The sequence below is a fragment of the Halichoerus grypus genome, chromosome 8 (genome assembly GCF_964656455.1).
Source record: "Halichoerus grypus chromosome 8, mHalGry1.hap1.1, whole genome shotgun sequence".
NCBI classification, from domain to species: domain Eukaryota; kingdom Metazoa; phylum Chordata; class Mammalia; order Carnivora; family Phocidae; genus Halichoerus; species Halichoerus grypus.
This window is the reverse complement of record NC_135719.1, coordinates 141,785,392-141,856,898: the sequence shown is the minus strand read 5'-3', so window position 1 is coordinate 141,856,898 and position 71,507 is coordinate 141,785,392. Positions and strand designations below refer to the sequence as shown.

General features: G+C 47.5%; 2 protein-coding genes and 1 long non-coding RNA gene across 8 annotated transcripts in view; 2 read left to right on the top strand and 1 right to left on the bottom strand.

Annotated features, from left to right (window-relative positions):
- SERPINA1 (serpin family A member 1) overlaps window positions 1-2,585 on the top strand; it is an 11,481-nt gene extending 8,896 nt beyond the window's left edge. For all 4 annotated transcript variants that reach the window (XM_036071867.2, XM_078054160.1, XM_078054159.1 and 1 more), the window contains 3 exons: window positions 1-136; window positions 1,324-1,471; window positions 2,337-2,585. The exon at window positions 1-136 is cut by the window's left edge and continues 135 nt beyond it. In XM_036071867.2, coding sequence (XP_035927760.1) covers window positions 1-136; window positions 1,324-1,471; window positions 2,337-2,528 — 476 coding nt within the window. In that variant the 3' untranslated portion in view covers window positions 2,529-2,585. The remainder of the gene's footprint in view (window positions 137-1,323; window positions 1,472-2,336) is intronic.
- Window positions 2,586-38,316: 35,731 nt separating this feature from the next.
- LOC144378885 (uncharacterized) lies at window positions 38,317-50,277 on the bottom strand. Its single transcript, XR_013440821.1, has 4 exons — window positions 50,210-50,277; window positions 38,967-39,045; window positions 38,722-38,772; window positions 38,317-38,340 (listed from the first exon to the last, which is right to left on the bottom strand). It is a non-coding gene; the product is annotated as an uncharacterized LOC144378885 (long non-coding RNA).
- On the top strand, window positions 45,878-69,914 carry LOC118522686 (corticosteroid-binding globulin). Of its 3 annotated transcripts, none has more exons than XM_078054158.1 (5): window positions 45,878-45,988; window positions 58,040-58,671; window positions 64,320-64,590; window positions 68,114-68,236; window positions 69,589-69,726. In XM_078054158.1, exons 1-4 carry the CDS (start codon window positions 45,969-45,971, stop codon window positions 68,223-68,225), a joined length of 1,035 nt encoding a protein of 344 aa, XP_077910284.1. In that variant the 5' UTR covers window positions 45,878-45,968; the 3' UTR covers window positions 68,226-68,236; window positions 69,589-69,726. The 3 variants fall into 3 exon arrangements, with proteins under 3 accessions (XP_077910284.1, XP_077910283.1, XP_035927763.1); XM_078054157.1 differs by having other exon boundaries at window positions 45,889-45,988; window positions 68,089-68,236; window positions 69,589-69,914; XM_036071870.2 differs by lacking the exon at window positions 45,878-45,988 and adding an exon at window positions 52,348-52,486 and having other exon boundaries at window positions 68,089-68,236; window positions 69,589-69,914.
- Window positions 69,915-71,507: the final 1,593 nt, after the last annotated feature.

Below are 71,507 nucleotides of genomic sequence, written 5' to 3'. Positions count from 1 at the left end.
GCTGGGTGCTGCTCATGGACTACGTGGGCAACGCCACTGCCATCTTCATCCTCCCCGACCAGGGCAAGATGCAGCACCTGGAGGACATGCTGACCAAGGAACTCCTGGCCAAGTTCCTGGAAAACAGACACACCAGGTGATTCCCAAACCGGAGAATAGCCCGGGCGCTGCCTCGTCGGGACCAGCCACCGGGAGGGAGGGTGGACCCACATCCCGTGGATCGCACAACTGCGCATGACCCGGTGTCTCAGACACAGGCTCGTGTCACTCCCACCGCACCGGCCAGGCCCTGGGAGAGGGACAGTGCCCACGGGGAGGAGACCAAAGCCCTGTGTCCTTGGGGACTCCCCCCGCCCCGGACACTGCCCCTTCCCTGTGCCAGCACCCGGAGCAGGGTGAGCAATGCCAGCATGAGCCCTGGAGAACCGAGAAAGGAGACATGGGCTTCTGGAAAGGGGAGCAGTGGATGTGGACTTAGAGGAGGGAGAGTCAGGGTTAGAAGGGGAGAGCTCGCCTGGGGACCAGAAAAGCACAGGCCCAGGTGGGTTTGGGTTCCTCTGTCACTAGACCAATGCGGTTTGGTGAGGTCCCCAAGTGAAGTGATATGTGAGCATGCAGCCCAGATTCGTGCATCACTCGGTAGTCATACGATGCCCAAGGCCTCAGGAACTAGTTTATCGGGTCTACTCCAAAATACGCATACCTTTATAAATGTATGCAGTAAGAATATAGAAAAATAATCAAATACATTAAAATTAGAATTAAGAAATAAAATTAATATCCAGAAGACGATATAATACACATATACATACATAAATAAATATGAGAATAGAAAAGAGCATAAGGTTAAAATTAAAATAGCAGTTTTAAGACCTCTTCCCCGCCTCCCCACCCCACCCCCCACCCCCCCGCCCCACGGACCTCACCCCTGTGTTCCCTGCACCAGAGGCTGAAGAAGGAGACAAGGTGGGGTGGAACCCAGAGCCACTCATGGGGAGCCTCCGTGCCCATCAGCTCACTCTGGCAGACCCTTGGTGCAGGCCCTGGAAAAGTCCCCATCTGGGGGGCCCTGACCCTGCAGGGCAGTGTGCTCAGGGCTCCCCAGTGGAGTGCCCGGAGGGCTGCTCAGAGGAGGCAGGAGGCAGCCCCTGAGACTTTGCAGGACAAGCTCATCCCTGTGACTCTACATTCTTTGGCCCCGGGGGCTGCAGGAACGAGAAATAGAATAAACCCATGCACACCTCCAGTCCTCCTGTGGGAGGGAGAAACAGCCAGAAATGAGACACTCCATGTGTGAAACCCCCTTGTTTCCTGTCATGACAGGTCTGCCAGTTTACGTTTGCCCAAACTGTCCATCTCTGGAACCTATGACCTGAAAACTGTCCTGAGCAAAATGGGCATCACCAAGGTCTTCAGCGACAGGGCTGACCTCTCGGGGATCACGGAGGAAGCGCCCCTGAAGCTGTCCAAGGTGAGTTGTCCCTGGCGTCCGTGGGTCAGAAGGTGTCACAGCGTGTACGGGACCACAGCTCAGAGGTGGTCTGGGGAAGGGACAAAGGGACACAGACGCACCTGTGGACCGAGGTCCCTGAGGAGTGCCACTGAATCCACTGGGACTGGAATGTGTGCAGGTGACAGTGGAGGAGGGGCCTCACGGGCTTCTGCCACGCTAGGGACTTCCTCTGCGCTGGTGGCACTGACCCTCTGGGTCGTCTTTGGCCAGGGCCTTCCCTTCTTTGGGCCTCGATGGACCCATATTTACCAAGACAGGCTTGGGCTCAGGGATTTCAAAGAACTTTTGTCCCCTGCGTCCGGGACCCAGGAGCCACTGGCCAGTCACAGAGTCTGAGTTAACAAGTGATTTTGCCTAAAGATGACATTTATTCAGGAGAGTGGAAGGTGACCAAAGACACCACTGCAGCTCAATGGCTGGCTGGGAACTGAGTGCCTGGTGTGGACCAGGCACAGGGAAGGTCCCCGTCAACGTCCTGGGCCCCAGGGCACTTGACATCTGATACTGGAAACAAGACAGGAGCCAAGGAAGACGAATCACGGGGAAGTCTCCCTGCCGGGGTTGTGGGCGGCTTCCTGGGGAGGCTGAGAAGGTTGGTGAAAGTAGGGTCCACCGGGGGAGTCAGGCAAGGGCTGGAGAAGGTGCTGAAGGCCTGGGTGTTGGCTGTAGGGAGGGAGGCCGGGGATGGGGAAAGACAGGCTGCGTGGAGGAAGGCCTGAGGGAGCCCCTCCCTGGGCCCCCGCTCCCCTCCTCTGGCCTTGCTCCCAGGCTGGGGGAGGGGACGGCCCCGCTCAGCACAGGCCCCCGTTCTCTCCCCTTGCAGGGGCTGCATAAGGCTGTGCTGACCATCGACGAGAAAGGGACAGAAGCTGCTGGGGCCACGTTTCTGGAAGCCATCCCCATGTCGATGCCCCCGGGTATCGACTTCAACAGCCCCTTCCTCATCATCATCTATGATAGAAACACCAAGAGCCCCCTCTTCGTGGGAAAGGTGGTGAACCCCACCCAAAAGTAACTGTCTTTTGGGTTCAGCTCCCCCCCGAGATGACATTAAAGAGTGACCCGGCCCAGGCTCGAGTGTGACGTGTGAATCCTTCAGCCCCTCATCTCTCAGGTCTCCCTCTCCATCCCCAGGAAGTGGGTGGGACGGTCACAGCATGTCCCCTGGAGGCACTGTCCTACCCTGTGTCCTACTTACACTGTCCAGGAGCTGTGCTAGGCCAGGAAGAAACACTGCCAGCAACACACCGTTTAGCGGCTCTTCCCCAGTCACTATGGAAAAGTCTAGGCTCTCAGTCTTATCTGGGAATCGCCCAGGGGGATCGCAAGGGCTCAGATACCAGCCCGCAGCCCCCACCTCCACCAAGCATCCGTCGCTGGCTAAGCCCCCCGGCCCTGGTGCTGCTCGCGGTGCCCCCCATGAGAGCCCCCCGCCCCGCAGGGCTGCCAGCACCAAACCCGAGGCTGCGCCCCCATCCCCCGTGGCTCCCAGGGCCTTCAGCTCACACGGGGGCTTGGAGCTGCCACACTTCCAACAACAAAGAGAGACGACTCGGTCCCCTTCTCATCCCACCTTGTCACCTGAGCCAGGCTTGGGCTCCTACTGCTCAAAGGTCTTTCCTGCAAAAAGCTATGGTTGATTTTTCCTGGAAACTTTTTCGGTGGGGCTAGGCTGGGAACACATATTTTGTCCTTGTCTTCCATCTCTGTCCCAGGACCCTCAAACACATTACCCCCGGCAGGAAGCGGGTCTTCCACATCCTCTTCTCTCCAGGTGGGTCTCTGGGTCTTGGTCTGTGTCACCTGCTCAGACCCATCCCGGTTTGCCAGAGCCCCAAGGCACTTACCCTGTGTCCTCTTCTGCCCAATCATGGGGCCAAGTTGTGGCTCTGGAAACTCATTCCAATGAGTCCTTGGTCATGGGAGAGGATCCAGGCCATCAACCCCACTAGCCCTCCTTGCCCTCCCTTGGCTAAGCTCTGACAGGGGACACTTTTCATCTGGCCTTGTTCCTGCCCCACGGCCCACCCTGTGGTCTTCAACAGGGAAACCACAACTCCTACCACAGCTAGTGGCCATCCCAGGAGCAGCCCTTTCACTAAGGGCCATGTGGCTCTTTCTCATCCTCCAGAGTCCCACGGAAGGGTTATGGCACTCAGGAAGTCTGCCGGACTCCCAGCCTGAGGGAGCCAGCTCCCGGGACTCACAGGAATGTGCTTGTCTGTGGGAAAGACTGCCCCATCCCATAAGAACCTAGTAACACCCCCCTGAGTCACTCACGGGGGCTGACCGCACATCTACACAACTGCGGTGAGTCATGTGAAATTTACACCTTTTATGTCAGAAAGGCCACATGTGTGCAATTCCATGTAATTCAATATAATGGGTAAAAATTCAGCTGTCTCCCAGATAAGTCTGATATCATCCTGATTTCTCCTCCTGGACACATCCAACCTCCCCAGATTCCATTAATGATACAACCAGTGTCAAACACCTGGGACGGTGCCAGAGTGAGAGCAAGTCCAGACCCTGCAGCGTCCCAGCTGTGTGACTTTGGCGAAGTCACCAAACCTCTCTGGGCGTCAGCATCTTCATCACGGTTATAACAACGACTTTGAGTTGGTGTGTGCTTCAAAGCAGGTACTCAAAACAGCTTTTGAAGGAGAGCAGAGCTGGGTGCCAATGTAAGGGGTGACATTTGTGATATTCATGAGCTCCTCTGTAAGCCTGGAGCCCCTCGAGGGGCAATTCCGGCATTTACTGCTCACTCAGCACTGTGGAGCGGCGAGTGGAAGCTGCTCAGCTCTCATGCGCCCATTCTCCAGATGAAGAAACGGAGGCTCAGAAAGGCCGCTGGTCTTGCTCAAGGTCACAGAGCTCATAAGTGGCAGAACTGGCTTCAGGAGCCCCACTTGTTCCTGCAAACCTCAGCACACCACCCACGCTCCCCCCAGACACCCACAAGCTAGATTCCTGCCTGAAGCACGAGCAACGCTGGGGCGCACAGCCACATGCCGAAGACACCCGTGCGGGAAAACACCCTCTGCCCCAGAGGACAAGCAGCCGATTTGCGGGAGCCCTTCTCACCCGAGGCTGAAGAGCTCACAGCCTTCAGCAAGCAACCAGCACAACACTGCACACCCCCCAGTACTGGGGAGGGAAGGGGGCACATGCAAAGGCCAGCTGGGACTCCTGGAGCCCAGGGAAAAACCAAAAAGCTGGAAGACCTAAGGGCGCTCACCTAAGAAACCATCATTCCACTTCCAAGAATGGTCTGCAGATACATTCATCTGGGCTGTGGTGGCAGAAACCCAATGCAAATGAGCTGAAAGTCCCCGGTGTGGAGGTCACAGGCTCTTGAGAACCCACAGGGTCCATGCGTGGGTGGGCAAAACATGCAAACAACCTTGTCGTAAGGAGGACAGGAGTGTGACACCAATCAGCCAGGGCAGCCAGAAGCCTCGGCTTTGCCTGTTCTTTCAAATGTAGTCACTGCCTAGTGTGACCCTCAAAACCAGTCCCTGAAGGACCCAGGCTGCCATTCGTTATCCCCCATTGACAGACGGAGGTTAGAAGAGCTGCCCAGCACGGGCCTAGAAATCAGGTGCCGCACTCAGGCCCGGGCTGCCCCGAGAGCGTGGGATGTCCCGTCCATCTCAGATCTTACGGGCGAGTCCAACCTCCCGGTCCACGCGAGAGCCACCTGTCTGGCCTAAGGCCAGCTGCAGCCCGGCCACTGAGGACTGGGGGCTGGCATGCATGTACCAGCAACTCTGGGGGAGGTGGGGCTGAGTCACAGGGGCCAGGCTAATGGCGGGACAGTCCCGCAGGGAAGGGCCTGGCCCGGGTGGGGCTGAAGGCTGATTGCCAGAGACATTTGTTCTCAGAAGTCAGAGCTGCCTTTCCATGACCCAGTGCCCACTAAAAGTCACTTCCGAGCCATAAGACTCAGGACATATTTCAAGACTCCTGACCGTGGCAGAGTAAAGAAATCGCTTTGTTTGTTTATGCACAATTGCCAACGTCTGCTGTTCTGTTCACCGTGCTCTCTGTGAAAGGCACACCACGGCATTAAACTACTTCTGGCAGCTCTGATTTTTCATCATCACATCGCATGCAGTTGGATTTGCTGAAACAAAGGGTGTGTGCCTCTTAAATATTGATGGCTGTCTGTAAATTGCCCTCCCCTCAAAAAAGGTGATTCCAATTTACATTCCCACCATAAGAACAATCGTTTTCTTACGATCGTTGTCCATCCAGTAGATTACAACAGGCTCGTTTCAGGGAGGTCTCGATACTACGGACGAGCTCACTCACTTATACATGTAAGGGCCACTGAGGTTTCCTTCGCTGTGACATGGGTCCTTGTCCAGAGCCCCCGTCCATCCTCCTTCCCTCCACTACCACGGTCAGCCCAGGTGCGTCGGCCCCGCCCCATCACCACCTGCCTTCCTGCTTCCAGAAATCATGGGGCACATCCTGAAAGGAAATTGGACTGACTGTGCTGTGATGGATTTGGGCTCCCCCTCAAGACAGCTGACAGCAAGTTGGCATCTTTCAGCACCAGGTTTCTAGCCAAAAGGTCTGGAGATGTCACGGGAGCCAGCTGGGAGAGGGAGGGCAGGGAGAGAGGTGCCGAGCACCTGCAGGGCACGCAGGCCCCGCTGTGAGACTGCTCCCCCCAGAGTGTTGCCCCCCCGCCCCCAGCTCGGGGCTGGTTCCCAGGCTGCACATCCGGGGTGGGGGGCCCCACGGCTGTGCCCTGCGGCCGAGCGCTGGGCCGCCCGCCGCTCAGGGAGCTGAGTTGCGGAACCACCAGGGGCATGTTAAGGTCTGTGGGCTGCCGGGCAGCTCTGCAGAGCCCAGACTTGGGGCCACTTCCCACGGGACCCAGGCCCGGAGGGCAGCGAGTCTCCCGCAGCCCGCCTGGTCGCAGATGCCACTGAACCCTGCTTCTGGGTGGACCTGGAAAAAGTGTTTCTTGCTCCTGCGATCAGGATAAAAAGACCAGCAAACTGCAGCACCAAGAGCGAACCAAATCTAAACTGCAGGTTCAGACTTTGGTTAATAGCATTGATATTGAGTCCTCGATTGTCACAAGTGTCCCACAGCTGTGCAAGATGTTACTATCAGGGGAACTGGGGTGCAAGGGGGGAAGGTACCTGGGAACTCTCTGTACTTTTTTTTTTTTTTAAGATTTTATTTATTTGACAGAGAGAGACACAGCGAGAGAGGGAACACAAGCAGGGGGAGTGGGAGAGGGAGAGGCAGGCTTCCCGCAGAGCAGGGAGCCCGATGCGGGGGCTCGATCCAGGATCCTGGGATCATGACCTGAGCCGAAGGCAGACGCTTAACCAACTGAGTCCCCCAGGCGCCCAAATAGTCTTTTTAAAAAAAGAAAAAATATACATTACGATGGAAATGCCTAAGGCAGTGTGATAAAGCATACAGAATTCGAGAATCCCAAGGCAGCGTGAGCAGGGCTCCCGACCACACTTGCATCTGAGCCGGCCTCAGCTCCTGTCACTGCAAAATGGGGACAGTGAGACTGAATTCGTTCAAAGTTTCCTCTATGGCTGATGGTGCATAGCGTCTTTCTTCAGTACTGGTCCTTACCGAATATTAAACATCAGACTGCAAATTCTGAAAGTAGCGGTTTGGGGGCCTGGTTTCCCCTGCCTCTTGATTCACTGGCAGAAAATTAACAGAGGGGTGAATTACAGATATTTGCACGTTTTGTTCCTGAAGACCTGAGTTGGGAGTCAGGGAGTCAGCCTGGGGTCTTTTCAAGGCTCTACCATGAACGAAGGCGCCCTGGGTGCTAGGGAAGCCACCACCCTTCTGTGAGCCTCACTTTTCTCACCAGTAAAATGGGAGCACTAAGCTCCTTTGGGTCCTGATATTCTACAAGATACTCACCACCTCAGGGCAGCCCAATGCTGTTCTTTCCCATGATAGTAGGCCCACTATCATGATGCACCTGGCAGGTGCCTGTTACCTCCTTTCTGTGCCCAGACAAATGGACTTTGGAGCCCAAAGGACACAGATTCCAGTGCCCAGTGTGAAGATTCCAAGGGCTGGGACCTTGGCAGTCACAAGTCGGGTGACATCAGGCGGCGACGTTTCTCGGAGATCAACCATGTGTCAGGCACAATTCTAGGCTCTGGAGGTGTTGTAATTCACTTTCTCCTCTCGATAGCTCTGTGAGGGCAGTATCAGGGCAAAACGAACTCTGGGTCTTGCATGAACATGGGGCCCCCAGCAGCCCATCCTTCCGATGGCCCTTGTGCCCGCTGGTTCCGCTGGACTAGGCCACTTCAAAGAAGAACAGCAAGGCCCTCTGATGATATCAGGCACTCGCCGGCTGCACCCTGGAGGCTCCCAGGCTGATTTCCTGCAGCGGGGGTGGCTGTGGGCCCACAGGACTGGGTGTCCCAGGCCCCTGAAACTGCCCTATAAGTAGGGGAAGCCCCGTGAGCCAGTGTGGGACACGTGCCGTGCGCGTCCAGCCCATCCAGCCTGTCTGGGAAATCCGTGCATTCTGCGGAGTGAGTCACTTGCCATCAGCCTCCTCCTGAGCTGACACTGGTCTGCGAGGCGGATCCCCTGTGCCAGGATTATAATCTGCACTTAACAGAGGAGAAAACCCAGGCCCGGACAGCTTGGGCTCCGATTTGCCGGGTCAGGATTGGCAGGCAGGCTGTTCTGCTCAGGGCCGCCAGTGGGGAGGATGGAATCACGCCATTCAAACGCTCCCAGCACATAGGAGGCCTGCTATCATGATGCGTGCTGGCGGCTGGGGCAGCTGGGGGGTTGCTTTCCCCTTCTCCCACCCACCCCAGGCTTAGAAAAGATCCTGTGGCCTTGGTGATCTTCCCCTGTGTCTCTCCCACCTGCAGGTGGCAGGGACAAGTCCCCTTGAAGGGCCCCTTCCATGTTCCCAACATGCTTCTCCAACACGCCTCAGGATCCTTCTCTCTTACCTGGTTCCTTTTCAACTCCAGCCAGAGCCAGAGTCCTTGCCCTTGCCCTGTAGCTTTCATGCCCCTCACTTAACTATCTTACTGGAGAAAGCACATGCCCTTTTAGCTTTCCCCCAGAGTAGCCTGCTCCGCAGATTGTTCCAAAGGATGGCACATGGACCCTCCCCCCGACTCCCTGGCCCCCCGCACTCCTTCTCAGTGGACCCCGGCCTTGGTCTTGTCATTGGAACTCCTCCTCTGAAAGGTTGAGGTGTATTCATTAACTCCCCAGATAACCTTGCTATCTTGTCTGTCACCTCCTCCCCTTTCTTATCTGGGTTCATGGCCCCATCTCCCACTCGTTGGCCCCTTACTGGTTGTAAAAGCTTTTGTTTGTGAAACCCACCCCCCTCCTCCCCCAAAGAGTTGATCTCTCTGGTCCCTTCTGGCTGGGAGTTTTGACGGCTAACCTGGCTTCACTCACGTCTCCAACAATCTCATTTTAAAGAGGAAGCTCAGAGAGATGAAACATTTGTGTCCTGGGTCCACAGCTAGCGAGGGATCAAAGCGGGTTAGAACCCAGGTCTATCTGAAGCTCAAAAGTGTGCTTTTAACCAACTCCTCCCCTCCACATCACCCCTCTGCCACCAGAGGGACCAGCGTCTCCGAGGCCCCTGCCATCCGAGCGCAGGGTGGGGACTCGGATGCTGTCTGGGGAGCAGGTGAGCTGACTGTGGGGCCCACAGACAATGTGGGGGCTGGCACTGGGACTCATCGTGGGGCCAGCTCAAGAAAGGCTTCTAGGGGCTGCAGCTGGGCATGAGTATTTAGTGGGAACAACCCTGACAGAGGAAATTGTCATTAAGCTCCCAGTGGCAGAAGGACCATAGGGGCATCTGCATTCCCAAGGTGACAGGTGAGGAGATTTGCTGTGGTCTCCTGAAGGCCTGTCACACCATGTCACGGCAGAATCCTGGCACCCCCCCTAAGAAAGGGCCCCCACGCAAGAAGCATGAACACCCCCGTCTAACTGGGTCCAGTGAATGCCGTGGCCCCAGTGAGCCAAGCCGGGACTCAGTGGACCCAGACCTGCTCTGAAATGAGAAAAGTCTGTCCAACTTGGGAAAATGAGGCCTTCCAAGTGGGCCATGTGTTCTGAACCCCTCCTCCCCCTGCACAAGGGCACTTTGACCCCAGGGGACACTGGGCAATGTCTGAAGAATTTTTGATTGTCTTACGTAGGAGTCACGAGATTGCTATTGGCATCGAGTTTTGTCTGGGATGCGTCTGAACATCCTACAATGCACAGGACAGCCCCTCCCGGCATGGAATCTTCCAGCCCAGAATGTCAATGGTACTGAGCTTGAGAGCCCTGACTCCCGGTGTGCTCAGCCCTCAGAAGCAGCCACGTTCCCGCTTCAGGGAGGGAAGTATCGGGTGAGCATTTCCGAGTACAGAGCACCGGACCAGAAGCTTGCAGACCTGTCTCGGGCCAGTGCTGCTTGACCAGCCGTGTGGCCTTGAGAAAGTTCCGGAACGGCTCTCTAAGCCTCAAGTCATTGAAACAAAAGTCAATGCCTCTGAGTGCCCTGAGCTTAAGGGCCCGCAGTGCTTTTGTCAGCCTCATCCCCCAGACCCAGAACACTGTAGGGTCAGATCATAATCCACTCCAGGCTCAGATGCCCCTACTCTGAGGGCTGTAGCAGCTGCCAGGAAACGGAGGATGAAGTGTACGGAGTCAGGCAGAGCCTGGCCACAGTCAGCCAGGATGGGTTTCCGGCTGTGTGTCACTGGCAAGATCTTACCCCCTCTGGGCAGCAGCATCATGACAATGGGGGTCAGTGGGGGTCAATGGGGGACTATTCCAGATCCAGGCATCCCTGCACTTGACCTGATCTGCTTCCTGGGTAATCGTGCACCCATACATTATGCTTCCTGTGCCTCAGTTCCCCCTTATGTGAGACAGGGGCTGTGACACCTGCGCCCAGGGCCACTGCGGGGGGTAGGGCAGCCGTCAAGAGCATGGACTCCCACCCAGACGGCCCGGGTCTGTGATTCTGCTCCGGCGACTTTCCTGCTCTGTGGTCTTGGGCAGGTGGCTTCAACCTCTCTGGCCTTCGGTCTCCTCCTCTGTGAATGGGCAATGGTCCTGTGCCCTAGGTCACGGGTCATCAAAGAGGACAATGAGCTGAGACAGCCAAGTGCCTAGAATGGGGCTCGGCACGCAGTGAGCCCTGTAAAGTCTTTGCTACTGTCCTGTCCTTGCATGATGAGGACGTAGGAGAGTGCTTGGCCCAGCGCCGGGTAAACTCTGGATGCTCCACCTGGGGTCAGTCAGTGGCCGGGGGACTCACCGTGTGGCCTGACTCGGGCGTGGTGCCCCTCCTCTCTCTCTTGCAGGACAATGCCATCCTCCATCACCTGGGGCCTCCTCCTGCTGACGGGTCTGTGCTATCATGTCCCCAGCTCCCTGCACACATCCAGGCAGGATTCCAAGCTCCATCAGCATGCCCCCTTCCCCAACATAGCCACCAAACTGGCCAACTTTGCCTTCAGCCTGTACCGTGAACTGGCCCGTCAGTCCAACAACACCATCTTCTCCCCAGTGAATATTGTGATGGCCTTTACAAAGGTCTCCCTGGGGACCAAAGGGACACTCGCACCCAGATCCTGCGGGGCCTATATTTTAACTTCAAGGAGACACTTAAGGCCACTGTCCACAAAGGCTTACAGCATTTCCTCCACACCCTCAACCTGTCAGACAGCCAGTTCTAGCTGCACAGCAGAACGATACTATTTGATAAGAATCAGAAGCAAGTGCGTAAGTTTTTGGAGGCTGTCACGAAGCTGTCCCACTTCTCCATCAACTTCAGAGAAACCGAGGAGGCCGCAAAAAAAGATCAACCAGTATATAGAGAAGGAAACCCAAGGAAAAATTGTGGATTTGGTCCAAGATCTTGACAAGACACAACTCTTGTTCTGGTGAATTACATTTTCTTTCATGGTAGGCTTTACCACCAGTCTGAGCTGGTTCAAAAGGAAACACGCAAAAATATTCTTAAACACTCACTTTGTAAGCTTTCCTTGGCAGCGTGGGAAGGGTTATAGCAGGGCATCTCTGCAGCTGTTATTCACAGTATCCCACACACAACCACTGTCATACTTTCCGCGATCAACTAAGGTCAGGCGATGATGGGTGTGACAGTCAAATCATCATCTCCTCTGCAGGACTTTTCAGAGCCTTTAATGTCCTAGTGTGCCTTGTCGATCTCTACCTGGGAGGGAGGTAAAATAGGCAGTTTTAGCAGAGTGTATGAAGGGACTGGGGTTTCTTGGAACACAATTTCTGATAACTCCAGTGCAGTGGAAGCAGGGACATCTTTGGAGTCAGAAGCACCAGGGTTGGAATCCTTCCCCTACCGATTATTAGCTGTTTGACTGTGGGCAAGTCATTGTTCCACTTTGAGGTTTCCCCTCTGTAACGGGAACATAGTAATACCCTTGTTGTCAGGTTTCTGTGAGGACTGAACAAGTTAAAAGAACACGGGACCACAGGCTCATGTAACAGGTGCTCAACTGAACTTGAATCTCAACCTGGCCTCCTCCCTGAGGGATGGCAACGTGGGGGGCCTGTGGGCCGCAGAGGGCACTCTAAGGTAGTGGGACAGCCCATGGAGATGGCCTGGTGGGGGAGGTAAGAGCGAGGCCAGGGTGGCCTCCTTCACTGCACCGGCTCCTCATTCTGGAGGCAACAGTGCAATGGAGAGCCCCAGGCCAGAGTCAGCACGTCTTAGGTCCCAGCTCTGCTGTAGGGCTTCTGGCGGGTCTGGCCCCTCTCCAGCCTCAGTCTCCATCCCTGTCCAATGGGAGAGTTGGGTGCAGGGGCCCCCCGGGGCCGCTGTCTTGGTGTGGGGGTGGGGGGTGGGGAGGAGCTGCCTGGGCATCTGCATTCTGCACAGTGATCCAGGGAAAGCTTTGGAGTTGGGGGGAGAGTGATTCCCTGAATGGTAAGAACCACCCGCTAACAAGGGGCAGGGAGACTCGGAGAGGGAGGTGCCAAGTAGGACTTGGGGAGCTTCCAAATACACCTAATTTTCATTAATCATCTTCAGGCCATCCAAGATAAACATAAAATCCAGGTAAAAGTGCTTGCTCTGTTCACTGGGACTGGAACGTGGGCAGGCTCTGTGCCATGTAGCCTCTGTGATATATAAATTCTAGAATCTCCTCTAGCCTCACTTTAGCCCCACAAAGCCCTTCAGTCCCCTGATGGGGTCCTTGTAGCCCCGATTTACAGCTGGTGCAGCTGAGCCTCAGAGAGAAGAGCCTTACCTGGGCACTCCTTCTAGCACACTTATACCATCCTTCTCCCATCCTAGCTGATGTGCACCTTCGACTTTGCAGGCAAATGGAAGGATAAATTCAAGTTTGAGCGCATGGTGGAAGGAGACTTCCATGTGAATGAAAAGACCACCATCAAGGTGCCCATGATCCAGCGCCTGGGCATGTTTGACCTGCACTGGGACCGGGAGCTCGCCAGCTCGTTGCTGATGAAGCGTGCTGGGGCAGAGTCAGCGCCTTCTTGACCCTGCCCAGCCCCAGGAAGATGTGGCAGCTAGAGGACAAGCTCTCTGGAAACCATCTCTCCAACATCCTCAGAGTCATTAACATACGGTGCTTCCCGGTCCAGGGCCAACCTGGGCGCTGCCACGTTGGGCCCGGCCACAGGGAAGGAGGGTGGACCCACATCCCGTGGACTGCACAACTGCGCATGACCCAGTGTCCTGGACACAGGCTCACGTCACTCACACAGCACCAGCCAGGCTCCATGAGAGGGACAGTGCCCATGGGGAGGAGGCCAAAGTCCTGTGTCCTTGGGGACTCCCTCCCCCACCACTCCCCAGTAGTGTGCCTGGAGGGCTGCTCAGAGGAGGCAGGAGGCAGCCCCTGAGACTTTGCAGGACAAGCTCATCCCTGTGACTCTACATTCTTTGGCCCCGGGGGCTGCAGGAACGAGAAATAGAATAAACCCATGCACACCTCCAGTCCTCCTGTGGGAGGAAGAAACAGACAGAAATGAGACACTCCATGTGTGAAACCCCCTTGTTTCCTGTCATGACAGGTCTGCCAGTTTACGTTTGCCCAAACTGTCCATCTCTGGAACCTACGATCTGAAAACCGTCCTGAGCAAAATGGGCATCACCAAGGTCCTCAGCGATGAGGCTGAGCTCTTGGGGATCACAGAGCAAGGGCCCCTGAAGCTGTCCAAGTTGAGTTGTCCCTGGCGTCCGTGGGTCAGAAGGTGTCAGCGTGTACGGGACCACTGCTCAGAGGTGGTCTGGGGAAGGGACAAAGGGACACAGACGCACCTGCGGACCGAGGTCCCTGAGGAGTGCCACTGAATCCACTGGGACTGGAATGTGTGCAGGTGACAGTGGAGGAGGGGTCTCACGGGCTTCTGCCATGATAGGGACTTCCTGGGTGCTGGTGGCACTGACCCTCTGGGTCATCTTTGGCCAGGGCCTTCCCTTCTTTGGGCCTCGATGGACCCATATTTACCAAGACAGGCTTGGGCTCAGGGATTTCAAAGAACTTTTGTCCCCTGCGTCCGGGACCCAGGAGCTACTGGGTCATGAAAACTCATATGTCATAAAAGGAAGGCTTGACATATTTGACTTTATAAAATGCAAACTGTATGGCAACAAAAAATGTCATTCACTTCACCAAGAAGATATAGCGATTATAAATATTTATGCAGCCAACATCAGAGCTCTTAAGTATGTGAAGCCATCATTGACAGACTTGAAGGAAGAAATAGCAACACAATAATAGGAGAATCAATACTCCACTTCCAATAATCAATAGGAAATCAGACAGAAGATCAGTAAGAAGAAGGACTTGAACCACACCATAGACCAGCAGGGTTAATAGACATACATAGAACACTCCACCCAACAACAGCACAATAGACATTTTTCTCAAGTGCCCGGGGAACATTCTCCAGGATAGACCACCATATATTAGGCCATGAAACAAGTTTTAACAAATTTTTAAAGACTGGAATCATACAAAGTACTTTTTCCAACCACAAAACTAAAGAATCAGTAGCAGAAGAAAAACTGGAAAATCCAGAAATATATGGAAATTAATAATTCTTAAACAACCAATCAGTCAAAGGAGATGTCACAAGAGAAATTAAAAAGTATCTTAAGACAAACGAAAATGAAAATACAACAAGCCAAGACTTATAAGATGCAGCAAAAGCAGTACTAAGAGGAAAATTTGTAGCTGTGTGCATGTACATTACAAAGAAGAAAAATCAGATCAACAACCTAACTTCACACTTGAAGGAACTAGGGGAAAAAAGGGAAACAAACTAACCCAAAGCTAGCAGAGGAAGAAAATAATAAAGACTGAAGCAAAGATAAAATAAGAAATTTAAAAAAAGAAATAATAGTGAAAATCAACAAAACCAGGAGTTGGTTCTTTGAAAAGATCAACAACATGGACAAACCTTTAGCTAGACTGGCTAATAAAAAAAAAGAGGGAGAGAGAAGAATCAAGCAATTAAAATCAGAAATGAAAGAGGGGACATTCTTTTACACAAGTAAAAATGGTTATAGGCAAATACTATGAAAAAATTGAATGCCAACAAATTAGATAATCTGGATACAGTAGAAAAATTCCTAGAAACACACAACCTACCAAGAATGAATCATAAAGAGATAGAAGATTGGCACATGATACTAGTTATACCTGATGTATAACTAGGAAGGTGACTGAATCAATAATCAAAATCTCCCAACAAAGAAAAGCCTAAGACTCCATGACCTCACTATTGAATTCTCCCAGACATTTAAAGAAGAATTCACACAAACTGGACTACTTTCTTACACCATATACAAAAATAAACTCAAAATAGATTAAAGACCCAAATGTGAGATCTGAAACTGTAAAACTCCTAAAAGAAAACATAAGCAGTAATCTCTTGGACATCAGCCTTAGGAACATAGTTCTCCTCAGGCAAGAAAAACAAAAGCAAAAATAAACCATTGGGACCACACCAAAATAAAAAGCTTCTGCATAGCAAAGGAAACCATCAACAAAACAAAAAAGCAACCTACTGAGTGGGAGAAGATATTTGCAAATGCCATATCCAATAAGGGGTTAATATTCAAAATATATAAAGAACTTACACAACTCAACACCAAAAAACAATGTATTAAATTTTAAAATGGCCAGTGGACCTCAGTAGACATTTTTCCAAAGACATCCAGATGGCCAACAGACACATGAAAAGATGCAAATCAAAACCACAGTGAGATATCACCTCACACCTGTCAGAATGGCTAGTATCAAAAAGACAAGGAGAAAGGAATCCTTGTACACTGCTGGTGGGAATGTGAACTAGTGCAGCCATTGACAATATGGAGGTTCCTCAAAAAATTAAAAATAGAAATATCATACGATCCAGTAATTCCACTATTGGATATTTACCCAAAGAAAATGAAAACCCTAATTGGAAGAGATATATAAACTCCTATGTTTAGTGCAGCATTATTTACAATAACCAAAACATGGAAGCCACCCAAGTGTCCATGAATAGCTCAGTAGATAAAGAAGATGTGGTATATATGCACAGTGGAATATTACTCAGTCGTAAAAAAGAATGGTATGGTGCCATTTTTGATGACATGTATGGACCTGGAGGGTATTATGCTGAGTGAAATAAGTCAGACAGAGAAAGACAAATATATATGACTTCACTCATACATGGAACCTAAAAACAAAACAAATGAACAAACAAACAACAACAACAACAAAAACCAGACTCTTAAACACAGAGAAAAAAACTGGTTGCTGCCAGAGTGGAGGGGGATAAGGGGATGGATGAAATAGATGAAGGGGATTAAAAGGTACAAATTTCCAGTTATAAAATAGATAAGTCAAGGATATGAAAGTACAGCATAGGGAATACAGTCAATAATACTGTTATAATGTTGTATGGGGACAGATGGTGACTACACTTATCATGGTGAGCACTGAGTAATGGATAGAACTGTTAATCACTGTATTGGAACAAAAAAGAATTCACACAAATCCTCCACAAACTCTTCCAAAAAAAACGGAAGAGGAGGGAACACTTCCTAACTCATTTTATGAGGCCAGCATTACTCTGATACCAAAGCCAGACAAAGACACTATAAGAAAAGAAAACCACGGACCAACAGCTCTGATGAATATGGATGCAAAACTCCTCAACAGAACACTAGCTAAGACAATTCAACAGCAGAGTAGAAGGATCATACACCAGGACCAAGCGGGATTCATCCCTGGAGTGCAAGCCTGGGGTAACATATGGAAATCGATCAATATAATACATCACATCCACGGAATGAAGAGAAAAAATATGATTGTTGCAGTTTATGCAGAGAAAATATTCAACAAAATTTCACACCCTTTCATGATAAAAACACTCAAAACACGAGGAATAGAAAGAAACTACCCTCAACGTCCTAAGGGCCATGTATGGGAAGCCCACAGCTAACATCAGACTCAATGGGGAAAGACTCAATGTTTTCTTCAGGAACAAGTCCCGAATGTCTGCTTTGGCCTCTTCTACTTAACATAGTTGAAGAAGTCATGGACAATAAACCAGTCATGGAAGGACACATACTGTAAAACTCCACTTCTGTGAGGTACCTAGAGCATCGAAATCGGAGATGGAGAGCAGAATGGTGGGGGCCAGGGGCGAGGGGAGGAGGAGACGGGAAGGCACTGTTTACCGGGGACAGAGTTTCAGTTTTGCAAGATGGGAAGAGCTCTGGGGGACGGATGGTCGTGATGGTTGCACAACAACGTCAATGTCCTTAGTACCGCTGAACTCTACACTTCAAAATGGTAAGATGTCTTTCACAATGAAAGACAACATGATGCAAATTCGTTTAAAATTTGATAGTAATGATAATGTATGACCAACGTTTTCTAAATAAGCCAGTGAAACTCCTGACACATTAAGCTGTTACTCCTAATTCTTTGGTTTTAATGATAATTTCACATCAATTCGTTAAAAAAAATATATATATATATATATATATATATCCAACTGCCATACGAAAAAAATGCCATAAACAAAGCCGAAGGACAACCAGAAATTTTTTAGCCAATATGACAAAGAATCATTTTAACTTTAAAGAACTCTCTCAAATCTATAAGGAAGACAGCAAGTAACCCAGTAAAATAATGGGCAAAGGATTTAAACAGGCAGCGTACAAAAAAATAAATACAAATGGCCAATGGAAATATAAAAGAATTCTCAACCCTACTCATAATTTAAAAAACACAGATCAGAGTGCCACCTGCCACCTATCAGATCAGCATAAATGTGCAAAGTTGACAATACTCTGCCGATTTCCATGTGAAAAAAACAGATCTTCTCATACAACAGATGGGAGAGTAGAGGTGTGTGCAATCTTGTGGGAACATAGTTTTGTGACATCTATTAAAGCTAAAAGTAGAAAAAAAAACAATTCTTTGATTCAGGAATTTCACTGGTAGGAATTTACCCCATGAAAATATTTACAAGGGCGCCTGGGTGGCTCGGTCAGTTAAGCATCTGCCTTTGGCTCAGGTCATGATCCCAGGGTCCTGGGATCAAGCCCCATGTTAGGCTCCCTGCTTAGCAGGGAGTCTTCTTCTCCCTCTCTCTCCCTCTGTGCTCTCTCTCTCAAATAAATAAAATCTTAAAAAATAAGAAAATATTTACCAACAACAAACGTAGGGGGGAAAAGTTCTTTTTAATTGCAGCATTGTTTGAAGAGCAAAAAAACCCTAAATGTCCACCAATAGGGGATTGGTTACATAAAATAAGGTACATTTCTATAATGGAATGTCATGCAGGCTTTCAAAATCATAAGGCTAGTTCTATATGGGCTGAGAGGGAAAGATCTTTAAAAGAAAAAATAGGGTGAAAAGCAAAATACAGAACAGTGTACAAAGTATGATCTTTCCTGTGAACACACACATTCATTTATCTAACGATTATTTACTAAGCATCTACTATGTGCCAGGCACTGGCTATGGACCTGTTAACAAAACAGACAAAATCCCTGCTCACAGGAGCTCAGTGAGGGATAGGCGATAATCCTGGTAAATCAATACCATGCATAGAATAGGGGAAGGTAAAGAGTCTTACAGCAAAAAATAATGCAGGGACAGGGTATGGGAAGTGCTGGAGTATGAGACATGCTCAGACAGAGTGGTCAGGGAAGGCCTCACTGAGAAACCCAAGGCAGGTGAGAAAGTAAGCCACATGGGTATGTGGAAGAAGAGCAGCCAGACATAGAGAATAAGGTGATGCAAAGGCCCTGGGGTAGGATGTCTGGCATGGTCAAGGGAAACAAGGAGGTAGTGTGCCTAGAACAGGGGAGAGTATGAGAGAGAGAAGCAGAAGAGGCCAGAGATGCTAACTGCAGTTTCTGGCCTAGGGGTGTGGGGGGCTTATATATTGTACACCTGTAAGGACCGGCCTTTGTTCTAAGTGACCTGGAGCCCCAGGAGGGAATCCAGCAGAGGTGCAAAGTGATTTACATTTTGACAGAATCATATAAAGATGTGGGCGATCGAATCATAGACCATTTGTTTTCTTCTTTATGGTTTTCTACATTTAAAAAGTATTAAATATTAATTTAAGAGTCAAATGGGAGGGGATGCTAGATTGAGAAGATGGTGGGCAAGGAAAAGTTCAAGGAGGCAGTTCTCTCTTAAGCAAAGAAGCAGGGGCTCTGTCCTGGAGGAGGATATTCCCCCTAAGATATTTCTCTGTGGTGTTAGTTTGTGTTATGGGAGAAAAGGGTCCTTGATGAAATGGGTCTGGAAAACTCTGGACAAGTGTGACTTCTCAGCATCTTTCCAATATTACCACCCAAGTGGGAGGGAGAAGATGTGGTGCTTCCCCAAGCTTATTTGACCACGAAGCCCCATTTTTTTTCTTTTAATGAATCATCTCTAGGATTCCATGGAATCCACTTTGCTAAATGCTGCTAGGGGTGAGGAGGCTGTTAAGTGAGGTTGTGCCAAGGTCATACCTGCATTTAGTTAGCTCGCTCGGGCAGTGGTCAGGGGAACTGGTTGGCGTGTATAAGGTGTATAAGGTGTATAAGGTGAGGTATAAGGAGGTCTGAGAGCTTACTCCCTTGCCACATACATGTGTTGCACTTCTGGGCTAACACGCCCTTCTGCTCAAAGACAGTGATTCAAATACCAGATGCCCCTACACCCAGAGACTCAGTGGCACCCACTGGAAGCATGCCGATGCAGCAGAGTGGCATTTGACATTTTTGGTTCAGTGACAGCACCATCTGCTATTGCCCAGAGACCCAGCCTACCAAGCTCCTCCCTGGGCATTAACTGGAGGGCAGCTGAGGTGCAAGAGACAGAGTGGACAAACAGGATTGTCAGGTGAGGAGGAGATGGCCAGGCCAAGGATTACACAAACCCACATCACCTTGGGTCTGTTAATATTAACTCAGTCTCCAGCCTGGGGGAGCACCAGCAATCTCCAAAGTCACTGCCCTGATAAATATTGTTTTGCTCATCTTATGGGCTAGGTCTTCAATGAGTCTCTCTTGGCCTTAGATTGTAATCCTGCTGAGTCCCCCATAAATATGCAGCTTTAATCCCCTATGGTTACATGTTAGGGAACATTCCTCCCATGGGACAGGGTAGTATCTGGTGATGGACCAAATGGGAGCAGAAACCCAGCAGAAGTAACATGAATATCCAACCAACGGGCTTCGGGATAACTGTCATCTTGTGCCATTTCAATAATTGTGCCATCGAAGTCACTTCTAGGAGGATTTCTTCCTGGTGGGCACCCCCTGTCTTGGTGTCTGGATACTTTTTTTGACTCCTAGTCATTGTTCACATAAACTTATGAAAAAGTATATTCAGTCAACCAATCATCTTTCACTCAACCATCTTATCCTAAGTTAATCGTTTATCCAACCATCTTGTACTAAATGGCCAACCACATGCCTTACATACTTACATATTGTGCTATGTGTAAGTTCTATGTAAATTCAGTGAATATAATTACAAACTTCTTTGTAAAAAGAAGCAAGGGCTTTGTAGATATTCTATTGCCCTGATGCCTATTTGGAGGATTGTCTTCAGGGTCAAAAAGGACAGTGGGACATGGATGCTTGATGGAGGGAATACGGGGCCTGAAATCCAGGCCATGCTACACTTGCCAAGAGGCGACATCCATCTGACCTAAGAGGTGTCCTTTTAAATTTACACGAAGATGCTCTTACTTCAGAGAGCATGTGATAAAATGAGCATAGTAAAATGTTAATGAGTGAACCTAGGTGGTAGATTTAAAGTGTTCACTCTAAAAATCTTTCTACTTGACTCTATGTTTTAAAACTGTCATAAGAAAATGTTGAGGTGGGGCAAAGTGGAATGTCTTTGCTTGCCAAGTTATGCATGGACCAGAGAGATGCTGTTATGGGTTAAATTGTGCCCCCCTCAAAAATGTATATGTTGAAGTTCTTACCCACAGTACCTCAGAATGTGACCTCATTTGCAGATAGGGTCTTCCCAGAGGTGATCAACTTAAAATGAGATCATTAGAGTGGGCCTTAATCCAATATGATGGATATCTTTATAAAAAGGGGAAATTTGTTCACTGGGACATGAGTATAGAGGGAAGACAATATGAAGATAATGCAAGAATACCATGTGAGGGAGGGGGGAAAGATGGCGGAGGAGTAGGGGACCCTATTTCAACTGGTCCCCGGAATTGAGCTGGATATCTCCCAGACCACTCTGAGCACCCACGAAACCAGCCTGAGATGTAAGAAGATCTGGATCTCTACAAACAGAATATCGCAGGCGGTTGGTTTTGAGGTACGAAGCGGGGAGCCGTGATCCTGCGGGCAGGTATCGGAGGATAAACGGCAGCAGGAGGGAGCCTGGCCGTGGGGATCCTACACCGCCGGTGAGTGACAGCCTCCCGCCCTGCGGACGGGCATAGACTCGCAGACCGGTAGCATCGGGAAAGGACTTTAGGGCAGCCCCCGGGATGGAGGACCAGACCGGAGGGGTCGCGCGTGCGATCTGGGAGCGGCTGGCGGTTTTAGAAGCACAAAGGGCAGAGACGTGCCCCGACCTGGAGGCAGGACTGGGAGCGCTGCGGAGGGGCGCACAACCCAGGCCGCTGAGGTTTATAGCAGCACGGACAGAAACGGAGACGGTGTGGCCTGGAGAGCTCACTGAAGAACAGACTGAGGTCTCTGTGCTCTGAGGCAGAGGGTTGGAAACGGTCTCTTCTGCTCTGAGGCAGAGGGTTGGAAACGGTCTCTTCTGCTCTGACTCACGGAAGAGACGCGGAAAGCCGCCAGGGAAAGGTGCCAGAAAACAAAAGCCCCAAAGACTGATTCCCACTGAGCCCATCCCCCGCCACAGGGGCGCAGGGCAACTCCGCCCAAACAGGGTTGCCTGAGTAAGAGTGCGGTAGGCCCCTCCCGCAGAAGACAGGCTGGGAAAACAAGAGGCCAGCAACCCTAAGGTCCCAAGAAAACACGTGCATCTTGCTTGGGTTCTGGTCAATAATTTGGACTCTATACATTCCCTCAAACACCCATCAACAGAATGACTAGGAGGAGGAGCCCCCAAAACAGAAAAGACTCAGAGATTATGACTTATGCTGCAGATTTACAAATGGATGCAGACATAACCAGATGGAATTCAGGCTATCAATTGTGAAGACAATGGCTAGAATGGAGAAATCAATTAATGGCAACATAGAGTCTCTATGGGCAGAAATAAAAGGTGAATTGGCAGAATTTAAAAATGCTATCAATGTGGGCGCCTGGGTGGCTCAGTTGTTTAAGCGACTGCCTTCGGCTCAGGTCATGATCCTGGAGTCCCTGGATCGAGTCCCGCATCGGGCTCCCTGCTCAGCGGGGAGTCTGCTTCTCCCTCTGACCCTCCTCCCTCTCATGCTCTCTGTCTCTCATTCTCTCTCTCTCAAATAAATAAATAAAATCTTTAAAAAATAAAAAATAAAAATAAAATAAAAATGCTATCAATGAGATCCAATCCAATCTAGATAATCTAACAGCTAGGGTAACTGAGACAGAAGAGAGAATAAGCGATCTGGAAGACAATATCATAGATAAAAAGGGAAAAGAGGAGGCCAGGGAAAAACAACTCAGAATCCATGAAAATAGAATCAGAGAAATAAGTGACACCATGAGGCGTTCCAATGTCAGAATCATTGGAATCCTGGAGGGAGTGGAGAGAGAGAGAGGGCTAGAAGATGTATTTGAGCAAATCGTAGCTGAGAACTTCCCTAATCTGAGGAATGAAACAAACATTCGAGTCCTAGAGGCAGAGAGGACCCCTCCCAAGATCAAGGAAAACAGGCCAACACCCTGGCATGTAATAGTAAAACTTGCAAATCTTAGAACCAAGGAAACCATCTTAAGGGCAGTTAGGGGGAAGAGATTCCTTACGTACAGGGGAGGAACATCAGAATAACGTCAGACCTATCCACAGAGACCTGGCAAGCCCGAAAGGCCTGGCAAGACATATTCAGCGTACTAAATGAGAAGAACATGCAGCCAAGAATACTTTATCCGGCAAGGCTTTCATGTAGAATGGATGGAGAGATGCAGAGCTTCCACGAGCGGCAGAAGTTGAAAGAATATGTGACCACTAAGCCGGCCCTGCAAGAAATATTAAGGGGGGTTCTATAAAAGGAGAAAGACCCCAAGAGTGATCTACAACAGAAATTTACAGGGACAATCTATAAAAACAACGTCTTCACAGGCAACATGATGACAATTAATTCATATCTTTCAATAATCACTCTCAATGTGAATGGCCTAAACGCTCCCATAAAACGGCACAGGGTTGCATATTGGATAAAAAGACAGGACCCATCCATATGCTGTCTACAAGAGACTCATTTTGAACCTAAAGATACATCCAGACTGAAAGTGAAGGGATGGAGATCTATCTTCCATGCCAGCGGACCTCAAAAGAAAGCTGGGGTAGCAATTCTTATATCAGACAAATTAGATTTTAAACTAAAGTCTGTAATAAGAGACACAGAAGGACACTATATCATTCTTAAAGGGTCTATCCAACAAGAAGATCTAACAATTGTAAATATCTATGCCCCCAACATGGGAGCAGCCATATACATAAGCCAACTGTTAACCAAAATAAAGAGTCATATTGATAACAATACGTTAATTGTAGGAGACCTCAATACTCCACTCTCAGCAAGGGACAGATCATCTAAGCAGAAAATCAACAAGGAAACAAGAGCTTTGAATGATACATTGGACCAGATGGACCTCATAGATATTTACAGAACATTCCACCCTAAAACAACAGAATACTCATTCTTCTCGAGCGCACATGGAACTTTCTCCAGAATAGACCATATACTGGGTCACAAATCAGGTCTCAACCGATACCAAAAGATTGAGATTATTCCCTGCATATTCTCAGACCACAATGCTCTAAAACTGGAACTCAATCACAAGAAAAAATTTGGCAGAAATTCAAACACTTGGAAGCTAAAAACCACTCTGCTCAAGAATGTTTGGGTCAACCAAGAAATCAAAGAAGAACGTAAACAATTCATGGAAATCAATGAGAACGAAAACACATCGGTCCAAAACCTATGGGATACTGCAAAGGCGGTCCTAAGGGGGAAATACATAGCTATCCAAGCCTCATTCAAAAAAATAGAAAAATCCCAAATTCACCAACTAACTCTACACCTTAAAGAACTAGAGAAAAAGCAACAAATGACGCCTAAGCCACACATTAGAAGAGAAATAATTAAAATTAGAGCAGAAATCAATGAATTAGAAACCAGAAACACAGTAGATCAGATCAATGAAACTAGAAGTTGGTTCTTTGAAAGAATTAATAAGATTGATAAACCACTGGCCAGACTTATCCAAAAGAAGAGAGAAAGGACCCAAATTAATAAAATTATGAATGAAAGGGGAGAGATCACCACTAACACCAAGGAAATAGAAACAGTTATTAGAAATTATTATCAATAACTATATGCCAATAAACTGAGCAATCTGGATGAAATGGAGGCCTTCCTGGAAACTTATAAGCTGCCAAGACTGAAACAGGAAGAAATTGACAACCTGAATAGGCCAATAACCAGTAACGAGATTGAAGCAGTGATCAAAAACCTCCCAAAAAACAAGAGTCCAAGGCCTGATGGATTCCCTGGGGAATTCTACCAAACATTCAAAGAAGAAATAATACCTATTCTACTGAAGCTGTTTCAAAAAATAGAAACAGAAGGAAAACTTCCAAACTCACTCTATGAGGCCAGCATTACCTTAATCCCCAAACCAGGCAAAGACCCCATCAAAAAGGAGATTTCAGACCGATATCCCTGATGAATATGGATTCCAAAATCCTCAACAAAATCCTAACTAATAGGATCCAACAATACATTAAAAGGATCATCCACCACGACCAAGTGGGATTTATCCCTGGGATGCAAGGGTGGTTCAACATTCGCAAATCAATCAATGTGATAGAACACATTAATAAGAGGAGGGAGAAGAACCATATGGCCCTCTCAATTGATGCAGAAAAAGCATTTGACAAAATACAACATCCTTTCCTGATTAAAACTCTCCAGAGTATAGGGATAGAGGGAACATTCCTCAAGCTCATAAAATCCATCTATGAAAAACCCACAGCGAATATCATCCTCAGTGGGGAAAAGCTGAGAGCCTTTCCCTTAAGATCAGGAACACGTCAAGGGTGCCCACTCTCACCACTGTTGTTCAACATAGTACTAGAAGTCCTAGCAACAGCAATCAGACAGCAAAAAGAAATAAAAGATATTCAAATTGGCAAAGAAGAAGTCAAACTCTCTCTTTTCGCAGACGACGTGATACTTTATGTGGAAAACCCAAAAGACTCCACCCCCAAATTACTAGAACTCATCCAGCAATTCAGTAATGTGGCAGGATACAAAATCAATGCACAGAAATCAGTTGCTTTCTTATACACTAACAACGCAACTGTAGGAAGAGAAATTAAAGAAACGATTCCATTTACAATAGCACCGAAAACCATAAGATACCTCGGAATAAACCTAACCAAAGAGGTAAAGGATCTATACTCTAGGAACTACAAAACACTCATGAAAGAAATTGAAGAAGACACAAAAAGATGGAAAAATATTCCATGCTCATGGATTGGAAGAATAAACATTGTTAAAATGTCTATGCTACCCAGAGCAATCTATACCTTCAATGCCATCCCGATCAAAATTCCAATGACATTTTTCAAAGTGCTGGAACAAACAATCCTAAAATTTGTATGGAATCAGAAAAGACCCTGAATCGCCAAGGACATGTTGAAAAAGAAAAACAAAGCTGGGGGCATCACGTTGCCCGATTTCAAGCTATATTACAAAGCAGTGATCACCAAGACAGCATGGTACTGGCACAAAAACAGACATACAGACCAATGGAACAGAATAGAGAGCCCAGATATGGACCCTCAACTCTATGGTCAAATAATCTTTGACAAAGCAGGAAAAAACATGCAATGGAAAAAAGACAGTCTCTTCAATAAATGGTGCTGGGAAAATTGGACAGCCACATGCAGAAGAATGAAACTCGACCATTCTCTAACACCATACACAAAGATAAACTCAAAGTGGATGAAAGACCTCAATGTGAGACAGGAATCCATCAAAATCCTAGAGGAGAACATAGGCAGTAACTTCTTTGACATGGGCCACAGCAACTTCTTTCAAGATACATCTCCAAAAGCTAGTGAAACAAAAGCAAAAATGAACTTTTGGGACTTCATCAAGATAAAAATCTTCTGCACACCAAAGGAAACAGTCAACAAAACAAAGAGGCAACCCACAGAATGGGAGAAGATATTTGCAAATGACACTACAGATAAAGGGCTGGTATCCAAGATCTATAAAGAACTTCTCAAACTCAACACCCAAAAAACAAATAATCAAGTCAAAAAGTGGGCAGAAGATATGAAAAGACACTTCTCTGAAGAAGACATACAAATGGCTAACAGACACATGAAAAAATGTTCATCATCATTAGCCTCAGGGAAATCCAAATCAAAACCACACTGAGATACCACCTTACACCAGTTAGAATGGCAAAAATGGACAGGGAAAGAAACAACAAACGTTGGAGAGGTTGTGGAGAAAGGGGAACCCTCTTACACTGTTGGTGGGAATGCAAGTTGGTACAGCCACTTTGGAAAACAGTGTGGAGGTGCCTCACAAAATTAAAAATAGAGCTACCCTATGACCCAGCAATTGCACTACTGGGTATTTACCCCAAAGACACAGATGTAGTGAAAAGAAGGGCCATATGCACCCCAATGTTCATAGCAGCAATGTCCGCAATAGCCAAACCGTGGAAAGAGCCGAGATGCCCTTCAACAGATGAATGGATAAAGTAGATGTGGTCCATATATACAATGGAATATTACCCAGCCATCAGAAAAGATGAATACCCAACTTTTACATCAACATGGATGGGACTGGAGGAGATTATGCTAAGTGAAATAAGTCAAGCAGAGAAAGTCAATTATCATATGGTTTCACTTATTTGTGGAACATAAAGAATAACATGGAGGACATTAGGAGAAGGAAGGGAAAAATGGGGGGGGGGAATTGGAGGGAGAGATGAACCATGAGAGACTATGGACCTGGGAAACAAACAGGGTTTTAGAGGGGAGAGGGGAGGGGGGATTGGTTAGCCTGGTGATGGGTATTAAGGAGGGCACGTACTGCATGGAGCACTGGGTGTTATACGAAAACAATGGATCATGGATCACTACATCAAAAACGAATGATGTAATGTATGGTGACTAACATAACATAATAAAATTAAAAAAAAAAAAAAAAAAAAAGAATACCATGTGAGCAAGGAGACAGTCAATCTAGAAGCCCAGGAAAGAAGGTTAAAACAGAGCCTTCCCTCACATCCCTCAGAAGGAACCAACATTGCCAACAGTTGATTTCAGACTTCTGGCCTCCAGAACTGTGAGATAATAAATTTCAGTTGTTTAAAGAGCCCAGTTTGTGGTACTTTGTTATGACAGCACTAGCAGACTAACAGGTGTCTTTTCCTAGTCTGCATTGAGGGAGGCACCCTGAAGGCTAGCAGAGACTTGATCTTCACCTTGAACTCCTAGAGTAGACACAAATATAATGAGGGCTTGGGGCAGTGGGGAGATTTCCTACTGCGGGGTTTGGGTTGTTGGGAATTGACCATAAGCTAATGTTTGCCTTAGAAAGGAGTGATGATGAAGGGAAGTCATTGTCCACTGGCATCTAAAGACCAGCTAATGTCCAGTAATGGGGCTATAAGCAAGGAGTTTTGCCACTGTTGACTTTTGACACCCCACACTATTCCACAAATAAAGATACCAGACAGGGTTGTTAAAAAAAAACAACCCCACAGTAACCCAAGCAACCAGGCATGGCAACCAGGGAAAAGAGTTGTTAGAGCCTGGTTCTGTTCCTGGCTATGCCATCTTGGGTAAGCCACTTGAACTCAATTTTCTCATTCACAAAGACAAGGTTTTGGGGAAGATGAAGGTGTTACATGTAAAGCTTTAAGCACAGAGTAAGTGCTCAAGAAATGGGGGCAAAAATTCAAAGACAAGATTGAGATAAGCCCCATGAGGACTAACAAACAGGCTCAAAGCCTTGTTTGTACAACAAACAAATGGCTGCAAGTGAAGGTTATCAAGACTGTGGATGGAAAAACCAATACTCGGTTGATATCAGGTGTTTTTCCTTATTAGACACTGTGAGAATTGACTACGGTTTATTGTCAATCCTTACAGAATGTGCGTTGGAGTAGAAAGAATACTTGCTTGTGAGGCAAGAGAAGGGATTCTAATTCTCACTTTGCTCTGGACTGTGTAACCCTTGGTAAGTCTCTGTTACTTTTCCCAACCTCTACTTCCTCAGCTATAAAATGAGAGCGTTGTCCTAGACTGAAAATGACAAACATGTAGCCATGCACAATTTCTTCTGCTCTCACATCCACACAGACATCACCAGTCAACCATGGCCCTATTTTCATCTTCATTCAGACAGCCTCAGAAGCCTTCTCAAGATAAGATTCTGGGAATCACTACAATAAATCCAAGATGGCAGCTTGGATGGAAACCATTTACTGTCCTGTCCTAGATGATCTCTAAAATGCCTTCTAGTTCCTCTGTTTGCCCAGCCTGATTCCTTTCTAAGAACAGAGATGACTTCGTTTTGCATCTTTCAAGACTTTCATGTGGTAATTATTGGGGACATTTTACTGTCTGGGGTCTTACATTTTGACTTGTCCATTTGCTTCAGTTCCTCTTCTCCCAGACCAAATGTCCAACCATCTCACCAGGGTCCTAGATTTGGGTGTCTCCATTATTTTAAGTCACCTGGCTTCCTCTGCCCATGTCCAAGGCAGTTCTGGTTAATGGATTAAGGCACTCTCATACAGAAAGAGGGAGTCTCAAATGCCTTTGGAATTCAGTCTCTCTGGCAGCACCTACCAATTGCTTAAAATTGATGTGTCAGATAAAAACTACTGGCCATTTCATCACAGGAAAATATGTCAAAGATACTCTAAAAGAAATGACTAAACTGAGACTAGTTCTGTGTGTATGTGTGTGCGAGTATTGACAGGTACCAGCTCCATATGAATAGCTTTCTTTTCAATCTCTAATTAAGCCTTCAAACCACCTTTCCAATTCTCTTCTCACCTCTGCAGCAACCTCAGAATGTGCCTGTTCTCGGGAAGCCATCTATTATAGTAGAACGCTGATCAGGGTCTCACATAGTTTTGCATGCCAAGCCTGCCTCAATCTCAGCAAGCACCTCGCTTTTGAATAAGCTACTCAATCTTTCCTGGGTTCACCTGCAAAACAGGACTACTGCCTCCTCATAGGGTCCCTTTAGTGTACAGCACATATTCTACCACATAGAAAATGTTAAACACATAAATAAGAGGGCAGCTCCCCTTGCATGTGCTGCTATCATTAATAGTACCATATCAATATTGATCTGTTGGGCCTTGGGCTTCTGCTTGGGAATAAAGACACTGCCCATGCCCTGGAGAAGGGCAAAAGGGAGCAAAGGTACATGAACAAACTGGAGGAAGGCAGTGTGACCGCAGCAGAATCTGAGCCCATCTGGGGCACCACTCAGAGTTTGCTTAGCCAGCATCTCTTCTGCCTCCCGTGTGGTTGCCTAGATTCCACCCATCCTCAAGGACAGGTCAGGTTTACATCCTTCCAGGAACTTCCGCTGAGTACTTAAGTCTCTACTCTGTCTGGTGGAGGAAGCTTAATCTTAGTCAACTCTAGTTAAATTCTGTTAGTTTAAACTTTGTCAACTCAGTATTCTTTCATCAATTCAGGGTTTCCCCCGTCCAGAGTTGCATACACCCCGGTACCTATCCCTGAGGTATTTGAGTATGGAGACAATAAGCATCTATGGTCTCAAGGGAGACAATCTTCTTGAAGGCAGCAATAAGGTCACTCTGAATCCCCTCTCAGTGCCCACCCAGGGTTAAGCACGGTGCTTCAGAAGCAGATGGATGGATGGATGGATGGGAAGATGGAATAAACACTTTCCCTGCAGAATGTGGCATCCGTCCTTCCTCCTTAGCCTCTCTGACAGTGTAGCAAAGCCACCCTCCATTTCCTGTTCCTCTAGTTCCCCACAGACCAGTGAGCGCTGCACATTGTGCGCCCAAAAGATATAGATGCAGCGGGCTACAGGCTGGAACACTTGCCTAAGGAGGGTACAACCTGCCCTTTCTGTGTGCTTCTGCCTCCCTGACCACCAGAACCAGCTGCTGATGTTGGCTATCCTCTCTTCTCCTCAGCTAAGGACACCTGTCCACAGCGGCCAGCCTGGAGGCTGCTGCAGGTATGTCAGACTCCTAGTGCCTGGCCTGTAAGTAAAAATTTCCTTCCCTTAGCCTCACGTCTGGCCCCCATGGCTCCCCGTTCGTTCCTGAGGCATAGCTCTCTCTGCACAGTTATGGGCTGTGGTCTGGGGTAGGATATGTGGAGGGAACAGAGCAGTGCCACAGGACCTGTGGCTTACCCGCAGGTGAGTCTTATCATAGAGTCACCTTGTTCAGAAATAGGGAGCCAGTGAAGGATAAAATCAAGCCTTGCGGGGAAGCAGACCTTGACTCGAATGTGCTGGCTCAGTCCCTGGCTAGCTGTAGACCTTGAACAAGCCACTCCACCTCCCTGGGACTCAAAATTTTGCAGGGGTTGGTTGCAAAAATTAAATAGAGCATTACTCAGAGTATTGGTTCAAAGGATGAGACTTCTATGAAGAGACGGCATAGGAAGGTGTGGGAAAATGGGAGGGGAAAACAGCAGGGTCTCTGATGAGACACCCAGAGGTTAGCAAAACCAGGGAGCTCTTGCCTGCCCAGAGCTGAAGGAGTAAAGGGAAGAAATGGTGAGAGCCGGAGCCATGGAGGAGGGCTATCTGGAAGGACCCAAGATGGTGGAAGGACACAGCTGCTCCAGAGGCATGGAGCTGAAGCAGGGAACCTCTCTCTCCTCCTGCCCAGCTATCCCACCCACGACCAAACCCAAGAAGAAGTCAGCGGCCAGGAGAGCCTGGCAGTCCAGTCCAGAGGGGGTCAGCCTTTTGGAGCATAAAACACGGCAGAAAAGGGCAGACAATGCTAGCAAAGAACAGCCTGCAGGAAAGATAGCCCTAACAGAAATAGGAACAGCCAACTTCTGCTGAGCGCTTACTACGTGCCATGAGCACATAGACTATTTCATTGAACTTTGACACACAAAGAGTTTAGCCCTGAGCATATAAGCGCTCCCTACTATATAACTTGTATTATTGGCTTCATGGAGTTCTAGAAGGCAAATTCAGATTCTGGACATTTTTAAGAAATGGGGGATCAGTGACCCCCACCCTATCCCTAACCCCAAGTATTCCTTAGCAACTTTTTAAAATGAAGGTGTGTTTTACCAAATCATAAAGCACAGGGGCTCCAAAGATGGGGAGACCTGACCACAGCAGAGGATAGTGGGGAGATGGGCTGGTGTCCACCTTGCCCAGCCTGACAGAGTGACAGGGCACCCTGATCCCCAGGCTAGGACCTAGGTTGCATGGGAAACCCCGGAGTTCCCTCTCTCTCTCCCTCGCTCAGGGAGCCTACCTAACCCCTCTCTCTCTAGACCAAGCTGCCAACTTCTCCCATTCCATGGTGACAAACACCACTGTTCCCGTGCTCACAGGACAGGGAAGTCAGCCACGGGACAAGGAAAGTCAGCCATGGGACAAGGGAAATCAGCCACGGGACAAGGCCCACTCAGTCCCAAGTACAAATTTTGAAGGAAGAGTCTGGCTGTCTGGCATCAGGTGCCCATTCCCAACCAATCAGCATGGCTGGAGGTGGGGCGCTCATGCTCAGGAGCTAATTTGCAATGACAACAGAAAATGTGTATAAATGCACCATACAATATAGGATATAAGTGTAACAGGAAAGGGGAACGAATTTTAAAAGGTCCCAATTGTTAGAGAGCTATATTGCATCCTGGTTTAAAAGATTCACTTTTAGAAAGAGAGACGTTTGCCCTCAAATTAATAGTTCTTAATGAAATTCCATCCGGATTTTTTCAATTTGCAAATAGTTCCTAAAGTTCATCTGGTGGAATAAATCCACAAAAAAAGCTGATAATTTTTGAAAAAAGAAAACAAAGCAATTTGCCTTGCACCATATCTAATGTATTTTTAACTGTATGGTACTGGCAGAAAAATAGGCAAGTAGGGGCGCCTGGGTGGCTCAGTCGGTTAAGTGTCTGCCTTTGGCTCTCAGGTCATGATCCCAGCGTCCTGGGATGGAGCCCACTGGGTTCCCAACTCAGCAGGGAGTCTGCTTCTCCCTCTGCCTCTGACCCTCCCCCAACTCATGCATTTTCTCTCTCTCTTTCTCCCTCCCTCTCTCTCTCAAATAAATAAATAAAATCTTTTAAAAAAAAACTTCAAGAGAAAACTTTTGCAGCATCTATGACTGGCAAAGTCCCACTATTTGTTATGTACTTAAGAATTTCCTGCCAAGATGCCCTTCAACAGATGAATGGATAAAGAAGATGTGGTCCATATATACAATGGAATATTACTCAGCCATCAGAAAGGCTGAATACCCAACTTTTACATCAATATGGATGGGACTGGAGGAGATTATGCTAAGTGAAAGAAGTCAAGCAGAGAAAGTCAATTATCATATGGTTTCACTTATTTGTGGAACATAAGGAATAGCATGGAGGACATTAGGAGAAGGAAGGGAAAAATGAAGGGGTGGGGAATTGGAAGGAGAGATGAACCATGAGAGACTATGGACTTTGAGAAACAAACAGGGTTTGAGAGGGGAGGGGGGAAGGGGGGACTAGTTAGCCCGGTAATGGGTATTAAGGAGGGCATGTACTGCATGGAGCACTGGGTGTTATACGAAAACAATGGATCGTGGATCACCACATCAAAAACTAATGATGTATTGTATGGTGACTAACATAACATAATAAAAAAAAAAACCCGAATTAAAAAAAAAAAAAAGAATTTCCTGCAACCCAATCAAGGTGAAAAAAGACAATTGAACAACAACAAAAAAGTACAACAAAAGTTGGCACTCTATTTCCATCTATTAAACAGTCAAAAATAAAGTGATGCCAATACCCAATTAGAAAGAGCATGGTGGCGTAGACAGTTTTGCCCAGAGTTTGTAGGAACATTATGGGTTCAGACCTTTTGGATGGCAAACTGGTAGTACTTAGGAAAATTTCAAATATGCATGCCAAATTCATAAATGAACTCTACAAAATCACTCACATTTTGATATATATACAAAGATGTTCAGGAAATATTTTTGAAACAGCAGGAAAAATATCAACACCTATTAATGGAGGCTGATTTAATAACTTACAGTAAGTGAATCCTTCATACACAATATATATAACCATTAAAATAATGGAATGATATGCGCCTACTGACAAATTAGTAAAAGACATCTATCATATACCAAATTAAAAAGCAAGCAATGGAACAATTTGCAAAATAGATTCCACTTCATTTTGAAGGATGTATATATAATTATTCATACATGCAGCTATGTTCTGCGTGTAAATATCATATATTTAATTCATATACAGACCCAAACAGACAAAAAATTCTAGACCAAATTCTTAAAACTGATTACCTTTGGGGAGCAGGATTGGTCGAGCAGGTGGGAAGCTGAATGTTTATACTGTGAGTATTATATTTTAAGTAGAATTTATTATTATAACTAAAATCTAAAGAAGCCTGAAGGGCACAGCTAGGACTTTTTCCCCTAACACCCATAGTTTTACCAAACACCTGCTGTGTTTCACCCACCATGTGCTCACGTCAAGGGTCACACAGTTCCAGAGCCAGGATTCGAACCCAGGCCCACCTGATTCCAAAGCCTGTGTCTTACCCCAGGACTCTCAATGGAGGAGGAAAGCAGCAGGAAGAGTTCCGGGGTGCCACGCTCTGCTGGACTGGGTGACCGTGCTCTGTGTCTCTGTTTGTCCAGGATGGTGCACCCCACTCTGTTCTTCTGGCTACCGGTGGCCAGGCTGGCTCCTCATGCCTGTGGCCAAGGGGCTCCTGACCAAGAAAATCATCCAAGCCCGGTGGACCTGTCGGCCTCCTCAACCTTCCTGAACAATTCCCACTTTGCCTTCAGCCTGTATAGGTGGATGGTGGCTGCGAGCCCAGGCAAGAACGTCATCTTCTCCCCGCTGAGCTTCTCCATTCCCCTCACCCTGCTGGCTCTCCAAGCCAGGCCAGAAGTGCGCACCCCGGTCCTAGAGGGTCTGGGCTTTCCCCTCACCCAGGTCCCAGACGACGGGGTCCATGCACACTGCAGTCAGCAACTCCTTGCCTCCCTGCGGCCCCTTGCGGCATGCCGGCCAGACGTGGGCAGCACACTGTGGACCAGAAGCGGCACCTGGCGCAAAGGTTTGTCGACATTGCCCAGAACCTGCAGAACACAGAGGTCTTCCTCATCCCCTTTGGGAACAACCACATAGCCAGGGAGCAGATGGACCACTTCACCAGCAAGACGACCCACTTCAAGATCAGGAAGCTGGCCCAGGAGTTGAACCCGGACACGGTCTTGATTCTGGTCAATTACATTTTCTTTAAAGGTAAGAAATTCTTTAAAGGTAAGAAATGATTATTTAGATCCCTCTGCAGTTTGTAACAAAGTTCATCCGTCTTTTGTCCAAGACGAGTATTTCTGTTTCCCTGCCATTGTCTTCCTGCCTCTCTGAGAATCCTACCACTTAATTCCTCTCTCCCCTGTACCTGCAGCCCCTCCCTCTTCTGGTACCTTCTCCTGAACGTTTCGGGTCCCTCTCAGGCTGTAGCCCTACTACCACCAAAATTTAGGTCTCAGTGCCCCCACACAGACCAGCTACATAATTTGTGTGTTTCACAGTGAATGCATACGTGGGACCCTTGTTCAAAAATCGCTTTTCAAGTTGGCGACTACAGAGCATGAAGCTACATTCGGGCCCTTGTGACAGCCGGGTTGTGCCTCCCTGAAGCCAGCCCTGCCCACGCGGGCTCTCCCAGCTCGCCTCCCGTGCCACCAAACACAAGTCTTTCTTCTGAGCCCCGGGCCCATCCCAAAGTGTTTTGCAAGCTGCATCCCGTCCCCTCCTCAAAAGGGAACTCCTCGTTGAGCAGGGGGCCCTGTTCTTCTGTGTCCACCCAGCATTGCTCCATTTAACTCTATTTTGTGGACTCTCCTTCCTGACACTCTCCTCTTGTGGGCTTGGCATGGTTTTCGTGGTTCTCCTACCTCTTCTGCCATCTTTGTGTACCTCCCTCTCATGTGGAGTCTGTTAAAAATGGCATTCCATTGTGCAAGACTGTTGAATCTCAGATCTGTACCTCTGAAACAAATAATGCAATATATGTTAAGAAAAAAAAAAAAAAAGAAGAAGAAGAAGATAGCAGGAAGAGAAGAATGAAGGGGGGGAATCGGAGGGGGAGACGAACCATGAGAGACTATGGACTCTGAAAAACAAACTGAGGGTTCTAGAGGGGAGGGGGGTGGGAGGATGGGTTAGCCTGGTGATGGGTATTAAAGAGGGCACGTTCTGCATGGAGCACTGGGTGTTATACGCAAATAATGAATCATGGAACACTACATCAAAAACTAATGATGTAATGTATGGTGATTAACATAACAATAAAATTTTTTTTAAATGGCATTCCATAGAGTTCTCCCTCAGTCATCTTCCTTAGACAAGCGTAGCTTTCCAGTGGGACCTCCCCTCCCGCACTCTGGACCCCCAACTCTCTATGCCAGCCCCCACCTCTCATGAGCTCCAGACCCAAACCCCCACCGACCCTCTGGTCACCTCTACCCAAATGTCCAAGAAGTGCCCTAAGTTCAACATGTTCAAAACAAGAAGGATTTCTTCCTACTGTCTCTCCCACCCCCCAAAATCCCCTCTCCCGTTTCTTTTCCTCTAAGTCTCAGGGTGCCTGCCCAAACCAGGTCTCACCACGAGCTGGGCAGATCCTCTGTCTCTTTTCCCTCCCACACTACCCTTCTAAACAGGAACCACGACCTGCGGGGGTCTCCTCCCTCATCTCTCTTCAGTCTGTCCCACCTTCCCTCTCCACTGCCACTAGCCTCATTCAGGCTACATTACCTCTTACCACAAGTGTTGCAACTGCTTCTTAATGGGCTTTCCTACTGCAGTTTGCCTCCCTTAACCCATTTTCCACACTGCAGGCAGGGTAACCATTCCACCAGCCACATTTGACCTTGTAACTCCACTGCTGAAAACCTCTAAATCAACCCAGCCCAGCTGTAGCACTTAGGATCATGCTCCACATCTTTGGGATGGACCACAAGGCCCTTCAGTGACCTGCTCCCTGCTGATCTCTTCAACCACATCTCTTGTCACCCCCCCTACTCTCCCTCTCTCCAAAAGCATCACAGGCTAGCCACATGACATAACACCCCTTTCCTGAACTGCGTGATCCCTCTGGCCTACGGGTCTCTACACAGGCCACCCACCCCTTTGCTCTCCACTTCCCCTCCGCTTCCCCCACCACTGGTTACCCACCTGTCAAGGCTCAGCTCCGAAGTCACCACCCCCAGGAAGCCTTCCTTAACAACCTCCACCACTGGGGTTGCCACATTTAGAAACAAAACAAAACATGGGTATACTTATATTAAAAAATGATTTCTTGTTTCTCTGAAATTCAGATTTAACTGGGCATCCTAGATTTTGTCTGGCAACCCTACCCACCATCCCCCAAAGTAGGTGGCAATGGGAAAACTATTTTTTTGTTTTGAACATGCTGAGTGTGAGGTGTTTCTAGGACATCTGGATGGAGGTGACCAGATGGCCAGTGGGGATTTGGGTCTGGAGCTCATAAGAGGTGTGGGCTGTGCATAGACAGTTGGGGGTCTTCAGTGAACAGGAGGGTTAGAGCCACTGGAGGGGACAAACGCCTCTCCTCTGTGTTCTGGTGGTACCAGTTCCTTTCTTTAACCTGAAGACTTAACACGCAGTATCATAGTTTTCTGATGACTTGTCTCTATCCCCACAAGACTGTGGGCTTCTTCACATGGGAGACGTTGTTTTGTATAACACCTGGAATCCAGACGCTGTCAAGATTACAGCGCTCAGAAATTCAGCTTCCTGGTTCTCGGCGCTTCCTGCTCCGCAAGGTTGGCCATGTGGCCCCTCAGAGATGGACCCCTCAACTTCTGGCTGGGAGCCTCCACTGCCAGAAGAGAAGGGAAGGCAGGAAGCCAGCTCCAAAGGAGGAGGGGGGGCTCACCCCAACCCTGACAAAGCTCCTTGGGCCCCGTAGCCCACGGTTTACTTGTAGACTGCCTTCAAGCTTCTCCATCCAGCTGACACCAGGGAAGAGAATAGTGTCATATTTTGAAGAGTTGCAGTGAGCCCTGTAATAGTAAAATTAATAGCCAACAGTTACTGAGCAACTACTATGTGCTAGACACTGAGCTCAGCTTCACGGGGAGCATCTCACTGAATGCTCACTGATATCCAGTGAGGTAGCTCTTATACCTCCAGTCTGCACATGAAGAAATTAATGGTCCTCATTCCCTCTCTGGCCTCCCTTCCTACCACCCTCTCTCCCTCACTCCTTCTGCTCCACAGGCTTCCTAATGTCCCTTGAACATGCCAGACCACTCCTGCCACTGGGCCTTTGCACATACCATCCCCTCTCTCTGGGATATTCTCCCTGTCATGCCATCACTCCCTCACCCTGTCGGGTCTTTCCTCCATGTCACCTTCTCAGGGAGGCTCTCCCCTCCCCTGGCATTTCCTGTCTTCCTCAGCACTACCACCATCGAACATATTTTTCCTTATTTTTCTTGTCCCTTGTTCCCCCTGGTACGGAAGCTCCCCTCCAACAACAGTCTCTTGTGCACGACTGTATTGTCCCCACCAAGAACAGTGCGTGGCACACAGCAGCCCCTGGCGAACTACCTCCCGGACGAAATGAGCCACCTGCCATCCCGTGCCCTCTGCCCTGAATGCTGGTGGTGTCCTCTCTCTTCTCAGGGAGGTGGAAAACTGCTTTGACCCAAAGCTCACTGAGATCAGACCCTTCTCAGTGAGCGAGGGGTTCAAGATCCTGGTGCCCATGATGCAGCGGCCGGGCTGGGTCCAGCTCCAGCGTTTCTACCACCTGCACAGCTATGTCCTCCAGCTGCTTGCCGCCGCCACACCACTGCTGTCTTCCTCCTACAGGGCAAGGCCAGGGACACAGAGAGGCTCTGATGAGAGAGAAGTCTGACACAGCGTCTCAGCCCTTCCCACTAAGGTAAAACCCCAGCTGTCTCTGCTCCCGAACGCAGTGAGCCCATCTCAACAGCCACCCTCTCTGCCTTTGCAACTGGGGGGCTGTGACCCTTCTGGTCTCGGGGCCCCTGATGAGAGGGAGAGGAGACCGTTCACACCCTAATCGTTAGGCAGGATTCAGCTGAACGCTCCTGCAAGCACTGGAAACTGGTGTGCCGTCCCAGGGAAGCATCCAACCTTCCTCTGAAAGATTTACGGTTCGTGTTAGGGGTTTAAAGCACGGAGCTGTTGGAAAGGACCGAGCAATATTTCACTTAGCTTTACCCAGCATCTCTCAAACAGGATCTGAACATGCCATGCATTTTCACATAAGACCTAGAAACAAACAATGGAAGTACAATGGAAGCCATGGTTGGAGAATTGCCTCCCCGGCCATTCACTGATATATTCACCGTGACCCGTGAGTGACCCAGTGGGAGCCAGGACCAGGCCTCTCTACACCTGGTCATGGCTTCCCAGCCACCCGCACTTCCCTTCCCTCCTCTTTGCCATGCCCTTGATCAACTCACTTGCTCCCCTGAGGTACTCGAGGTCTCTGCTACTCGAAGTGTGGCCTATGGACCAGCATCAGTGGCTTCATCTGGGAGTCTGACAGAAATAGAGGATCTCGGGCCCCATCCCACACCTCCTGACTCAGAGTCTTTAGTTTAACAAGATCCCAGGGGATTCACATGCACATTGTAGACTGGGAATCCCTACCCTGGGCTCCAGGCAGGTCCCGCTGCTTCTGGGTCCACCTTCAAGATCCCCAGCCGTTACAAATCACCAAGCGCCATCTCGCACGTGCCTTCTCGACAGCCATCATTCTGTCTCAGCACGTTATGGGCCGGACCACTCTTCACCATGGCGGGGAGCGGGGTGGGGGGGGCTCTATCCTGTGCATCATGTGATGTTTGACAGCATGTCCGGATGCTCCATCTACCGGATGCCAGTAGCACGACCCACCCCCAGCCCCGGTTGTGACCACCCCAACAATGTCTCCAAACATTGCAAGCTATCCCCTGGAAGATAAAGTCTCCTTTGTGCTACGGGATGAACCCAGGTGCAGACTGTGGGCTCCTGCACCCCACCCGCCCTAGGTTCTCATCACGACCTAAGACCTGGCCCACGAGTCATGGAGCGAACCGCCCTGAGCTAAGGGTCAAGGTTTTTACCGCGACAGAACTGTCTCAGTCCCTAGCCCCCTGCCCCTCGAGAGGACTGAGAGACTCAGCTCTCCTCCCCATTGCTTGGTCCCCTGCAAGGCGCCTGCAGCTGTGAGAAGACTGTTGGCTCAACTGGCGGTGAAGACAGGGAGGCCAAGGGCAGATGCGTTCTCGGCACTCAGTCTCCGTTTGGCCTTGACCCCAAACAGCCAGGATCGGGCCCTCCTGCTGGCAGGGCCCCTGTGTGCTTTTCAGGTGCAGACAGGGAAAGGTGAGCCAGGAGGAAATAGGAACTCTGGCTCACAGCCCTGCCTCGGGGCCACCCTCAGGCAGGGTCATGAGGCAAGGCTATGTGTGGGGCCCAAGGAAAATGGACGGACAGACAGGCAGCCTCCTAGATGGCGGGGCCCAGTGGCAGGCCAGTCTGGCAGGCAGCAACCCGGCTTGAGGGCGAGCTTCAGCGGTGGGTCCAGTCCTTGCTCTTTAGAAACCGTATAACTTGGGGGAAATCATTTAGCCTCCTGGGCTCTCCCTATTCTCCCGATGAGAAGTGGGTAGTGGTAGCACCCAGCTCCCAGAACTCTGTGAGGACAAAATGAAATCCCCTTATAAAGTACCTGGCACAGGTCTGTTCACTGAAGGCACGCAGTAGACGCAGCTGACATGGGTTTTATTCTATTAATCTACGAGCACTGAGATTGCTGGCCGGGGCCATTCGTTAGGTGATATTATTTCAGCTCTGTTTTCGCCTCTCGTTCCCCCAACTAGAAGGAGGAGGCTGTATTTTCCAAAATTCTCTTTATCTGGGAACAGCCAACTGGAGCAGCTCCTGCCCTCAATGGGCATGCCGGATATATTCAGTTACCACGCAGGAATCACGGGCATTTCTCTGCAGACCATCCCCATGAAGATCTCCAGGATAAGTTAGACGCCCCAGGTGTCTGGGCCATTTATAATGCACCTCTCTTCCTCCTTCATTCAACACGCACCCGGGGGCCCCCCAATGCCATGTCTGTCCCATGCCCTGGGGCACACGGGGCTCCCCAGCTGGTGGGGAAGTCAAATGTGGAAATGGTGAGTTACAACACCCCAGTGGTCCTGAGGAGAGCTGCTCCGGAGGAGAGGGCTGAGCCTCATTTGGGAGCGAGGGGTGATGCCCCCTTTCCCAAGCTCACCACGAAGGCAAGCGCCCCTGCTCTGGGGAGCTGGGAGGGGCTGTGGAGAGCACGAGGCCAGGTATGTTTCTAAAATCCTGACCCCTTCCTGGAGGACAGCGGAGTCCCCTTGGGGTTCCGTAAGAATCAGAGGCGAGGCCCCCTGGATTTAGTCCTGAAGTCCTAACACCATTGTGGGATCTCTGGGGAATAGAAAGGGGAATTGCCCAGAAATATTAACTAACTTTGCGAGAAGGTGAGTAGTGGGGGGGCATGAGTGGGGGCAGGCAGGATGGGGAGTGGGTCCGCGGTGAGCTGGATCTGGCTCCAGAGGGGTCTTGTCAGCCAGGCTGAGATGCTGGGACAGTTGCCCTGTGAACTGGGGGAGGAGGGCCACCAGGGGGCTATAAGCAAGGATGGGATTGTGTCTGAGCTTCAAGGAGCTCAGGCCAATGTCCTAAGGAAGGGGATTGCTGCAGAGCCTGAGGCTCCGAGGGCGGCAGGTGGATGAGCTACCCAGTGACCACACAGGCAGGTCTCAGAGAGAGGCAGTGTGGACAGTGAGAAGGGTGGAGCAGAAGAGGCATTTGGAGGTGGAAATACCGGGACTCACTGGCTTGGGGACGAGGAGTCAATAAAAAGGATACCGGCGCTCTGAGGGGCAAGGGGAAAGCAATGAGAGGCAAGAGCGTCGCATGAGCACACACGGTGACGGGGCAGAGGGGACCCTGCCGTAGAGGAGGGACTGCACAGAGCAGGACAGCGAGCCCTCCAACCAGGCCCGACGGGGAGAGACAGCATCCGTGATCCCTTTGGTTGCAGAAACAGTCTCCACCAGGGGACAGGACATGCCAGGTCATGCATCTAGTCTCGAAAGAACCGGGAGTCGATTGCAAGTCTCCCGCCACAGGACACAGCCTCTCCACCTGGCCTTCCTCCCCAGCAGAGAGGGTTTGAGCTCAGACTGAGGGGCAGCGTGGCCACCCCCGGAGGAAGGGCAGCTCCTGCTCAGATCAGTGCTCTGAACCTCCATCCCTGCAGGTGGTGCTCACAGCAGAGCTGACCATGGATGAGACAGGAGCAGAGGAGCAGAGGCAGAGGTCCCTCCCCAGATCCCATCTTCCCCCCTTTCATTTCAACCGACCTTCCCTGCTATTAATGTTTGAAGAAGGCAGCAGCAACCTTCTCTTCATGGGGAAAGTGATGAATCCCATAGCAAAGTCATAGTCAGGTGACCAGAGGACCTGCCTCCCCTCCATCTCCACCATCCTGGGCTCCTGAAGAAAAAGGAAAACCAAGACTGATGTCTGCTGAGCACACAGCTCATGGGTCTATCTTCTGGTCTTTGCACAAAACCCCTCTGAGTCATTATCCCCATTGCACAGATTAGCACACCAAGGTCCAGAACAGGAGCACGATCACAAGCCAAACTCACTGCCCCAACACCAATATTCCTGGGAGGATCTGCAAACTCAGATCACTCTCATGACCTTCTGGCAGCTTCACATCCCCGGCTGGTTCTGGACTTCTTCCTCTGCCTGCAGTCAGTTCGTGCCCTTGCTGCCTGGACCTTGGCAGACCTGTGTTCCTTTGGAGAATTGGCTCAATAACGCAGCAAATGACCGCCTTGTGCGAGGGTGCTTTGGTGCCGCTGGGCTAGCAGGCCCCCCGCCCCTGCATGACTTGGGGAACCTGCTGTGAGTGGCCTGGGCACTATTTGTGGGACGTGGAGGATAGGACTGTCTCATCACCACCACGAGGGGCCAGCTGGGTTCCAGGGCCCTCCACAAGTCATTGCAAAGATACCATCACTGCTTCACTACCTCGCCACAAGCTCAAGTGTCCTCTCTCTGACCACCGCCTCCTTTCTCTCCAGCTCATTCCTTTTGGCATCCAACCCCAACAATCCTTCAACCCACTGGGATGCATGATCCATTGAGCTTACCAGTTTCCACCTCCCTCTCTTCCTCCAGCCTTTGCTTCCTCCTCACCCTGCTTAAATTCCATGACCACCAGTACTCAGCTCCTCTGCCTTCTCTGTCTTTATCATGCCTGCTTGGCAAAACCCTCCGATTCTCCCCATGCTCCAAGCCTACAGACGAACTGCTGAATATAGCTAGAAAAAAACATATGACACACTGATGGGTCTCATTTTAAATTCATGATCACTAAACCTCAAAAGTGGCATTGATCCTGGGAGCAATCACTCTCTACTCAAGCCTTTTATGCTCCCACTGCCTTAAGTAAATACTCCATAACTTGGCTTTCATCTTCACCTCCGAGCTTCCTGCCCCAAAGCAGTCTCAGCTGATGACCTTACTTCCTTTTTCACTAGCAAAATATAGGCAGTAATCATCTGCCCACCACCTGAAGCTCTGCTCATACCTCCACCTTCCTTCCTGTTACAATGGAGCACCTGGTCGTGGTCCTGGCTGAGGCCCCCCTCCACCTATGCCACTGGTTGGTATTTTATCTCACCCACTCAAGGACACCACACCAGCAATCCTGCCCCCTATCCCCCTCAATCACAAATCCTCCCTATCTACTACCCTTGTGCTATGAGGATGCAAACATGCTCCTCTTTCTTCCATAAGATGGATGGATGGCTGCATAGATTAGGTATAGGTCTACAGACATCCACACGTGATGATAGCTATAGACAGAGACATAGAGATTAGAGGTAGAAACAGAGACAAATATAATCATTTCTTGTAGGGATCCAAAGGGGTATGTGCACCCCGATGTTTATAGCAGCAATGTCCACAATAGCCAAACTGTGGAAAGAGCCAAGATGTCCATTGACAGATGGATGGATAAAGAAGATGTGGTATATATATACAATGGAATATTATGCAGCCATCAAAAGGAATGAGATCTTGCCATTTGCAACGACGTGGATAGAACTGGAGGGTATTATGCTGAGCGAAATAAGTCAATCGGAGAAAGACATGTATCATATGACCTCACTGATATGAGGAATTCTTAATCTCAGGAAACAAACTGAGGGTTGCTGGAGTGGGAGGGTAGGGTGGGAGGGATGGGGTGGCTGGGTGATAGACACTGGGGAGGGTATGTGCTATGGTGAGCGCTGTGAATTGTGCAATACTGTTGAATCTCAGATCTGTACCTCTGAAACAAATAATGCAATATATGTTAAGGAAAAAAAAAAAAGAAGATAGCAGGAGGGGAAGAATGAAGGGGGGGAAATTAGAGGGGGAGACTAACCATGAGAGACGATGGACTCTGAAAAACAAACTGAGGGTTCTAGAGGGGAGGCGGGTGGGAGGATGGGTTAGCCTGGTGGTGGGTATTAAAGAGGGCACATTCTGCATGGAGCACTGGGTGTTATGCACAAACAATGAATCATGGAACACTACATCTAAAACTAATGATGTAATGTATGGTGATTAACATAACAATAAAAAATTAAAAAAATATATATATAATCATTTCCTCCTCCATAGACACACCACTATGGTCTATCAACATAGTAGAATACCAACAAAAAAGAATATCTGTTGATACATACTACAATGTGGATAAATGTCAAAAACAATATGTTAAATGAAAGAAGCCAGACCAAAAAGACTACAATTTATGTGATTCCATTTATACAAATCACCCAGAAAAGGAAAAAGCATGGAGCCAGAAAGCAGATCAATGATTGCCAACAGCTGGATATACGAGTAGGAATTGATAGCAAAAGGGTTTATGGGATTCTTTGTGTGCATGGCAATGGAAATATTCCAAAACTGATGACATGGCTGCAACTCTAAATTTACTAAAAATCATTGAATCATACACTGTCAGTGGGTGAGTTTTACGGTATACAAGTTATATCTCAATAAAGCTGTTTAAAACCGCCCTTTACACATACATCAAACACTGCTTTGAGGAGGAAATTTTACTGCTCCAAATGCATATGTTAGCATATATGCTAAAAAAATGATGAGGTCACCATCATCTGAAGACATTAAAAAAAGAACCACGAATCAAATGAAACAATGTAGAAGAAAGAAAATAATAAACACAACAGAAGTTAATGAAATAGAAAGCAACATAAAATAAGGCAGATTAAGAAACTCAAAAGTCAGTTCTTTGGATATACAATAACATTAACGACCCCTTGGTGTGACTGATCAAGAAAAAAAAAAAAAGAAGCACAAATAACCACGGTCAGAACTGAAAAATGGACCATTCCATTCCTTTTTAGCATCTGGAACGTGCTAAAAAAAAAATAGTATGAGTATGTTATAAAAACTGTATATACATAAATTTTTAAAGCTAGATTAAATGGAGAATTTTTTAAAGTCCTACTTGAATAAATAGGAAATCTGAATAGTTCTCTAACTGAAAGGAATTAAATCCATGTATGAAACATTTCTTACAAAGAAACCTAAACCCAAATGATTTCTCTGGCAGATTCTGCGAAACATTTAAGGAAACAACAACATCAAATTTACACACTTTTTGTCCAGATTTTAGAGAAACAGAGTACATTTCCCAAAATGTTCAATGAGGCTGGCATGACACTGAGACCCAGATGTGGCCAGAGCAGTCGTCAAGGGGCACCTTGTGACTGCTGTGTGTGACACATTGCATTATTTCCACTCATCGACACAATAACCCTCTTAGGCGGGCACAATTCTTCACAGCACTTAATGGACGAGAAAATTGAGGTCTGCAGACAGTAAGGGATGTGCCAAAGTCACATAATGAGTAATTGCTGGAGCAACACTGGGGACAGGTCTGACAAATTCCAAAGGTCCTGGCCATTTCTCTTACTGTTTCAATTCTAATCTCCTGCCTCCTCTGACTTCAGGGAAGGTGGGAGGTTAGGAAACTGAGCCTCAGAGAAGTAGGGCAACTTGCCCAAGGTCACAGAACAAGTTGGTGACAGAGCAAGGGGCAGGCTGGGACTGTGCCCCAGAACTTGCCCTCAGCATCCCCTGCTCCTGGGATTTTTTCAAGCTACTGCCAAGTAGGCCACACGTGGACCGCCAGGGGGCGTTCCCATCACCACTCCACACCCCGCCAACCTCCTGGGCCCGGGAATCTGCCCTGCAGAACTCCTACGGATCAAGACTGGAGTACCCGGAACCCCTGCTCTGCTGTGGGACCGGGCAGGGAGGGAACGCATGAAGCCGGAGGCAGCCGAACTCGGTGGTGAGGACTTTGGCTAAGGCACCTGGGTTCAAATTCTGATTCCTGCATGTGCTGGTGGGACTACGGGTAAGCCCTCCAACCTCTCTGCAATTAGCCCAGTCTGGCAAATGGGAATAGCAATAATCATTAGTATTCCTATGCTTTGGAATACATCAGGCCCTGTTCTGTGCTCTCTCCACATACTACCTCAGACATTCTTTACAACAACCTAACAGATTCTAGAGACCAGGATCTCTGTTCCTTAGCTCAGGTGTAGAGAGCTGACGTAAGATGCCCGACATCACATAGCTAGGGTCTGGATTCAAACCCAGTTCCATGCTCTTGACTGCTGTACTATCCTGCATGATAATAATACCTACCCTGTGGGTTCTGGTCAGGATCAAATAGATCCATACACATTAACCACCAGAGCCGGCACCCAGGCAGGGCTTGCTAAATGCTGGCTCTTGTCCTCCCTGGGCGCCAGACCCCATGCTCAGTGCTTTACACTCAGCTGTGAAACCAGAACAGAGCAAGAATTGGCAGGTGGGAAATCTAAAGGGAAATAAAAGGGGGCCAGCCAATGCAGAAGCTTACCAGTGAATTAATGGCCGCCCCTCTAGGCTGATTTCCTGCCTATCCGGGTGAAGGAGGCCCAGAGAGGATTAGAGTCCTGCTTGGTCCAGGAAAAGCCCGAAGGCTGAGCGTAGAGGTGGAACAGGTGGGTCCCGCAATGTGGGCCAGCAGGGCTGCAAGACCGGGAGTCAGGCAGTTCCCCTGACCTACCACAGCCGAAAGGCAGGCTCTGGGACCAGCAAAGGACATCTCAGGTTAGCCTCTGATGTCCAAGATTTGGCCCATGCCACCCCCACATTGGCCATCAGTACAGGTTGGCGTCCTGCTTTGCCAACACAGCTCATGATTCCTTGGGTAAACAACCAGTCAGGGCTCAGCAAAGGCCAGCCAAGACTCCTGCCTAGTGAATCTGATCACCATAGGTCCCTGGCTTGATATGACCTGTCCCACACCAGAGCAAGGTCCTGTTTACCTGGAGATGAGATTCCAGGCAACATTGCTTTATCCACAAAGCTACAGAAGTTAGAAGGCCCTGAGCAACACTGCCGGTCCCAGCTTCTGTGGTTGGCAATGTTGGACAAGAGGAACCCAAGCTACACATCTGTGATGGGGTGATTTCATTAGGAGAAGATGGTCATTCTTAGAGGACTCCAGCCAAAAGCTCCTCCTAGGGTTTGGGGTGAACCCTGGAAGACCAGCAGATCTTTCCCGAATGAGACCCAGATGCATCAATGCTGAACCGGGCCTCCTGAACCAGGTAGTCTCACTCACCCGAAGGCCACGAGCCAGGGTCTGGTGCACACAGACCAGCGGTTCAGGGAACACATGACTAACAAATGGACATCTGACTCAAAAGTGCCTAAGAGAAATGTTCGTTTAGAAAATGAGTTTTTTTCCATTAAGGGGCTCAGGTTTATGGTTAAAGACAAAGTCTTCATGTCAGTCACTAATAGTAGCCAGTACTTTGTAGGCGCCAGTCACTAAGGAGATAAAATTACAACAGTTTCAGCTCTGGCTCTCCTGATCGAGGCCTGACCACATGCTCGCTGCTGTGCTAGGCTCACGGACGCATCCAGCCTTCGCCGTGTATGATATATATGTATGTGTATTTTCAGAATTCTTTCTCAGTCCATTTTATACACCATGACCCTTTACTCTTAAATACTTCCATGTATATTTTCTAAGAATTGGGGGTACTATTTTTCAGTAAACCTCTCAACTTCAGGAAAGTCACCACTGGTACAACACTTTTCCTCTAACGTCCCGTTCATATTCCAGTCTTGTAGATTGTCTCAATAATGTCCTTCGTAGCACACATTCCCACAGTTAAGGAGGATGCATTGAGGAAGCCATCAGGGATGACTTGCTGGTCTTTCCGGGGTCACCCCAAACCCGGGAGAAGCTTCTTGCTGAAGCCCTCCCAGAATCACCGCCTCCTCCTCTGGAATCACACGGTTACAGCTGCCATGCCTCTTCGATCTCCTCCAAGAGGTAACACATTTCGTCTTTTATGAGACTGACACTTTTAAAGAACACAGTCCCTGTTGTCACTAAATGGCACAGACATACGGGAAAAGATGAATTTGATCCCCACCTCACACTATACACACAAATCAGATCTAGATGGATTGCAGATCTAAATGTGAAAAATAAAGCAACCAAAGCTTCTAAAAAGAAAATATGAGAAAATGGGTTTCACAACATCAGGGGAGGCAAAGGTCTCTGAAACAGGACAGAAGCAGCATTGACTGCAGAATAAATAGAAGGATTGGGCTCCGCTGGAACTCTGCACTATGTTCACCAAAAGATTCCATACAGACAGCAAAAAGGCCACAAATTTAGAGAAGGTTTTTCGCAATATATTTATCTCTCTTTCCGGCACTCCTACCAATCAATAAGAAAAAGATAATCTGACGGGAAGTCACTTCTCTTCAATCTTACTTAAACAAGGTACTTCTCAAAAGACAATATCCTTGGCTAAGAGCAAGAAACTATATTATCTTTTTAACCCAGAAAGTTCTAGCTCTTGTATATTTAACAAAAATGTTTAAGCTTATCTGGGACCTCCCACATTTTACTCTAAGCAGTAAGAATAAACCAGACCATACCTTCCACACCTGGAAATCTCATCAGCTACCAGCTCATTTGTAACATTTTCCACACTCATGTTACTGCAGGTGACAGCATTGCTAAACTTTCTGCCTCTGCATAGTTAAGAGTCCTCTTCTTCCTTCCTATAGCCTGGTCCCCACTTTCCATTAAGCTCCTAACAACAACCGCCTCAGGGTCATAGGTGTCCACTACCTGTCATTATAAAACGTTTCCAACTCCCATTTGTCAGCTGACCCCAGAACTGCGGCTTCATTCCCTCCTTGTTATTCAGCACCCCACCCACTCCCAGGTATCTAAATCTGTTCTAGGTACTATGGCTTAATAATAAATTATCTAAAATTTTAATAGCTGGAAACAATCATTTATTATGCTCTTGTATTGTGAGGACAGGAATTCAGACAAGGCATGGCGGGAGTGGCTTGTCTCTCCCCATGACGGCTAGGACCTCGGCTGAATGTTTTTCAGTAAAGGGCAACCACCATAATACCAAAACTAGAATAAACATCTTTTGAACCCATAGGAGAAAATTCAATCTTTTCAATGCAAATAAATAAAAGACACAAAAAGGAAAAAACAGATAGTAAATGGAATATATGAAATAAAATGGTATGTCAGTCCTAATACAACAATAATTAAAGATAAATGTAAATAGGCTAATTTTGCCAATTAAAAGACAGAATGTCATTTTTGGATAATAAAAATAAATTCAACCAAATGTATATGTTAGACACTTTTAAAACAAGAAAACATAGTTTGGAAATGAGAGGATGGACTACATCAGGCAAGTGTGAACCAAAACAAAGTTAGGAAAGCAATCTTCTTAGATAAAGTAGAATTTAAGGCAAAATGTGTCATATGAAACAGAGATAAAAGAAAAATTAGCAATAGAGCAAGAGGATATAATTATCAAAAGTACATCTGCTTTAACAGCCTCAAAGTACCTCAACCAACAACTGATAGAGATAAATGGATGAACAATCGCAATTGGAGATTTTAACATTCTCTGAGAGACGGAAAGGTCAAGCAAATAGAGAATCAGCATAGATGTTGAATAAAAAAATAAGTTCGAGCAATTGTACATATACACATATATATACACATTTATGCGTATTGAACAGACACTACCCATTATTTTTAAGAAAACACGGAACATTTATAAAAATAAAGCATATATGATTGCAAAAAATCCTCAATAAGCTCCACACATTCAATATCATATACAGGCATGGCTTGTTTTATTGTGCTTCACTTTATCCTGCTTCACAGATATTGTATTTTTTCAAATTAAAGGTTTCTGGCAATGCTGCATCAAAGAAGTCTGTCGGCACCATTTTTCTAACAACATTCGCTCATTTCATATTTCAATGGCACGTTTTGGTAGTTCTTACTATATTTCAAACTTTTTCATTATTATTATATTTGTTATGGTCATCTCTGATCAGTGATTATGACCTGCAGAAAGCTCAGATGATGTTTAGCATTTTTTAGCAATAAAGTATTTTTTAATTAAGGTATATACATTTTTTTAGACATAATGCTATTGGACACTTAATAGACTACGGTATAGTGTAAACATAACTTTTATATACACTGGGAAGCCACAAACCTCATTTGACTCACCTTATTGTGAAATTCACTTTATTTTGGTGGTCTGGAACCAAACCAACAACATCTATTAGGTATGCCTTATAGATAGTATTTGTTGACCAAAGTGAAGTAAAAGTAAATAACACAAGGGGCGCCTGGGTGGCTCAGTTGGTTAAGCGTCTGCCTTTGGCTCAGGTCATGATCGTGAGGTCCGGGAATCGAGCCTCGTGTTGGGTTTCCTGCTCGGTGGGAGTCTGCTTCTCCTTCTCCCTCTGCCTCTCCCCTGCTCATGCTCTCTCTCTCTGTCTCTCTCTCCCAAATAAATAAATAATCTTTTAAAAAAAAAAGTAAATAACAAAAGAGTAGCCTAAGGTTCTAAATACACTAAATGACATATTACTAACTTACCCTGGGGTTAAAAATAAAAGGGAATTAGGGGCGCCTGGGTGGCTCAGATGGTTAAGCATCTGCCTTCGGCTCAGTTCATGATCCCAGGGTCCTGGAATTGAGTCCCGCATCAGGCTCCCTGCTCAGCGGGAAGCCTGCTTCTCCCTCTCCCACTCTCCCTGCTTGTGTTCCCTCTCTCGCTGTGTCTCTCTCTGTCAAATAAATAAATAAAATCTTTAAAAAAAATAAAAAATAAAAGGGAATTAGAAACACATCAAAACATGACAATGATAATAGTCAATATCAAAAATTTATGGGGCATCGCTCAGTCAGAAGTTAGATGAAGACTTTTAACTTTAAATACATTTATATGGAGACTGGAAATGTTAAAAAGTAGGAAAGCTAGCTAAGCATTTAACTCAAGAAAATATAAAAAGAACAACAGATTTAAAAAAACAAGGAGTTTGAAAGGATGGTAAAAAGTAAAAATAAAGGAAGAAATCAATAAAAAAATTGATTTTAAAAAACCGGTAAGGATTAAGAAAACTAAACACTAAAAGCTGATCCTTTGAAAAGATTAAATAACTAGATGGATTTCCCTAACAAGACTCATCAAGGGGGGGTGGGGAAGAGAGGAAGTAAGTAAATAAAATATAGAAACAAAAAAATTACTGATATGACTTAGATTTAAAAATAATAAATTCCTAGACATAAATACCAAAATTGACTTAATAAATAAAAAAACTTTTTTAAAAGACCCATAAGTATTAATAAAACTGAAGTGCCCCCAAAATCTCTAGAACCGGTGCAACTTCTCCTCTTTACTCCTGGAAAGAGCTTCCCTGGAAATAACAATGTTACCAACCAGCAGAGGGCACAGGACCCTGGCTAGCATTTGCAAGGCCAAATATTCTGCACGCTGTGATCAGGCCAATGATAAGCAATCATGCCCAGAGTCCTTTGGGGGACTGATATGAACAGGGAGAAAAAGTGAGTCTCTCAAATAACCAGTTAGAACCAAATAACTTGGAGCTGCAGTGGCCACCTTTGTCCTCAACATACAGGCTAAGGCAGGAAAGCTGAATAAAGAAGAGCTAAGAAAGAATTTTTTTAAAAAGAGACAGAGGGATATGATACCCAACTTGGAACCCCTGGATCCAGCCAAGCCTGAAGCCCTGCCCCCCTTCAGAACTCTCATTCATGAGACCCAATATATATTCTTTTTTTTTGCTTTAAAAAAGTTTGTTGCCTGTCACTTTCAACCAAAAGAGAACTAATAAATAAAAATGCAGAAAAGACAGAAGGTACTAGACTTTCGAGTAGAACGGTCTTGGATTTGAATCTCAAGGGAAGCTCACCTAAGCTCCATGTGACTCAGCTTCCTTATCTAAACAAAAGTGATAAGCACAGCATCTAATTCGTAATGTCTTTGGAAGATTACATGAGATAATCCGTGGGAAGCACTTGGCTGCTTTTCTTCCACGTCTCTTTCCTACCAGACATTAGACTCATCCCCAGCCCGAGCTTAGCACCTGGTTGTTCACAGGTGTCCATGCCACTGGGCCAATTAAGGGCACCTGCGGCTTCCGTGACAGGGGCCTCCTGGCAACCACAAGCACTGACGCAACTCCAGCCTCATTTTGATATTAAAAAGAAAACTTCAGGGAACTGAAAGCAGAAGAAAGCTAACTTGCCACACTGCTGTGTTTGTTCAAATATCCTGGAAAAGAAGCCCATTGGTTAATGTCCGGGGGGAGGGGACAACCGAATGGTGAAGTCCACTGGCCCCCCTCTAACCATTAACCAGCAGGGAAGCTGGCCAACAAGATTTAGCGGTGGTGCCCCGCGGGCTTACTGTACACATACCAGGACCCGGGACAGCCGGGCCGAGCCGGTGGTGGCAGCCTGAGCCCTCTGCAGACCGTGAGTAGCAACTGATCGCTGTCCATCCCTCCTGCTCCTACCCAGCCGCTGAAATGAAGCCATGCACATCTTGCTTATTTAATTTGTTAATGGGCCTTGAGCATTACAGTAGCCAGCAGTGATCTGGAGCTGGGTAGATGAGCAGTGATATGGGGAGGGTTTTGCAGTCTGTGGGTCACCCATGTGGGTTTGATCTGCCCCGGCCTCCAGCCTTGCAGGGGTTGACACTGAGCCAAGAGCCATTCCCATCCGTCACTGCACCAATGCTCCTAAGCCCAGCCGAGTAACACAAGAGAGTCTGACAGCAGGGCTGAATGGGTACAAGGCAAGGCCCCTGCTGGGGGATGCAGGCAGGGACAGCTGTGCCCTTTGGCACAGTGGACTGTGCGTGCCCTAGGTTCACACACACCTACCTCTTTGCTCACCCACCTGGAGCGAGGATACTGCAAATGCAACAGGACTCCCTGCATGACACCACGTGTTCTAAGGCTTAAATGCAGAGGGCCCGAGACACTACCTGGCCCATGGGGGCATTCGTGAAAATAATGAATGCAGTGGGCGTTTACTTTGAGCCTCACTTCAAAAATGAGAGACAAGGAGGGCATACATGAAATGAAATTCATGAAGAATATCAACACTGCATTGTAGCATTGCTGGGTACTTTTTGGAGACCTATTTTCCTCTCATCTCTCTGCTTTCTATAGAGAAAGGCAGAACGGGATGGCACCGGCTCTGAGGCCAGGCTGCAGGGCTTAGAATCTCAGCTCTGAACAGGTTACTCTGCCTCCCTGGGCCTCAATTTTCTCATCTATAAAGTGGGCCCAGGATGACCCGCTGCACGAGGCCACGTGGGAAAGCACTCATAAGTGCTGTGACTGATGTTTGCGACAATCTGGGGAGGTGGATAGAGTTTTCATCCCTACCTTGGGGGCTTAACACAGAAGGGGATGAGGTGTGAAATCCCAGAGACAACAGGAAGAGGAGGAGAGACCAGAAGAAGTCGTAAGTGGACAAGCCCACCCCGCTCTGGGCTGCACACGGCACCAGGTCCTTGCCCGAGAGGGCTCCCGACATGTGTGGAGGGGACGGGGCTAGCCGGGATTTCACTGCAGTGTAACGGGGCCGTGATGGGGAAGCACAGACTAGCGATTGGCATCTGAAGTCGGGGTTGGGCAATCTTGTGGGAACTGAGCCTTTCACCGGGGGGGGGGGGGGGGGGGGGGGGGAGGGGTTGGCACTTCCTCCAGGTGGACAGTGTCAGAATTGAGTTACGTTGTAGGATTGTAGTTCATTGCAGAATTGAGTTACATTCTCCACCAGCTGGTGGTGGAGAATTGCTTGGTGTGTGGGAAACCCACATCTCTGGCGTCAGAGTGAAGCGTGGCAATCGTGTGTGAGGAAAGGAGAAACACAGGAGTGTTTTCCGTATTTATACAACCACCTTTTATTTATCCATCCATCCACTGATGGACATTTGGGTTGTTTCCGGTTTTTTGGCTATTGTGAACAATGCAGTCATGAACATTGGAATGTACAAATAACTGCTTGAGTCCCTGTTTCCAATTCCTCTGTGTATTTACTCAGAAGAAGAATCGCTGGATCATATGGTAATTCTATATTTAATTTTTTGAGGAGCTGCCATTCCCTTTTTTTCCACATAGCTGCACCGTTCCCACCAGCAAGGTAGTTTCCAGCCCTTCCACATCTGTGCCAACACCTGTTTTCTGTTTTGCTGTTTGTGGTTTGGTTTGGTTTGGTTTTTGAGACAGCCACGCAAATGGGTATGAATTGTATCTCATTGCGGTTTTTTTTTTTAACATATATTGTATTATTTGTTTCAGAGGTACAGATCTGTGATTCAACAGTATTGCACAATTCACAGCGCTCACCATAGCACATACCCTCCCCAATGTCCATCACCCAGTCACCCCAACCCTCCCACCCCCCACCACTCCAGCAACCCTCAGTTTGTTTCCTGAGATTAAGAATTCCTCATATCAGTGAGGTCATATGATACATGTCTTTCTCTAACTGACTTATTTCGCTCAGCATAACACCCTCCAGTTCCATCCACGTCGGTGCAAATGGCTAAAATTAACAAGTCAGGAAACGACAGATGTTGGCGGGGATGAGGAGAAAGGGGAACTCTCCTACACTGTTGGTGGGAATGCAAGCTGGTGCAGCCACTCTGGAAAACAGTATGGAGGTTCCTCAAAAAGTTGAAAATAGAGCTACCATATGATCCAGCAATTGCACTACTGGGTAATTACCCCAAAGATACAAATGTAGGGATCCGAAGGGGTACGTGCACCCCGATGTTTATAGCAACAATGTTTACGATAGCCAAACTGTGGAAAGAGCCAAGATGTCCATTGACAGATGAATGGATAAAGAAGATGTGGTATATATATACAATGGAATATTATGCAGCCATCGAAAGGAATGAGATCTTTTGATTTGAGTTTCCCTGATGACTCTAATGTGAGCATCTTTTCATGTGCCTGTTGGCTATCTGGGTATCTTCTTTTGAAGAAATGTCTACTCAACATCTTTGCCCATTCTTTGAGTTGGATTTTTTTTTATTTTTTTATACTTGAGTTTTATGTAATCTGGATATTAATCCTTTATCAGATATGGGATTTGCAAATATTATCTCCCATCTTGTGGGTTACCTCTATTCTATTGACAGTGTCCTTTAGTGATCAAGAGTTCTTAATTTTAAAGAATCCAATGTGTCTAATTTTCTTTTGTTGTTTGTACCTTTAACCTCGTGTCCAAGAAATCATTCTTTTTGATGCTATTATAAACAGCATAACTGTTAATTTACTTTTCAGTTTGTTCATTGTTAGTATATGGAAACAGAACCGATGTGTATGTGTGTGTTTGTGTGTGTGCGCGCTGGTTTTGTAGCCTGCTACTTTGCTTAATTCATTTCTTAGTTCCAGCAGGGTTTTTATGGAATCTTTAGGGTTTTCTACATGTGGCTGTGATGTTGATCAGGTTGCCTATGGACAGAGGTAATTTTACTCCTTCCTTTCGAATTTAGATGCCTTTTATTTCTTTTTCTTGCCTAATTTCTCTGGCTAGGACGGCCAGTGCTGTGTTAAACAGAAGAGGCAAAAGTAAGCATCCTGCCTTGTTCTGAATCTTAGATGAAAAGCTTTCAATTTTTCACCATTACATTAGCTGTGGGCTTTTCACATATTTTTTTTATATTGAAGTAGTTTCCTTTTAGTCTTAGTTTGTTGAGTGTTTTTATCTTGAAAAGGTGTGTGGAATTATGCCAAATGCCTTTTCTGCATCAAGTGAGATGATCATGGTCTTTTTTTCCTTCAGCCTGTTAATGTAGTATAGCACGTTGGTTGAGTTTTTTATGTACAACCATCCTTGCATTCCAGAAATAAACCCCACTTGGTCATGCTGTATAATCATGCTTTTAATATGCTTATGAGTTCTATTTGCTAGTATTTTGTTGAGGATTTTTGCATCAATGTTCATAAGCAATATTCATCTGTACGTTTCTGTCCTTATAATATCTTTGTCTGGCTTTGGTGTCAGGGCAATGAATGAGTTAGGAAGTGTTCCCTCCACTTTGGTTTTTTTGGAAGGAAGATTCGTGTGAATTCTTTAATGTTTGGTAGAGTTCAACGGTAAAGCCATTTGGTCCAGGGCTTTCTTTGTTGGGTTTTCAATTACTGATTCAATTTTCTTACTACATACAGGTCTATTCAGATTTTCCATTTCTTGTGATTCAGTCTTGGTATGTTTTGCGTTTCCAGAATTTTTTTTCATTTTATCTAGGCTATCCAGTTTGTTGGTGTGTAATTTTTTTCATAATATTTTCTTATAATTATTTTTTTAATTTACTTATTTTTATTTTGGGGGGGAGGGGGAGACAGAGAGAGAGAATCTCAAGCAGACTCCCCACTGAGCACAGAGCCTAATGTGGGGTTCAGTCCCAGGACCCTGAGATCAAAACCTGAACCAAAATCAAGAGTCAGACATTTAACTGACTGAGCCACCCAAGCGCCTCTCTTATAATTCTTTTTATTTCTGTAGAATTGGCAGTAAAGTCCCCATTTTCATTTCTGATTTTAGTAATTTGAGACTTCCCTTCTTTCTTACTCAGTTTAGCTAAAGGTTTGTCAATTTTGTTCATCTTTTTGAAGACCATATTATATTAATTATATATCATTATACTATATTATACTATATCAATTAGATATATTATATTTTGGTTTCATTGATTTTCTGTTTTTCTATTCTCTATTTTATATATCTGTGCTCTAATCTTTATTGTTTCCTTCCTTCTGCTACCCCACTCTCTTTTGATGACTATTTATATGGAATATCTTTTCCCATCCTTCCACTTTCATATTGATGTCTTTGGATCTAAAATGTGTCACTTGTAGTCAGTGTATAGTTGGATCATTTTTTAAATCCATTCTGCCAATCTCTGTCTTTTGATTGGGGAATTTTATCCATTTACATTTAAAGTAATTGCTAATAAAGAAGGACTTCTGCCATTTCCTATTTGTTTTCTATATGCCTTATAGGTTTTTTTTTGTCCCTCATTTCCTGCATTACTATCTTCTTTTATGTTCAGTGGATTTTTTTTGTAGTGAAACATTTTAATTCCCTTCTTGCTTCCTTTTGTGCATACTCTATAACTATTTTCTTTCTGGTTACCATGGAAATTACATTTAACATCCTAAAGTTATAACACTGTCATTCAAATTTATGCCAGCTTAAGTTCAATAGCATACAAAAGCCCTGCACCTATGTAGCTCTGTCCCCACATTCTTTCAGTTATTTAAGTCACAAATTCATTGTGTATCCAAAAACAGAGACTAATAATTGCTTTTCGTGGATTAGTCTTTCAAATCATATCAGAAATAGAAAGTGGAGTTACCAAGCAAGATTACAATAATACGAGTTTTTCTAATGGCTCATATATTTACCTTTACCAGAGATTTTTATTTCTTCATATAGATTGTATTTACTCTCTAGTGTCCTTTCATTTCAGCCAGAAGGACTCCCTTTAGCATCTCTTGCAGGGGAGGCCTAGTGGTAATAAACTCCCTCTGCTTTTGCTTATCTGGGAATGTCTAGATTTCTCCCTCATTTTTCAAGGATGGTTTTGCCAGATCCAGGATTCCTGGTTGACAGTTTTTTTCTTTCAGTTCTTTGAGTGTATCAACTGGTTGGATATTTAATCTTTCTGGGCCCCCATTTCTGCCTACCTCAAATCATAATAATAATACCCACTTTATTAGTTTGTTGGTGAGGATTAGATGAGAAAATATAGGCAAAACACATAGGTCAGTATTGGGCATCTGTTAGGTACTTGATAAATCATAGCAGGGATAATCATACTTTCAGATGAGGAATTTGAGGCCCAGAGTCCTGACTTGTCCCAGGTCACACAGCCAATGTGGAGGAAGGAACTGAGGCTTGAATGGAGTCCTCCATGGGGTCTTCTGCCTACCATTTCACCATGCCCCACTGCCTTGGAGGCCCTACATTATCTAATGAGAATTCCTGATTTTGCAGGTCCCGACCATCCTGGACAATGCTGCTTGCCCTAGGCACCTATTTCCTCTGGCTTTTCACCAGTGACCTCTGGGCCGTTCAGGCTAAGGACCCAGATACTGACGTGAGCACAAGGAGCCTTCACCGGGACTTGGCTCCAAAGAACGTTGACTTTGCCTTTACCCTGTATAGGCATCTAGTGGCTTCAGCTCCTGGCAAGGATGTCTTCATCTCCCCTGTGAGCATCTCCATGGCCTTAGCTATACTGTCTCTGGGTGCCTGTGGCCACACACGGGTCCAGCTTCTCCAAGGCCTGGGCTTCAACCTCACCAAGATGCCTGAAGCTGAGATCCACCAGGGCTTTCGGCACCTCCGCCACCTCTTCAAGAAGGAGTCAGAAACCATGTTGGAAATGGCTATGGGTAATGCCTTGTTCCTTGACCGCAGCCTGGAGCTTCTGGAGTCATTCTCAGCAAACACCAAGCACTATTATGAGTTGGAGGCCTTGGCTGCAGATTTCAAGGATGGGGCTGGAGCCAGCAGACAAATCAATGAGTATATCAAAAATAAGACACAAGGGAAAATTGTGGACTTTCTATCAAAGCTGGATAGTTCAGCCATGCTCATCCTGGTCAACTACATCTTCTTCAAAGGTACCCCCCTACACCCCATTACCAAGAATAGTAAGAGCCATCAAAACCCAGGGTGCATTCTTGGGCAAAGCCTTTGATGTTACAAAGCACATTTTCATCTGTGAATCTCCATCTTCACCATAATCCTACTAGGAAGGTACACTACATCATCTTACAAGTGATCAAAATGACACCCCAAAGAATTGAACAACTTGCCCAGGCTCTTGTAGGTTCTTTTGAGGCTCAAACATGTAATCATGAACAGACTGGCTGCCGCATGGTCTACAAATATTGGCCAAGTGCTGGCTGTGAGTCAGGCACTGGGCCAGGGGCTGGAAGCACAGCCTAGAACCAGATAGACACAGCCCTGCCCCCCAGGAACTCCCCCCAGATGGCCCCTATGCCACACACTTCCCCAGCACTCACAGCCAGCTCTGACCAAGTCCCATCTTAGTCAAACTTCAGCCTGTCCTCACCAATTCAGAGCAGGGTCTTCCAAAGATCTTTTTCATAAAAATCACCATGGCAACTTGTTAAAATTATAGATTCCAGAGCCCATGCCAGACCTACTGAAGCAAAGCTTCTGCAAGAAAGTCCTAGAATTTGTATTTTTAACAAGCACTCCCCCATCATTGTTATGAACAGACAATTTGGAGATACATTGTCCTTGAGAAGAAATCTACACTCCTTAGTTTATAGCACTGGTTCTGTACCCAGGGTTATCTTCACCCCCTTCTACTCTCTGGGACACTTGGCAATGTCTAGAGATATTTTGGGTTGTCACAATTGAGGGTGGGGTGGGGTGTGTTCCTGGCATCTAGTAAGTAGAGACTAAGGAGGCTGCCAAACAGGACAGCCCCCACAATGATATCTGCTCCAGAATGGCTATCATCCAAGGCTGAGAAACCCTGGCCTAGAGTCATCTGCTTCTCTGTCCTTTCCAGCCTCATGTCTCAACATTTTCCCTCCTCCAAGTTCCCAACACACAGCACACTCACACACACACACACACACACACACAAACACACACACACACACTCACTCACAATGTCCAACTACACTGAATTCCTTCTAGGTCCTTGAGCATGACTATCCTCGGGGAAGCCTGAATTAGTTCCCCATGGCTGCTATAACAAATTCACACAAACATGGTGGCTTAAAACAATTCAGATTTATTATCTTACAATTCTGGAGGTTAGAAGTCCAAAATGGGTCACGCTGGGTTAAAGTCAAAGTGTTGGCAGGGTGTGTTCCTTCCAGAGGCTCTAAGGGAGAACCCGTTCCTTGCCTTTCCCAGCTTCTAGAAGCCACCTGTGTTCCTTGGCTTGTGGCCCTTTCCTTCTTAAAGCCAGTGATCACATCCCCATGACCTTTCTTCTGACTGCCCCTCCTGTTTTCCTCTTCCACTTTTAAGGAAACTCTTGTGATGACACGGGAACCCACCTGGATAATCCGGAATAATCTCATCTCCAGGTCACTTGTTTAGCAACCTTAATGTCCTCTTGCCATGTAACATAACATATTCACAGGTTCTGTGAATTGGGCAATGGACATATTTAGGGAGCCATTCTGCCTGCCACAAAACCCGTACTCTTTCTGTCCCCTGAGCCCTCCCTCAACTAGTCTGTGCCTAAAACCTCTTCCCACTCTTCAAATCTTGGCTTTAAAGTTACGTCCTCCATGAAGCCTCCCCTGATTCTCTCAGGGAAATCCTTGCTTCTCATATGTACCTGCTGCAGTCTTCCCACACCTCATTTTAACAACCTTGTAACCCTAGACCAAAGTGGTTCGGTTTCAGTTAAACAGTCAGAGTCAAAGAAGTGCAAGTGAAAGAGAAAAAAAAAAAAGTCATGACATTTAACATGTATCTCTCAGCAACATTAAAGCTCATCCAGATCATAATCTCCAGAAAGAATCCCCACACACCCTTTTTCTTCTCCCCAGCTTCTACTCAGGGCCTCCCATTAGCCAACTGCACCCCCCCCCCAGCTCTTTGTTACCTGGACAGACTTACCATCTTGGTGAGCCCCCCTCCTGCCATCATCCTCTTCACAAGTCTGGGAATCCACCTGGCAGTGGCCTCCCTCCTTGGAGGGTGTGAGGCTGACCAGGCAAAAACAGCATTTTTTCCCTCCACCTTCACTGAGACATAATTGACTTACAACATTGCATGAGTTTAAGATGTACAGCGTGATGATTTGATATATATGTATATTGCAAAATGATTACCAAAATAAGGTGAGTTAACACATAGTTACCTTTGTGTGTGTGTGGTGAGAATTCATTAGCTGTGCTCTCTTAGCGACTTTCAAGGATAGAACACAGTGTTGCTAACTGAAGTTACCATGCTGTACATGAGATCCCCACAACTAATTCATCTTATAACTGAAGTTTGTAACTTTTGACCACTTCACCCATTTCTCCCAACCTCCCGATCCTGACAAACCATCATTCTACTCTGTTTTTATGAGTTCTAGATTTTAGATTCTACATGTGAGATTGTACAGTATCTGTCTTTCTCTGTCTGACTCACTGCACTTAGGATAATGCCTTCAAGGTTCATCCATATTGTCCAAAGCGCAGGTTTTCCTTCTTGTTTATGGTTGAATAATATTCCATCGTGCTTGCACATGCACACACCACATTTTCTTTATCCATCCATCCATAATTGGACACTCAAGTTGCTTCCACATCTTGGTTATTGTTAATAATGGACATAGGAGTACAGTTACCTCTTTGAGACCGTGAGTGCATTTCCTTCTGATATATTGCCAAGAGTGGGATTGTTGGATCATATGGAATTTCTATTTTTAATTTTTTGAGGAACTGCACACATTAAGTTGCCTGCACTAATTTACATTCCCACCAACAGTGCAGGAGGGCCCCTTCTCTCCACATCCTTGCCAACACTTACTACCTCTTATCTTTTTGATACTAGCCATCACATAGGTGTGAGGTGATAAATTACTGTGGTTTTGATTTCCCTGATGACTAATGATGTTGAGCACCTTTTCATGCACCTGTTGGCCATTTGTATGTCTTCTTTGAAAAAAGAAAAAGTCTGTTCAAGTTCTCAGCCCATTTTTTAATTGAATTACTTGGGGGTTTTTTTGCTATTGAGTTATATGAGCTCCTTATGTATTTTGGATATTAACCCAATATACAGTCTGCAAATATCTTCTCCCATTCTATAGGTTGCCTTTCATTTTGTTGATTGTGTCTTTTGCTGTGTAGAAGCTTTTGAGTTTGATGCATCCCTCTTGTTTATTTCTCTTTTTGTTGCTTATGCTTCTGGAGTCACATCCAAAAAATCATCACCAAAGCCAATGTCAAAGAGCTTCTTTTTCCCTATGCTTTCTTCTAGGAGCTTTATGGTTTCAGATCTTATGTTTAAGTCTTTAATCCACTTTGAGTTAACTTTTGCAAGTGATGTAAGGTAAGGGTCCAGTTTCATTCTTTTGCATGAATATCCAGTTTTCTTAACACCATTTATTAAAGAGACTTTTTCCCATTCAGTAGTTTTGGCTCCCTTGTCAAATATTAGTTGACCATATGTGCAAGGTTTATTTCTCAACTTTCAATGCTGCTCCATTGGTCTCTGTGTCTGTTTTTATGCCATACTCTTTTGCCATACTATAGCTTTATAATATAGTTTGAAATCGGGAAGCATGATGCCTCTAGCTTTGTTCTTTCTCAAGATTGCTTTGGCTACATTTTTTTCCATACAAAAGGCAGCATTCTTTACACTTACATGAGAGGGTCAAGGAGTCTGAGAATGTTTGCCCAGAAACGTTTCTGGGTGACAGGGCTGTGTGCTGCCTTATACACAGATTTTCTGGGACACAGAAAAACTAATTGGCAAGCCCCTCTTTAAGCTGGGGATACCCTGTCATATTTCCAGCAAGCCAGCATAATAAATAGCAATGAATGGTGACATAGCTAACATCACTAAGCTTAGGACACGTAAAGTGTCCCTGGCATGTTTCTTCCTTACTTAGTGAACTATCTTAACAGTCTTTCTATTTTTTGGGGGGGGGGTGGTTTTCTACAGGACTCATCCTTGCTCTCTCCAATTTGCCCCCATAAATTCTTAAGTTTCCCTACCACGAGTTCTCCTGGCCTGAGAATTTTCAAGAAGAAATCCCTTAAAGTAGAGGTTAGATCCCATTCTGTATTTTGTTTTGTGCAAACTGGATATGTTATGTTTGCTTCTAGAAAAGAAATACTCAGGAGAAAGCAACCAGCAAACTTTGAAGGATGAAAAACCTAACACTGAAAAATAGTCACTTTTTTTTTTTTTTTGCTGTGAATTGGACGAGTTAGCCACAAAACACCGCTGCCTTCAGTCCAGGGGAACCCAGGCCTCCTCTGGAGGATGGTTTGAGAACCTTCCAATGATCTCACCTGCTGTGAGACAGCCAGAGTGTGACATCACACTCAGTCATCTGGGATGGAGCAGGCACGGCTTCGGGGTCTCCAGGCTCCGCATCCGCAGCCCTTTCCCTCCATCCTCCCGCCTCTCCCTACTGCCTCCCTTAGGAGCCCTTACGGGAGGTGGGGGAGTTGAGGCTGGCTCAGAACAAGAGTTCTGGCCTCGGGGTCCATAGATCCTGCAGGCAGTGGGGATGGAGAAGGGTCTGCCTGGAGCTCTGTGCCAACCACCCTCAGGCAGCCTCAGTTGGGAAACAGAGACTTCACAAGGGATCCCAGGCTTAAGGTCAAAACAGCCAAGACACCCGGGGACCCCTGGATGCAAGGTCCTCAGTCACCTTGAGACCTGAGGAGTTAACCTAGAGAATCGGAGGCCCTGGTGAGATCAACCCATGTCTTCAAACATCCAAAATTCTGTCATCTGTGAGAGGACTCGCAGTTGCTTGGAATAAGCCCAGAGGAGCCAAAGAGGCTCAGCAGATGGGCCTCATGATCAGTTAGGCTTTGGCTCTAAGGAACAATTTTCCTCCCATGAGAGCTGACCAGTAGTGAAAGCCTGGTCTGTGAAGGTAGTGAGCTCCCTATCACCAGGCAGGCAAAGAGGCTGTGTGATGTCATCGTGGAGCATGGGGGAAATATTCAAGTCCAGTTGTGGGTGGGACCATGTGACCTTGAAGGCATCTTCTCATCCTGACTTTGCCTCCAGGAAATGTGGTGTGGCCCTCGGGGCCACACAGGAGGTCAGGAGCCTCCCTCAGGGGAGTGAACACAATCCACTGGGCAGCCATGCCGCCTGCTAGACTTCTGTGGCCAGAAGTCAAGACGTGGGCATGGAATGGGTTGTCCATTTCTCCAAACCTCCCCCACCCCGATCTTGAATTTGCAGCCCAAGTTCCATTCAGCACCATTTCCAGAGCCCTCCTGTCCAGGGGGTAAGGCAAAGTCTGGTTTACTGAATTCTACCCCCAAATCCAAGGGCATTCTCCTTTGTCTCCCTCCCTCTGTTTTAGAGGCTCAGAAACTGAGTTAATCCTCAATCCAGTTCAAGAAGTGGAAGACAGAACAGGCTTTAAACTGCTGGGCATTTCACAACTTCCCAGAGAATTCTAGCCACTCTGTGGGGACCTTCCAGGGAGCGGCCACCATGACACCTGCTTAGCGCTCTGCTGCCCCCAAACTGTGTTTTCCTCCGGCTCTCACAGGCCTGTCTCCCGCCTCCCCCTTCCCTCCCTTCCCAGGCGCATGGGAACACCCCTTCAACCCCGAGAGCACCAGGGAGGAGAACTTCTACGTGAACAAGACCACCGTGGTAAGAGTGCCCATGATGTTCCAGTCGAGCACCATCAAGTACCTTCACGACCGGGTGCTCCCCTGCCAGGTGGTCCAGCTGGAGTACATAGGCAATGGGACTGTCTTCTTCGTCCTCCCAGATGAGGGGAAGATGGACATGGTCATCGCCGCGCTGAGCAGGGACACCATTCAGAGGTGGTCTGAGTCCATGATCACGGGGTAAGTCCTTGTCCTTCTCCCCCTACACTCACGCTGCAGGGCTCATTGTTTTCTTCTGCTGGGTCCCCAAAGGCCTGAGGCTCTCTGACCAAGAAGTCAGCCCTGTTTATCTCTGTCCACTGACACTGAGATACTTTAGGGCATTCCACAAAACGAGGTCCGTTTGTGCCTCGGAAACAGCACAAAACCTATGAATGGTTCTTAAGTCACTCAGGGATGTAGCTCTTCTTCAAGCAATCAGTCCATCAGTAAATAAGTAAGAAAGGAAAAACATAAGTAGGTAATAAGTGAGTAAGGGAAAGAGAGTGAGCGGTGTATATGCAGATGACCTGGAGGTCGGGAGGAGAACCAGCCCATGAATGCCTGACCACAGGCCCACGCTGGGGGCGGGCTCCGAGAGCACACGCAGGGAGGACAGGCTGAGCATGTGAGCTAGGCATGAATGATGAATGAATGAATGATGGAACTCATTGCTCCCAGGCACCTCTGAGCTAGACAGCAATCAAAATTATGGTCAAGCACGTGCGCAGCCCCAGCCTGCACCGTGGGGGGAGGGGAGGAGATGTTCATGAACGTGATCCTCACTCTTGTGAGATTGAAGTGCTGTCTGTGCCCAAGCAATCAGAGCAGTGCCAGCAGGGTGGGGCCTGGTGGTGGGTGGGGTGGTGCAGACCCAAAGGGCAGAGGGGACGCAGGAGGGGACGCAGGAGGGGAAGTGGGCGCTTGGATCTGGAGTGGCTCAGGAAGGCTTCCAGAGCAGGTGCCATTTCTTTCCTCCCTCTTTCCTTCCCTCCTTACCTCCCTCCTTCCTTCCTTCCTTCCTTCCCTCCTTCCTTCCTTCCTTCTTTCCCCCTTCCTTCGTTCCTTCCTTCCTTCCTTCTTTCCTTCCACCTTCCATCCCCTCCTCCCTCCCCTTGCTCCCTTTCCTTCCTTCCCTCCTTCCTCCCTTCCCTCCTTCCTTCCTCCCCCTTCCCTGCCTTCCTCCTTCCTTCCTTCCTTCCTCCCACCTCCCTCCCCTCCTCCCTCCCTCCCCTTGCTCCCTTTCCTTCCTTCCCTCCTTCCTCCCTTCCCTCCTTCCTTCCTCCCCCTTCCCTCCCTTCCTCCTTCCTTCCTTCCTTCCTTCCTCCCACCTCCCTCCCCTCCTCCCTCCCTCCCCTTGCTCCCTTTCCTTCCTTCCCTCCCTCCTTCAGACACAAATGGAACCACCCGCTGTGTACCCCACGCCAGGCTAAACAGAAAGGATAGAAGGTGACTAGGACCAACTATAGACTTCAGACACGTGCGCTCTAGAGCCGAGAAACAGCTTCCGGTGGAGTTCAAGGTGTACAATGGCGTCAGCTGTGTCAGGGGCAGGAGAGGAAAGGTGGGGGGAGGTGGGAGCGCCCGGCTGCCCCCGGGGACCGGGGAGGGGCTGCAGAGCAGATTGCTGTCCATCTGGACTGTGTATTAAACATGAGTGGAAGTTCAGCCAGTGGAAGGGGCTCCAAGAGCGAGCATGGAGGAGGAAAGGGCACAGCCAAGTCCGGGGGCCGCGCCCAGGGCACCAGCTGCAAAGAAGAAGACAAAGTCTACTTGAATGAAATGTGTAATCCAAGAGCTTTGCAGGCAGAAAATCTAGAAAGAAGCTCTATTTTATATATATATATATATATATATATATATATATATATATATATGTTTTTATGTTTTATGGTTTCGAGTTATTTTTATTTTGAGCTGTAGCCTCAGAGTGCTGCTCAGTGCTGGAGCTTTTGGAAATGTTAGTCCAGTTCCGTGATTGGACATGGGAGTTTGACCTCAGTCCTGCAGGGAAGAGCTGCGGGGTCTGCTCTGTGTTTCCGAGAAATCCCCTATAGGGACATGGGGACCCAGAGATGTTCTCAGAGTCCTGGACCCATCCCACCTGACCTTGGGTATGGGGGTGGGGGTGAGCCTGTGTTTGGGCGACCTGAGGGGTCCCATGGCTGGCTGCTCACCATTTCAATTACGCCCTTCTCCCTCCCCTTCCAAGGGAGCCCATAATTCAGGAACAGGGTCTCCAGGTGGTTATTGCCACCGTGGGTCAAGCCAATTCTGGCTCCTAGGCTGTGAAAAATGAGAAGGATAATCTTTCTTTTTACACCAAAAATAATCTTTTCACTAAAACACTTTAGCTTAAAAAAAATCAATAACACATGCCATTTTCTTCTAGATTTTTTTAAAATAAACATCCAAGGCAGACTCTTGCGCCTTTAGGCGTCATATATGATTGGGCATGAATTCTCTACTCTATCCAAATGATGTCCCCCAGCCCCAGAAGGCAAACCCTATGGTTCCTCACCTCCAGACTTGTGTCACCCCTTCTCCCGCCTCACCCCTCCCAGGATCACCCCTCTCTCACTGGAGTGCCATCCCTCAGGGTCCGGCTACTGCCCACCTCCTATGGAAGCCTCCTTGCCCCCACACAGAGCTCACAGGCACCCTCCCTCCCTCACTCCCTCTCCCTCCTCCCTCCCTCCTTCCTTCCTTCCCTCTCCCTCCTCCCTCCCTCCTTCCTTCCTTCCCTCTCCTCCTTCCTTCCTTCTTTCCTTCCTGCTTCCCTCCCTCTCCCTCCTCTCTCCTTCCTTCCTTTCTTCTTTCCTTCCTCCCTCCCTCCCTCTCCCTCCTCTCTCCTTCCTTCCTTCCTCCCTCCCTCCCTCTCCCTCCTCTCTCCTTCCTTCCTTCCTCCCTCCCTCCCTCCCTCTCCCTCCTCCCTCCCTCCCTCTCCCTCCTCCCTCCCTCCCTCTCCCTCCTCCCATGAGGCAAGGGGGCTTTGAAGCAACTAGTCATGGCCTCTCCACAATTCTGTTGCTTCCCAGTGGTCTGACTTTGGGGAAGCTCCTCAGCTCCTCTTGAGTTTAATTCTCTCCATCTGGACATTGAAAATGTTGGCTCCAGCTTCCTAAGGCCGCATGCGCATGCATGCATTAGATGCGATGCTGAAGCTAAAGGACACCCAGCAGGTGTTTGGTAGAGGCCAGTCTCCCTGACTGCCAGTTGTTCTTCCCCATCTAGAGAAGTGCCCTGCTTTGCTGTGTCAATGAGGAGAGGGACAAGCACAGAGAGGGACAGGACTTGGTTAAAGCCACACAGCATTAGTGGTAGGGCTGGGGCCGGGACGCTGCTCCCAGCCGGGTGCTCTCTCCACTCCTCGGCTTCTGCCTAGGGGTGCTTGGGGGACCACAGGGACTTCTTTAGGGACCCTTTTCTTCAGTGGCCAGTGGCCCAGCTATACCACAGGTGGAATTGGCTCAAAGGAAGAGCTGAGAAAAGATTTAGCCATTCAGAGGCCCAGAGAGGAAGCTGCTTGTGTGATGGAAGGAGAGGCAAATCCTGCCTCTCGTTCTGTCCCTTCCCCTTTTCCGCAAAGGTCGTGTCCGGCTGGGAGGAAGGGTCTGGAGGGATCACAGGGGAAACAGAAGTCGGCTGGCCGGGCCCAGCCCTAGGAAAGTCTAACCCCGTCTGCTTACCCCTGAGCAGCCAGGTAAACCTGTACATCCCAAAGGTGGCCATCTCCGGAGCCTATGACCTCAGCGCCATCCTGGGGGACATGGGCATTGCAGACTTGCTCGACAAGGGGGCAGATTTCTCCGGCATCACCCAAGAGGCCCAGCTGAAGTTGTCAAAGGTAAGTGTCCCTAGAGTCCATCTTTTCCCCAAAAATTCACAGTATGAATAATAATAAGGAATGCAGGGCCCCTTCATGAATAGGTCTCTAAGCCCCAGGTTGAGAGCCCCGGGTCTTCTCCACTCTTACTACAGGGTAAATGGAGGCTCAGTGGGAAAATGTGATGTTCCCACAGTGACGACATGGGAGCTAGGGACAAGGGTGGGCCCCCCACCAAAATGGATCTGGGAAAATGGGAAACGTCCGAACGCAGTGCCATCAGACAGTCTACCCACTACATTCTTTCCCTTCATTCTTTAACTTTATGCTCTATGGGTCCCTCAGTCATTCTGAACATACTTATTGGACGCCCACTCCGTGCCCTGAACTGCTGGGCACTGGGAATGCCTGCATTACTGAGACGTGGCGGGATCTCACGGTCGGGTGGGTGACCAAGCCAGAGAGGGGACAGGAGACAGCTGAGGTGGCAGCAGCCCCTCCCTCAAGCACACAGACTCGGACCATCGTGGCGCCTGGCACCCAGTGTGCGCTCCATAAAAGCTTGCTGTGCCAAGGATTGAGTCGAACAGCCACCTCCTTATAAGGGGAGCATTATTTCTCAAAGGAGGAGCCTCTGGCTTGAACCATGCACTCACCAGGGCCACAGAGCGGGTAAATGACAGCCTGACGTTTGGCTTGGGGTCTACTCGACTCAAAACCTCATTTCCCAAGACAAACCACGGGGCTTCCTACCCCAGCTCAGCTTCTTCCTGCACCTGTTGACAGAGCTTCTCAGAGCCTCCGGCTCCTCGCTCTCTGGTCAAGGAGAGCCCCTGCCCCAGAGGATGTTGATAATTAGCCAGTTCAGATCCACTGAAGGCGTTTGATAGAAGCTATGCAAGCATTTTGCCAATTTCAGAATTCCTCCTAATTTTGATCACAGCAAGAGACAGTTCAGCAGCCCCTTTCCATTCTGAGTAGGCACAAGCACTTTGCAGAAATGGGCCCCTAGTGTTTGGCTAGCAGGGTGCAAAAAGGAGTGAGGTCTGCCTCGCCCAGGACCCAGTAAGGAGTGCCTGATGTGGACACTGAAGTCCAGTGAGTACCGTGGGACCCCTGATCTCCCTGTCTGGGCTCCATCTGCCCTCTTTCTAGGGAAGAGGTCTAGGTGTGAGCTGCGTTCTGGAGGTGGACACACCTTGGCTCCTGTCCTGGGGCTGCCACTTAGATGAGGAGCCAGCAAGTGACCCTCTCTGAGCCTCAGCTTTGCCACCCATCAAACTAGGGGTGGGAGGGATGGAAGCGATGAGGCGTGGCAAGCTCCCAACACACAGCGGGTGCTCAACCTCCACCTTCGGCCCCGTACCCAACAGGTGGTCCATAAGGTTGTGCTGCAACTCGATGAGAAGAGCTTCAAGGCAGCCGAATTCCCCATGGTCATGCTAGACATGGCTTCTGAGCCTCTCACCTTCCACTTCAACCGGCCCTTCATTATCATGATCTTCGACCACTTCACATGGAGCAGCCTTTTCCTGGGCAAGCTTGTGAATCCGACCTAAGGGCGCGGCCCCCAGGAGCCACAGCCCCAGCTGACCTGCACACGAGGGAGCCCACAGAAACACTCTGGGAGGTGGGAGGTCCCCCCCCCCGCCCTGTCTTCTCCAAGTTCTTCTGTCCAAATAAATCACCATCACTACAACTGCTGGTAGGTGTGGTTGAAGGGACAAAGTGGGACCAGTGACAGACTCGGAATGATAGCACGCGATCTTGCACCCCTGTAATTTCCTGGTGTTGATCATCGTGCTGTGGTTATGTAATATGTGGAAGCTGGGGGAAGGATATATAGAAACACTATTGTTTTTGTAAATGTTTGTAAGTTTGAAATTATTTCTAGAAAAGGAGGAAATCATGCAACCCCAAACACGACAGAAAGACATCTTAAGTGCTAGGGGAAATGTGACATCTTCAAAAAAGAAAGAGGAAGAAACAAAGCAATCCTTCAAAAATGAAGGCAAAATAAAGGTGGTTTTTTGTTCCAGACAAACAAAAGCTGGGAAAGTTTGTCACCTTCCCTAAAGAAAAGTTTTAAGTAGTTCTTCAGGCTGAAACAAGATGATGCTCAGTGGAAATTTAGACCTACGCAAAAGAATGAAGAGTACTGGAAAGGGCAAATATGCGAGCAAATAGAAAGCATTGTTTAAAATACCTTTAAAATATAATTAACTGTCTAAAGCAAAAATAGTGATCAGTTTGTTTCTTCAAGCTCCAGCGCTCCCTTTATCCACTGCTCTGCAAAAACTGGATCTGGACATGATGTTAAGCTTTGTCGGTAGAGGGCGATAGAGACACATTGCCAGAGGAAGAGGCTTCCCCCTCCTGCTTTGGGGCAAAAAGCATTAAATGAGATAAAGAAGAATTAGATGATAGATAGATGATAGATGATAGATAGATAGATAGATGATAGACAGATGATGATAGATAGATGATAGATATAGATAGATGATAGATATAGATGATGATAGATAGATGATAGATAGATGATAGATGATAGATAGATGATAGCTGGACTGATGATTGATGATAGATGACGGATAGAGGAGCGTATGTCTTGAGAAGTAAGAATTGAAGTACACTTCCCTAAAAATGCCTATTTATACCTTCCATATATAGAAGGTATATATAGACCTGAATCCTAAAACCATCATCTTACTTAATAAGAAAACACTAAATGCGTTCCCACTAAGGTCAAGAGTAAGACAGGGCTGTGTTATATCCACCACCATTTCACATTGTCCTGGGGGCATTAGGCCACGGAGTTAGACAAGAGAAAGCAGAGGGATGGAATGGGGAAAAATGAAGTACAACACTCCTTGCAATCCACCTGCAGAACCCTAGCAAATTAGTGCTAAAACAAACTCATGTAACAAAAGAATTCAGCAAGCCGTCAGACTATAGCATCAACATGCAAAAACATGAGCCTTCACATACACAAATCACAACCAGTTAAATAACGGAGGAGAAAACCCAGGTGCAACCAAAAAAAAAAACTACTTAGAAATAAACAAGAAATATGCAGAATCTGCATTGAGAAAATTATGACACGACTCCTTAAAGATGCAAAATCAGACTTGAACAAATGGAAAGGTACTCCTTACATAAGATGCCTCAGTATCACCTGGATATCTGTCTTCTCTGGTTCATTTAACAATTCGATGGTATTCCAATAAAAATAGTAGCAAATATTTTTTTTCTCTGGAGACAGACAAGAGGATCCTGAAGTCCAGATAGAAAG

Coding starts and splice junctions, on each gene's coding strand:
- LOC118522686 (XM_078054157.1), top strand. CDS start 45,969: ATGTGCTGGTGGGACTACGG. Junction 58,672..64,319: donor CAACTACATCTTCTTCAAAG/GTACCCCCCTAC, acceptor CTCCCTTCCCAG/GCGCATGGGAACACCCCTTC. Junction 68,237..69,588: donor CCCAGCTGAAGTTGTCAAAG/GTAAGTGTCCCT, acceptor CGTACCCAACAG/GTGGTCCATAAGGTTGTGCT.